General features: G+C 47.5%; 1 protein-coding gene across 1 annotated transcript; it reads right to left on the minus strand.

Annotated features, from left to right (window-relative positions):
* Positions 1 to 1,876: 1,876 nt before the first annotated feature.
* Positions 1,877 to 20,860, minus strand: LOC147716798 (uncharacterized). Its single transcript, XM_086920434.1, has 2 exons — positions 17,695 to 20,860; positions 1,877 to 2,815 (listed from the first exon to the last, which is right to left on the minus strand). The coding sequence occupies exon 1, from the start codon at positions 20,366 to 20,368 to the stop codon at positions 19,025 to 19,027; it is 1,344 nt and encodes a 447-aa protein (XP_086776560.1). The 5' UTR covers positions 20,369 to 20,860; the 3' UTR covers positions 1,877 to 2,815; positions 17,695 to 19,024.
* Positions 20,861 to 72,089: the final 51,229 nt, after the last annotated feature.

Here is a 72,089-nt window from a genome sequence, read left to right on the forward strand (position 1 = left end):
GGTATACTACACCTACAGCAAAGGGTGATTACACGACTTTGCCCCAGCTGTCATGCAGCCAGTTGTGTCAAATTTAGGAGGCCAGCCAGGGGTGGCATAATACATGCTTCAGCCCCTGGTAGGCCCTGGGTACACCTATGCCCTGAGTTACAGGGTCTGATAAGGTGGCCCAGTACCAATTGGTAAATGCACCTAGGGTACATGTTGTAATTTAGAGAGAGAACAGCCAGGCTGTGGGTCTGATTGGCAGGCCCACAGCCAGAGAAAGTCGTAAACCAGTGAAACAAAAGCAAAAAATCTGGGTGATCATAGGATTGCAGACCCTACTCTCCTACAGCAGCTAGCAACACCATCTGTGAAAACACCATATAAACTTGTGCACACACTGTTCCAAATTTATGGCACAGATGATAACCTGAAGGGCCTGCCCTGGTCACAGCCCCCAGGCATCTGGAAGGGGCAGAGGACATCTGTTGGTTATCATGGCTTGAGCACCTCTCCCGCTCCCCTCCTCCGGGCTCCAGCAGAGTCAATCATGGCAGTGCGATGCACACGAATTCAAACATCAAACCCCTGCCTGAGTCATTTCTTGCAGACGTGCGAGGGGGGACTGTGACCCAGACGTGCTCGGTTCGTCTCTCCACGCGCCCGGCATGTGTGCAGAGGGGAGCAGAGAGTTCTCCGGGGCCAGTGACCTTATTGAATGAAGTATTCCCCGTGCGAAGGTGGCGTGGTGGTGCTCATGTCCATGAGCCCTGGGCCCCTTGCGTCCGTCAACCTCCTTCCTGCATAGCATGGATGTATTTATTTTATTTGTATTTATTTAATGCGTTTTTATATAGCGCTGCTTTACCCGAAGGTGTCAGAGCGCTTCACAATAGGAACAGAACCATGGGCGTCCGCAGGGGGGGCAAGATGGGGCGCTTGCCCCCCCCCCCCCCCCCCCCGGAGCCAGGCCCGGTTCTAGAGGATGGGCCCACATACCTGGGCCGACTCTCTGTAGGAGTGGTCACTGTTATCAATGAGACCAGGAGCCACTGGTAAATGTAAGAAATAGTCTTTATTATAGGAGCGCCGGAGCAGCGCGCGCTTTCTCTATTGCCGAATCGGCGCCTTACAAAATGGCCGCCTTCCGGTTCCTGTCGACCACTTCCGGTTCCGCCCTCGCGGGAAAGAACTAGACCGTCACTACATATCTCCCCCCTTTTAAACAATTAACCAATGAACAAAACCGGTACCAAAACATTCTTACTAGATGTTCATATTAAAGTTCTCGAACTTCTTGGGTTTTCTCACAATTCGTCCTGCTCGCGTCCTCACGTCTTCCGTTTCCTTTCTGCTTCTCGGGGTCCTCGGGTAGCATGCAGCTCTCGCATGTCGCTCACTTCACCTCCGGTTCCGTCCTGTCTCTCTCTGTTCCTTTCCTCCTCATGTCCCTTTGCTATAGCCTCACTTCCAGTTGCACCTTCCTCATAGTTTCCAACCTCCTCGTTTCCCGTCTCCTCTACTTGCTCTTCCTTTCTTCCGACTTGCTCTAATATCCTTCCACTGACATCGCTTCTCTGTGCTCCCACTTCACATCCTGTCTCGCCTTCAGTTTCCCATCTTAGGATTTTGTTGCACTTCGCCATTCTGTCTTGCGACCACACTTTCCCATCGCTCAACAACGCCGATCTGGCATATGGTTCCAGGACCTGAAGGGGTGGCGTGAATTTGCTTTCTCCTTTTCTTTTTAACGTGGCTACTCTCACTCTCACCCAGTCTCCCTTTTCCAGAGACACCGCTTGTACATTGCGTCGCTTGTTCTAATGTTCTGATGTTCTGTATATGTCTCTTGCGCACTACCATCTGTCTCCACGCCATGTTGTCCTTTGAAAATGGTTCACGTCCTCTCAAAATTTTGAACGGACTGTACCCTGTGCTTCCAGGTGTAATGCGGTATGCCCATAGCATCTTGGGTAGCTCCTTTTCCCAATCCTGCCCATCACTTATGGCAGCTTGGATTTTCCCCATTATGACACTGTTAAACCGTTCGGCCAGTCCATTGCCTGCCGGATGGTACATAGGTGTGTGTTTTACTTCAATCCCATTTCTGGACATGAACGCTTCCCATTTGGCTGAGATAAACTGTGGCCCATTGTCACATGTAATTATCCTGGGGATTCCTTCCTTCACGAAGATCGCGTTTAGGAACGCCAATACCATTTCCGTGTCCACCGTTTCTCTCACTTCCACCTCAGGCCACTTAGAGTACCTATCCATCAATACTATAGCATATTTCTGTATCCCCTCAATGTTCAGAATGGGTCCTATTATGTCTATGGACACCATCTCCCAGGGACTGCTGGGCACCGGGAACTTGCCAAGTTGAGGTCTCACGAGGGTTTGTGTCTTGTCTGCCTTGGCGCATGAATCGCATTCCCTCACATACCTCTCCACCTGGGCATCAATGGCAGGCCACAAGTATGCTTGTCTTGCCAGGGCCTTTATCCTCGTTATCCCTTGATGTCCCTCATGTCCTACCAATCCTTGGGGAGGGATGATCTTGTCTCCTCGGAATAAGAACATGGGATTCTCTCCTAGGGACAGCTCTTCTCTCACCTCCCAGTATTTCTTCATTTTCTCATCTAGGTGTCTTTTCTCTGGCCACCCATGTGTCACGTATCCTTTTATGGCCTCCAGATCCTCATCTTGTTGATACGCCTCAGTCCATTCTTGTTCACTAATCACCTGCTCCACATCTTGCATGGTAGCTACCATGTACCCCTCCCATCCAGGGGTGTCCTGCTCTTCTGCTTTCTCTTTTGCCGCCGCTCTGAGGTACCGGTTTTTTAGGAACCCGGCGGTGCCAGGGGGAACACCCAGAGACCTCTTGAGTCCTTCCTGTTTTGGACCACAGAAACACAGAGTCTTCTAGGTGATGTCAAGGATCGAGTTTTATTGGCTGCAACCAAGTAACAAGCGTCCTAGAAGTACAACAGCACGGTGTGTATATTCTCAGGAGACTGTTCATTTTTACAGAACCAGCCTTCTCCTTTTATACAAAAATATCAGCTTCAGGCAAGAATTCCTAGTTTTACAGTTCAGTCATATAAATATTTCTATTACAAAGAGAAAGCAAAGTCATGATGACAATCCCACATTTCAGTTTGTCCAGTTCGTGATGGATCACCCAGCAAGGCCCAGAACTTCCATCAGATATCGATGAACCCCCAATAAAATCGGGCACCTTCTCCTTGTAAAACAGACCATAAAGAAGAAACAGGGACAGGTGTGTGTGCGATAAAACATGGCTTGTGTGCGATGAACGGTTTATGGCATGTTGTGCTTTGATGCTAATCTTGCTCGGCCGTGGGGATGAGGACTGCCCGAACAGGTTTGGCTTGAGGCAGTGGAGTCAGCTCGCCCAGGTCACAGAGAAGTCAGAAAAGGTGTACGTGTCCTTTCGGATCGAATTCGGCCTTGGTCAATTGACTATGTAAGGGCAACCACAAGATGGATGCCGCTCAGTAAATGGAACCCGAGGGTTCAAGACAGAAACTACGATTTTAAGGTGATTGCATCACTCGATTGTGATGCAAATGCATAGGTATAATGTCCTCATCAGTACCGGTCTGCCGATACCAAATTCGACATGGTATGATGATATTTTCTGACACAAGTGTAAAGCTTCAGTACCACACCATAGTCGGGTCCAGAATTTTCAGTACCACTGACCCTCCTTTTGCCCATATATAGGCAATAACTCATGCTAATCTGAGTCCAAATCTGTATTCATGAAGTCATGGAGATGCTGCTGTAGCATCATCCTGTTGCTTAGTTCGTCCCTTGACACAGGCTTCCTTACACATGATGTAGCACAGAGGCCACATATTGCAGGAGCGCACTGTACACACAGGCAGAACAGGAACAGAATGGCTAAGACCATCCTGATGAATATCAGAGTTTTCCATCCCCAGGCAGATATCAGTTCCCAGAACCACCCCAGCAAGGACCAGTCTCCTTTGTCCACATGAATGGACTGAGAGATCTTATGCAGTTTGGAGATGGCCTGGTATACTGTCGGAGCATTATCGGGGATGAAAATGCAGCAACTGGATTGGATCACTTTACATACCCCACCACGGTCTGCAAGTATGACATCTAGGGCAACCCTGTTTTGAAGAGTCATAAGGCGGTCCGACTGGAGCTCCGCAGTCAAGTTACTAAGGGCACCAGCCGTTTCAATCACGGCGGATTCTACTACCCTCGTCAATTGGCGAATGTTCCTGCTGTTCACCATAGGCCCCCAAAACGGCAGAAAACCTTTTGCGAAATCTCCAAACTCCTGTTCCGCGGTGTCGTCTTTACTCACGACACCCCTAACTGTCCTTGTCCGGTGGTAATCTGCCTCGGCCGTGTAGGTGGGTGGCAACAGGAACGAGATAAAACATGTGCCCGAAAAGTTAGGGGGCAGCCATGTATATGCTCTATCGTGACAGACAAAGTATGTACCCTTAGCTGCCAAGAACGAAGGGGAGGTCTGAGACGGGAAAACATAAGTTTCAGTAAAGACACTGTTCCCTAACTGAGCTCTGGGGTTGTTGCCATTTCCTTGCAGACACAGGTGACCTTGATGGGGTACTATCCAGATTGGGGAGGACTTCTTTGCTTGCTGGCTCTTACTCAGGGAAATTCCATATTTCGTGACATTCCATCTACTGTAAGGCTCCAATTCATCTCTGGGAATCGTCCTATATGTGTCAATCTCTCTGCTCATATTTCTGATCCCTGCCACTAGTGCCTTGTTACTCGAGTTGCTTCCTGTGGGACGTGGGGGATATGGTTCAATGGCGAATAGAAACATTGTTTGAAATGCCCACAGAGAACCATAGTAGCTAAACGGCAGGACAAAATACGGGATACCCTTATCTGTCGTGTGTGGCATAAGTCCGCATACCCAACAATTCGTTGTGTTCATTACAGACTGGTGCTGGTGTAGGAGCTGAACGAATGAGTTATTTATGAATTCTAATCTTCTGGCAGACTCGTGTTCAGGCAGAGGGTGGAAAGAGTGTGGGGAAACAGTAGGAGGAGGTGTGGGCTGTGTGGTGTGTACAAAGGAAACTGGAAAGGTGTATAAAGCATAGCCAATCAAAAACATCATTATGCTACACAACATGAAAATGCATATTATTAAAAATCGTGTTTTTGCCATCACAGTGCATATTTTCGTCTTAAAATTCGTAGAGTTGGCAGGTCTCTCCGTCTTGGGAAACTCCATCCTCTAAGTTGCTGCCCGCGGTGGGAGATTGATTCTGCTAAGGAGTGCTTCTGTTAGTTTAGGGCAACTCCCTTGGACCAACCAGAACTGTCAACCTAACCGTCTCCAGCTGCACTCCAAAGACTGTGGCAACCGCGACCCTAGCAGCAGAACCGGATGGCGGTTTGAAAATCAAAAATGAGCAAGTATCCTAGATGAGAGAGCTGCACGATCAAAAAGAAAAAACTTTTTATTAGTCCATAGTCATAGGTCTTGGCCTCAGGTTATAGCGGTTTCGACCAGGAGCTGTGTGGTTCAGAAACAGGAGTCCAGGCTCAGTAGTGTCCAACTGCATTGACGGTGGCACAGATCCTTGCAGAATGTTATCGCTTTCCTTTTCAGAGGTAGTTCCTTTCAAGCGTGCATCACTGAAGGGTAAGAAGCGAGGCACAGTCTCGGTCTCAGAGTCAGCAATTCCCTCCTGGACCCACCGGTCATATGGAAGGGGCAGTGGGACCCTTTTGCAGTGGTTCCCATGCACCCAATGTTTTTTCCCTTCAACTCGGACGGCAGATCTGGTCGAGAGAAGAACTAAATGAGGGCCGGTCCACCGGGGCTGATCATTCTTCGTTCGCTGGAAGTTCTTCACAAGGACATAAGTTCCAGGATCGATAGGGTGTCCTGGAGCTTCAGAGGCCTGAGGCAGACTGTCGTGGACCTGTTGGTGTAAAACACGCAATTTAGTCGTCAATTTGTGCAAATAGTCAAGCAGTACAGGATGCTCTATCTCACTGAACCTTGTGGGCCTTGGCACTCCCCATATGTTGGCCGGGCGGCCGAACACAATTTCATAAGGACTAAGTCCCACTCTAGAGTGAGCAGTCATTTTTGTCGACATGAGTGCTAAAGGCAGGGCGTCAGGCCATTTAAGACCTGTGCTTGCTTGGATCTTGGCCAGTTTCAATTTTAGAGTGCCATTATAGCACTCTACTAGTCCAGCTGATTGGGGGTGATTTGCAGCGTGGAACTTCTATTGTATGCCTAGCCCCTCACACACTCTCTTCATCACTTGTCCCACAAATTCACTCCCATTATCACTCCAGACCATTCTAGGCATTCCAAACCTAGGGAAGAACTCTTTGACAAGGGCTTTGGCTGTGGATAAGGCAGTATTGTCCTTAAGGGGATACGCCTCCACCCACCTGGAAAAGGCACAAACAACGAGTACGTATTTCAGATTGTTGCACCTCTCCATGTGGATGAAATCTAGCTGCAAAACCTCGAACGGATACGTTGGAGGCGCAAAATGACCAGCTGGAGTTGGGGTTCCTCTACCAGGATTGTACTTCAGACACACCATACAGTTCTTGACCACATTCTCTGCACATTAAGGGATTCCACTATTCTGCCATACTGGAGTCAACAACTTACAGATCCCTTTCACACTGATGTGAGACATTGAAATGAAATGAAATGAAATGAAATGAAAAGAGTCTTATAGTGCGCAAACTTTGCCCAATGGGCCTCAAGGCGCCTAATTCCGAAATCAGCTCATAACAAAGACTCAGCAGTTCAACCTGAGTAGGCTCTTGAAAAGCACCACGTTTTAAGCCTTTTTAAACAGGTCCAGAGAAGGTAGAGTTTTGATCTCCATAGGCACAGTGTTCCAAAGCTGGGGAGCAGCGACGGAAAAGGCCCTGGCTCCCCATCTGGTGAGCCTGAAACGAGGGACAGCAAGCTGGAGTAGACCCGCAGAGCGAAGGCACCTTGTAGGATGGTAGCGGGTAAGAAGAGAGCTGATAGCGCATTTAGGTCCATCCTCGAGAGCTCTGAACATCAGGCAAAGAATTTTAAAATAGATTCTGTGCTGGACAGGCAGCCAATGGAGGTCCCTCCTCGCAGTATTGGCAGATGATGTCTTGGGAAGGTCCAAGACAAAGCGTGCAGCAGCATTCTGCACGATTTGCAGCCGATGTATAAGGCCCTTGTTGGACTCCATATAAAGAGAATTACAATAGTCTAACCTGGAGCCAACAAGGGCGACTGCAATCTGCTTACGTGCTTGAAGAGACAGATAGCTGCGAATTCTATTGAGTATCCTGATCACGCCCCAACAGGTTGCAACAGTCCGATTCACCTGAAGGGACATCGAGAGTGAAGTATCTAACACCACACCGAGGTTTCTGGCAGATTGAGAGGGAGTGGGGCAGGTGCCGAGAGAGGAGGGCCACCACTCACTCGACCAGACATCTTGGTCCTTCCCAAAGACCAGCACCTCTGTCTTGTCGCCATTCAGCTTCAGGGAATTGATGACCATCCAGTCTGCAACATGTTGCATACATGACCTGAAGCTGGAGGCAGATGTAGTGACAGATGAATGAGTGAATGACACCATAATCTGGGTGTCATCGGCGTATGATACCACCTCCACCCCCTGCGATCTTACAAGCCTAGCAAGGGGGGCCACGTAGATGTTAAACAGGGTTGGACTTAAAGCCGACCCCTGTGGCACCCCACATTGCAAAGACTTAGCTGGGGAGAGGTGGTTTCCAAGCATCACTCTCTGTTCCCTATCAAGGAGAAAGGAGTTAAGGAGGCTCAGGGCCGACCCAGTAACACCTGCCTCCCTAAGCCGAGATGTTAAGATGGCGGGAGACAGGGTATCGAATGCGGCCGTGAGGTCAAGTAGCACTAGAACAGTAGTTTGACCAGCGTCAACTTTGCGTCGGATGTTATCGACTACAAAGGTGAGAGCAGATTCTGTGCTATGATGTTTTCGAAATCCATGTTGGGTGATGTCAAGATACTCAGAGGCCTCGAGAAAGGAAGATAGATGAAGATTCAAATGTGCCTCTAGTATTTTTGCAGGTGCAGGAAGAAGGGAAATGGGCCTAAAATTTTTAAGGAGGCCGGGGTCAAGTGAAGGTTTCTTAAGGAGCAGCTTCACTATGGCCTTCTTCCTACCGATGGAAAAGAGCCTTGGACAATCGCCTTGTTCATCACCTCCAACAAGGAGGGAAGAAGACTGCTCCTACACTCTTTCAGCTTCTTAAGAGGTAGTGGATCCAATGGAGAAGAGGATTTCGTCCTGTCGAGTAGAAGATTCAATCCTTCCAGAGACAGAGGTGGAAAATCCGTGAGAAGACTAGAAGGGGCTGTATCCAGAGACTCAAGAGAGCTTATGCCTGGAGGAATATTCTCGTCCAGAGAATGACGTTGAACTTCAAGTGAAGTATGAATATCAAGGATTTTGTTGTGAAAAAAGTCTGCAATGTCGTCGCATAGATCTTGAGAGCTGACTACGGGATCAGGGAGTTGAAGGGAGCATAGCGAGTTAGCGATTTTAAAAAGCTCCCTAGAGGAAGTGAGTGACCTAGTAAGATTGGAAAAGTATTCCTGCTTCTCCATAATCACTTTCTGCTTGTACTCCCGTAGAGCAGACTTGTGGGCCTCCCAGTCCATAGGATCCCAGGATTTCCTCCACCTCCTCTCACTGCTTCTGCAGCCCTGCCTTAATGATCTAAGATGGTCCGAAAACCATGGTGCTGATGGTTTACGACGGGCTACATATCGCAGGGATGCTGGGGCAAGTTTTTCCACTGCATTGGTGATGGAATCCTTCAGATCTTTGTGGTAAATTTAAATTACCTATGCTTAATTTATGTGGTAAAGTTCAATAAGAATAACTCAGTCAAAAATAAGAGGCAGAATCCGGGGTATCTGAGTTTTGGAAGGGTTTTATTCCTTAGAAAGGAATTGGTTCGAACCAGGTATCATGTTCCATCACCACAAGGGTTCAGGAAGGGAATGGACATGAACATGTACAATGCTTTAATAACAGAACATCATATATATAGTCAATGCATTACAGTAGAGATAGATGCAGAAGGCGTAACAGCTGAGAGAAACGAGATAAGAATACATGTACGTAACAGAAGGCGTGCACAAGGGCGTACACGGAGGTGTGTGCTAGACAACGTCACTTGAAACGTATCATAGGTGGGTGGATCCATAGAAGAATCCTGCAGTGTCAGCAGAAATATGTGGCAGAGATGCGCGTGCAGCAGCATGACGTGTAATTGACGTGGAACTGGAGGGTGAAGGGGACTTGACATTTAGCCCTACATGAGGAGACAGAAGTCTGGGGTGTCAGAACAACCTAATCCCAAATCATATCTAATATCTTGTGTTTGAGGAACTGTATTATCTAGAAGGAAAGGTCTCTCGGGCAGAGGCTATTCTATACTGACTGCTAGTGCGTGCATATGCGACTACGTGTCTACATGAGATGCGAGGGGCCATGGGCCTACCATGGTAACAGGAGCTATGAATTACTTGCATGGAGACAGTGAGGCCGGGCCCTTTGCTCTGCAGCTGGGAAGGATGTTTTCCTAAACTACTAGACAGGAATGTATTTTCGAGGAGCGGAGCAGATAACTTGAAGGCTGAATACAGTCTTGGCAGGCAAGCAGGCCGAGCCTGGCACCGCTCGCCACACAGGGAGTAAGGTAGAGGTCAGGAAGCAGCAGACTGTAGCTTTCAGAAACAGAAGTCAGAAAGGGCTCGATGGCAGGAATCAGGGCCTAACTCACCAGAGCTAGAAAACATGAAAAGTGCACCATGTAAAGACGTTGGCAAGGCACACTTAGGAACCGAATATCCGACCCATTCATGGTGGATCTGAAAGAGGACATGTTAACGTTGGACGCAAATGTATTTGCGTCTTCATAGCTGGAAGTGGAGGGAACATACATGTACTTGAAGCACGTACATGGAGCCGTTGGGGGTCTACGATAGGGGACACAATTGACCATGAAAATTCATATTACCTCATTTTGGGCAGCCTCATCCGCGTCTTTAGGGAAGAGAGCCTCAGGAGAAGGAACTAGAGAGGCGAGGGCCTCATCCGTGAGGTTTCTAAGATTTCTTCTAAGAACGAGAGAAGTTGTCACCTTCTTAGTGGAATAGGAAGTAGGGAAAGTAAAATGAAAAGGAACTGCAAGATGGTCGGTCCAGACTAGCGGCAGGGGTGAGCCGCTGGAAAGTCTCAAATCATTAGAGAATATCCCGTCGAGGATGTGACCTGCCTTGTGAGTGGGACTGGTAACAAGCTGAGTAAGATCACAGGCTCCGAGAGATTCGACTAGTGATAGAGTGTCCTTAGAGTCGGCCTCATCTAGATGGAAATTGAGGTCGCCCAGAATGGTGAGACAAGGCTTTCCAAAGTAAGGTTCTAGGATTCTCAGAATATCCGAGGCAAAGTTAGTTCTGTGGCCAGGCGGCCTATAGATCAGTATCCCTGTGAAAGAGACCGAAGGAGCACATGTTATACAAAAGTATAAAGCTTCAAAACGATCTTGAGGCGAGGATAGCGGTTTGACCTTGCAGGAAAAGGAGGATTTGAATAGAATGGCAATACCTCCTCCTCTACGTATAGGTCTGTCGAGCCTGTGTAGGGAATAGCCCTCTGGGATAGCTAAGAGAAGGTCATGACCGGAGGAGTCAGTAGCCCAGGTCTCCGTAATGAAGACCCAGTCCGGCTGTCTTTCATCCACGAAATCGTGGAAGGCTAAGTTGTGTTTAATTAGCGAGCGCACATTTACAAGAAAGCCAGTTCTAAGAGAGGTAGTGGGCTTTGGCGAAGAGGGGCAAGGACTAGAAGGGCAGACGACAGGAGGATGAAAGGAGGAAGAGCAAGTCGTACAGCGGCGGGACTGTAGTAACCCTAGCGGTGTAAAGCGATGTAGACAAGGGCGTGCAGGAGGTCTGAGCGCCAGGAGCACAGATGGAGAGTAGCGCCTAATTACCTTTACAGATAAAAGAGGTGTGAGATCCAGGTCCTGCCCGGCCTGCAGCCCGTCCTCAGCGCGGACGGGCGCAGACGGGCTGAACTCTGGCGTAACTCCGGCGTCAGTCTGGCGTCTCCGCTGCGCGTCACCGCTGCGCGTGAGCATGGCTGTAATTTATGCACTGCTCGCCTCCTAGAGAGAGGACTAGAGCGTGCACCCTATCCCCAACCAAAAATGGCCGCCAACGAGACGTGGGCGCAGGACCCGCAAAGCGCGGTGATGTTATCCAATTACAGTGCGGGAGAGGGGACAGAAATGCAAGTATGCGTAGCCGGCTTTTTAAAATCAGGGGAAAGAATTAAAATAAACAATTTAACAGAAGGACCAAAAACAGGAGTTTTAAAAACTCAAAGAGCAGCTGGCAAGGTCGCGCTGCGAGTAGAGCGCTGCAGGTAATGCGCTAAGCTGTTAGGAGCGGACTAACCTGATTTGCCTGAATTTATGCACTGCTCGCCTCCTAGAGAGAGGACTAGAGCGTGCACACTATCCCCAACCAAAAATGGCCGCCAACGAGACGTGGGTGCAGGACCCGCAAAGCGCGGTGATGGACATTCCATGAGCCATTGTCACCACTGCAAGCACATACGCATCGGGTAGCAGCCATCTCTGATGCTCTGACAGTTCGACCCAACAACCTTTTGCGTCCAATCTACCCTTACTTTCTCTCTATTCATTCACCTCTTTCTCTGTGGCTTCGGATTGGATAGACTTCACACTCTCAATCGTGTCTTCGCACATACCAACATCACCAATCCATCTCGCAGGGCCTGCAACATACATTCGACTCATCACATTCCTTGCAGTTTCTTTCGCAACCTCATCCGCGAACGAATTCCCACGACCAACATCATCCGTTACCTTTTTGTGTGCACTGCATTTCACAATCGCAACTTGTAGTGACAAGGTCAGTGACTCGAGAAGCTCATTTACTAACTGACCATGTTGGATCTTTGTACCATGCGACGTCAGGAACTCACGTTCACGCCACAATCGTCCAAAACTGTGAGCCACGCCAAAGGCGTATTGGCTGTCTGTGTACACATTCACTCGTTTTCCTTTTGCTAACACACATGCTCTTGTGAGTGCAATCAATTCTGCTGCTTGTGCAGAGTTGTGTGGAATACGTGCAGCTTCAACAATCGTGTGCAATGTTGTTACAGCATATGCTGCAGTCGTATCACCATTTGGCAACTTGAAACGTGAACCATCAACCCATAAAGCATCATTACATTCATGAAGAGGAGTGTCCTGTAGATCCACTCTCCCTTTTGTCTCTTCTTCTGTCCTAAAGCAGCAGTCGTGTTGTTCAACCTCATCTGTTTCTACCGGAATGGGCAATAACGTGGCTGGGTTTAGTGTGTCACACCTCTTTATGTGGACATGGCTCGCTAACAGTGTCAGCTCATAACTTGACAATCGAGCACTATAGTTAAGTGCTGTTTCTTTGTTCTGTTTAGAAAAATGTCTACTGCATGTGGGACCATAACAATCAGCATATTATTCAATACTATCCCAGCAGACTGTCGAATACAGACAGCTGCTGCCACAGTGGCTCTCAAGCAACTTGGCAATGCCTTAGCTACCGGATCTAGAGTTGCTGAAAAGTACGCGCATGGACGCTGTTTCCCCCCAAAACTTTGTGTCAGAACTGATAATGCACAACCTTCTTTCTCATGAACATATAATGTGAAAGGCTTACTGTAGTCGGGGGTACCCAACACAGGAGCCGAACACAATGCATCATGCAATTCGTGAAAGCTTTTCTGACACTCTTCAGACCATGGAATGGGTTTCAGTGTATCCTTGCAAGTTAAGGCCACCAAAGGTTTGGCCAACAAGGAGAAATTCGGTATCCATTGTCTGCAATATGATGTAATGCCCAAGAAAGGACGCACTTCTCTCTGTGTCCGCAGGACACTCAATTTTGTAATTGCCTGTATTCTCTCTGGGGTCAGCTTCCTTCCCTCCTTCGATAAGATGTGAACTTAGTAGGTCACTTCTTGTCGACAAAATTGCAGTTTTGAAAGAGAGACTTTGTGCTTCATATCACATAAATGACGCAACAATGACAAAGTGGCTTGCTTGCAAATCTCCTCAGTATCTGCAGCGACCAGTAAATCATCGACGTACTGAATAAGAGTCGCACCATCAGGTAGAACAATCATGTCGAGTTGTGATTTCAGAGCTTGACTGAATATAGATGGACTTTCACAGTAGCCCTGAGGAGCGCGTTTGAAGCGGAAACTTCGGCCTCCTAAATTGAAGCCAAAAATATCCCTGCTCTCCTCGACAATAGGGATGCTGGAGAAAGCATTTTTCAAGTCAATCACTGTGAACCAAGTGGCTGAAGCTGGAATCATAGTCAATAGGGCAGTTATATCAGGAACAACTGGAAACTGTGGCACAACAATCTTGTTCACCTCTCTGAGATCAATCACGAACCTATAGACAGGCAGTTGGGAAGGATCGGTACGCTTTAAAACCGGCAGGACAGGACTGTTACAGATGTTCCCTGTTGTCTCTTCAATGACATCTTTCTCAATCAGATCGTAAATGATTGCTAACAACGCCTTTTCTCCTTCGCTGAGGATCTTGTATTGGGGAATACGTGGCATTCTGACATTGGCTTTCAATGTTATAACATATGGCGCTATTTCCAAAAGACCCACATCATTAGAACCAGTCGCCCAAAGTATATCTGGAAGAGAAGACAATTCTGTCGGAAGTTTATCTCTTGACAAATACATTGGAGAAACCACTTTCTTACCCAGTGTAAGTTGTACTCCCGAAGGAGAACAGTACAAAGTTGCATATAGTCTCTTTAACAGATCCAATCCTAACAATTTTTCACCACAACCTGTTGTAAGAATGAGGGGTGCTTCTAATTCACATGGCCCAACAGAAAGGGACATAGGACTAGAGATCGGGTTCCTAATTGGGGCGCCAGAAAAACCTACTGAAATGTTCATTTCGCCAGACAAAGGTGCACCAGGAAGTTTTGAGTGCATAATAGAACTCTTTGTAGCACCAGTATCCAGCAGAAAAGGCTCTGACACACCTGATGTAATCACCTCAACATAAGGTCCATTCTGATCTACTGGAACTGAAACAACTCCCTCTCTTTGTCCATGGATGTCCTAGCAATCATTACCCTCATTCTCGTTTTCTGCATAGCAGTCATCAGCATAGTACTGTGCTGTCCTAGAAGACGCATTATTCTGTTGGTCAAAGCTATTCATGGATTTCTGAGGTGGAAAAGAAGGAGCATTCTGGGTGAAATTTCCACGGCCCCTACCTCTAGGAGCCTGTTGAACACCTCTACCTCTCGCACCAGAAACACCATTCAAACGCCGTAACAAAGCCGGACAACTATTCTTGAAATGACCCTCTTCCTTGCAATACGCACACTGATTTGGACTATATGGTAAACGCCGTTGAGAAGACTCGTTTCTTTGTGAATCCCTCGAGTACTGCTGTGGTTGCTGATAATCGTGCTGACTACTATTACGAGGTGGATAAGCTTGCTGCAGAAGGACTTTAGTCTTCAATTCTTTCGTCTTTTTATCTGCTTTCTCTAGCTCGTCTTTTCGCCTATTTTCGTAGTACCGGGCTGTGGCTAAAATCTGCGCTGACGTGGAAACAGCCCAAGCACTCTATGAGTCCTTCAACTTATTACACAGTTCAGGAAGCAAATTATGTTCAAATTTGTCAACAAACAATCTTTGGCCACCCTCAGTAGCCATATCCTGACCACTATGATCGACGAAAGTCTCTTCAAACCGCGTGAAAAAGTCAGACACATTTTCATCTTTTTTCTGTTTGCACGCAGACAACTTGTCCCAATTCACATGCAATTCGGGCATTAAAGTATTCATATATGTAATAATTCTACCAGGAAGTTCTGCTACCAAAGGCTCAGGCTTGAAGCCACCAACTTGTCTAGCATCAGCAGCAGCAATATTAACCCATGTATCACCTAACTCTTGATCATGGTCTGCATGACAAATCTTTCCCCATAAGGGCTGTGGAACAACATTTCCAAACAACATGTCTACATCTGCTAGATTCATAATACATGAACTGGCAGTTTGTGATAACTCCTTATAATACCCTGCAGGATTTTTGCGGGGGTCAGGCAATGTCTGTTTGAGCGCTAAAACTTCAGATCTTTTCCAAGGAACATGTACCCATACAAGTTGGAAATGCGGGGGAATGGCTGGATTCGCATTTGCGTTACCTTCCCTCCAAACTGGGGGAACCTCTCTCATGGGATACTGTCACGCCTTTTTCCTACCTGGCATGTCATGATCAGAAAGCAATCTGGAGTTGCTTCCCTTACTCCTATAAGACAACAACATCTCTATTGCTTGTTCAACATCGGCACTCACAATCATGCCTTCTGCGAACTTGAATCGCACAAGGAATAATTCTTGCATGTCGTACTCTAGATCATTTCCCCTCAAATCTTCACGGAGATATATGCACATTTGTTCAAATACATATCTCTGTGTAGATGCTTCCCACTGATGGAAGACTTCCAAGACGGACTGAACATCATACTTTGCAGTATCAGTAACCCATTTACGTGCTAACTCATTCAGTACTTCTCTCTCTTGATAGTCAGGCAGTCGACTCCGCAACTGTCTACGTTCTGTGTTAGGGGTCGTCTTAGGCGACCCAAAGAAAGGTGAGAAAAGACCAGTAAGAGTGTTTGCCACTCTCTGTCGAACAGAAGGAGAAGCTGATGGAACGGCAGAAACGCCAGAAAAGATAGGCTGATGTAAAGCAGAAGTCGAGGCAGTATCAGAAGGAGTATTAGGATAAGCAGTTGGAGCAGTAGGCGAAATCACAGAAAAGGTAGATGAAGTATATAGCAAAGGCGGCGGCCCTTGAGAGGGTTGTGCCGGAGAAGTAGAAACCAGCTGAAGAGGAGCTGGTGTTTGTGGAAGAACTGGTGTTCGTGCGGTGGGGTGTGGTATAACAAAGCGTTACAGGGTGCAGTAGCATTTTGTGCATATGGAGGTGGAGAACTCAGTAGATGGGACATTAAAGGATCCTTCTCAGGTGTCTCTTTTGATCCTTGTCCTCTACTTGGCAGAACTGGGTAGCATTTGTCTACTGCTAGCTTCCTACTTCTAAGTGTTTGTTCACTCTCTTGCTCTTCCTCATTATCTCTGAATGCAACAGCAGCTTGTACCATCGACATACCTTGTTTATTTTTCTTTGCTAATTTCATTTCTTTCTGTTTGGCTTCTTTGCGCCATAGGCGAAAGGAGTCAAACATCGCCGGCCGGGCTTTCTTCTTGAAAAGTTTCACCTCTAAATTATCTAAAATCTCTGTATCAAAGCTACCATATTGTGGCCATTTTAGAACACCATAATTTCTGGTGTATCGGATCCATACTTCATTATATGCAATAGGACCTACGCCGTGCTTCACATAGAGCTCATATATTGGAGTTCCAATCGGAGGAACCGGACACGAATCCTCCAATAGGGAGTCCCTACTACAACCAAGACAAAACAAGTTTCCAAGTCTGCTAAAACCAGGCATCTTCGCTCACTAGTCTAGCTTCAAACTTCAAAGGATTATCGAATACGATAGTCTCGTGAATACACGAGTCCCTCGGCTTTGGCGCTTGCAAGTTCCAAATGAAAGCGTATCTCAACATTACCAAAAACTAAGGATCAAACTAAGGACTGGGAGACGCTCCACTTATACTTAACTGAAGTATTGAAGATCGATGACGTCACTAGAAGACTCATCTATCGTTTCGCTCTACCAATCATCAATGGGTCCAAAACAGGGCGATAGTCAGGGCAGCAGTCCTTCGTAGCCGTTGGGACGTGGGGAACCTCGCAGCAAAGACCTTCGGAACCACGTCGACGTCGCTGAAGTGGCTGGCCGTCCTCTGGAATTTTCACACGAAGCTCCTCACGAACATCTGGCTTGGACCGATACCGCTTGATACCGCCCCGAGTTGGGCGCCAACTGAGGTACCGGGTTTTTAGGGACCTGGCGGTGCCAGGGGGAACACCCAGAGACCTCTTGAGTCCTTCCTGTTTTGGACCACAGAAACACAGAGTCTTTTAGGTGATGTCAAGGATCGAGTTTTATTGGCTGCAACCAAGTAACAAGCGTCCTAGAAGTACAACAGCACGGTGTGTATATTCTCAGGAGACTGTTCGTTTTTACAGAACCAGCCTTCTCTTTTTATACAAAAATATCAGCTTCAGGCAAGAATTCCTAGTTTTACAGTTCAGTCATATAAATATTTCTATTACAAAGAGAAAGCAAAGTCATGATGACAATCCCACATTTCAGTTTGTCCAGTTCGTGATGGATCACCCAGCAAGGCCCAGAACTTCCATCAGATATCGATGAACCCCCAATAAAATCGGGCACCTCCTCCTTGTAAAACAGACCATAAAGAAGAAACAGGGACAGGTGTGTGTGCGATAAAACATGGCTTGTGTGCGATGAACGGTTTATGGCATGTTGTGCTTTGATGCTAATCTTGCTCGGCCATGGGGATGAGGACTGCCCGAACAGGTTTGGCTTCGGTACCACACCATAGTCGGGTCCAGAATGTTCAGTACCACAGCTCTACTCAAAAAGTCTGCAACTTAATTCCTGGGACCTGGTAGATATTCCACTTCATATACGTAATCTAGGAGTCTCAATGTCATCTTTGCTATTCTTGGGGTGGCATGTGCATGACCGCTTGATGTAAGTACTTTTATCAACGGCCTATGGTCAGTGCGAACCAAGAACCTGGCTCCCCACAGGAACTGCCGGAAGCGTTCCATCGCCCACGCCACCACCAGCATTTCTTTCTCGATGACACTGATTTTTTCTTCATTCGATGCCAATGTTCTTGATGCGAAGCAGATAGTGGACGTTTCCCCACTGTCAGACCTTTGCAAAAACACCGCTCCTAGACCACGGTCGCTGGCATCAGTGGCTCCTTGGTCGAAGCCCTTGAGTGGTATGGCTTCGCTCATTTCTTTCTTCAGGGCCTCGAACTCCTCTTGTTCTTCTCTGCCCCACTGGAATCCATTTGTCTCTTTCAATAGCTGACGCATGTGATGTGTCTTAGTGGCGAAATTCGGGATGAACTTGCTATAGAACTCCGCCATGCCGAGGAACGACCTGACATCTTCCTTCTTCCCCGGGGCTGGTGCTTTATGTATCGCCTCCATGTTTTCTCTCTTGGGCTCAATTCCCTTCTCACTAATTTCATGCCCCAGGTATGTCACTGATGGCATTCCAAATGTGCATTTCGCCCACTCTGCAGTGAGACCTTTGTTCTGTAATACTTTCAGTACAGTGTGTAGTTTCTCATTGTGCTCTGGCTTCGATTTTCCCATTATCAGAATGTCATCTTGGAAGTATTGGACTCCTTCCACTTGTTTAAATAGTTGGTGCATTCGTTTTTTGGAATACCGTGGCTGCCGAGGCCAGTCCAAACGGCATTCTCACAAATTTGTAGCACCCAAAAGGTGTTATAAAGGACGTGAGGTGGTTGCATTTAGGATGGAGTGTCACCTGATGGTATGCCGAGGACAGGTCCACCGTTGCAAACCACTTTATGCCTTTCGTCCTTGCTAGCATCTCATTTATGCGTGGAAGTGGGAATTTGTCAACTAGAATGTTCTTGTTTAGTTCCCTGAGGTCCACGCATAGCCTCACTTTGCCATTGGGCTTCTGCGCTACCACTAGAGGTGACAACCATTCTGCACTTTCGATTGCTACGATCACACCTCCTTTCTCCAATCTGTCCAACTCCTCTTGCACAGCCTCTCTGCAGCGGAAAGGAATGGTTCGAACCTTGTGGCTCACAGGTGTGGCTCCTTCCTTCAATCTGATCATGTGCTTGAATTTGGCCAATAATCCAATCTTCCCGCTGAACACCTGGGGGTATTCCCTCTTCTACGCTTCTCCATCTTGTTCACATTCCATGTCCATCAGCAACACTTTCTCTATTCCTCCAGGATTTAGTTGGATCCCTAGCGCTCCTTGGTCTTTCCACCCTAGCACTGAGGGTCCTTTTTCTGCCACATATAGTTTACAGTTCGCTCTCCTTCCTCTAAATTCAAATGGCAACGGGCAATACCCCAACATTGGTATTCTCTGTCCCGTGTAGGTGACTGGTCTCAGATCCATTTGCCTTAGTTCTTCCTTTATTTCTCTCAAGAACTTCTCTTCCCACACCTTTCTCTGTACAATCGTGATGGGAGCTCCGGAGTCAGCTACGATGTAGACCTTCACACCTCCTATGCTCATGTTGAGTATTGGTTTGTTGGACCCCTTACAATCCACGTCCAGGACTTGGTCGTCTATGTATAAGACCTCTTCCAGGTATTCTTCTTCCGCCTGTGCCTCTTCCTCCTCTGGGCTGCCCTGGTCTATATACTTGACTGCTGCTCCTTTGGGCTTCCGCCTGCAAACTCTTTCATAATGTCCAAACGCGTTGCAGAACGTACATTTCGCTTTAAACGCTGGGCACACTCTGTCGTTGCCTAGATGTGATGTGCTACCGCATCTGTAACAACTTGTCCATCTCTCTCCACTCGCCTTCTGCACCGCACCAGTTTTCTGTTGGCCTCGCTTGGTGTATTGGTATCTAGGTGGTCCCTGTTGCTTGGTTTTGTCACTCTTGTTGTGCACCATCACTCTACACACGGTTTGAGTGCCCCCTGTCTCTTTTCTGGCCGCTTGCGCACATCTTTTAGACAGCTCTGCTTTCTTGACCAAGGCCCAAACTTCTTTGAGGGGGGCGTTGCCATTCACCCATAACTTCTCTTGTATCGTCGTGTTGGACGTGTGCATGATGATTTGGTCCCTTACCAACTCGTCGTGCAGGGCGCCAAATTTGCAGGTTAGGGCCAGTTTTTGCAACGCCGCGACGTACTCGTCTATGGTCTCTCCGCTTTCCTGCTTTCTTTGGAAGAAATTGCACCGATCTATGGCCACACACACCACTGGCCTGTAGTGCGTGTCCAAGTCCTCTATCACATGTCTGAACACGTCCGTGTCTGTCTCGTCTCTCGTGGCCTTCACCAAATTGTCAAACACCCTTAAGCCCTCTGGTCCTAGATTGTGTAGAAGAATTTTCCTTCTCCTCGGGCTGGAGTATTCTGCGTCGCTCTCTTCTTCCAAAGCCTCTAAGTAGTTCAAGAAACATCTCTTCCAGTCCTCCCACGGCATCGTGGGTTCTCCTCTCTTCGGGAGGAAGGGCATCATGTTTGCTAAGGAAGTGGACGGCGTGGCCATCTTCTTGATTCCCCTCGGGGCCTCCTGTGCGGGAACGTTGCGGTTGGGCGGGCTTCCTGGTGCTTGCCTCGCGTCCGTATCATCTCCTTGGTCTTGTCCGCTATCTACTCCTCCCGCTGCACCCCTTGCGTCCAGGGTTGCCTGCTGACTTGCCTTGTCCCTACTGCTGGGCTCCTCACCTTGTGCTGGCCGATCCGCAGGCGTTCTGCGGCAGTGGTTCCTTGGCAGTGGTTCCTATGCATCTGCCCCTTCTTTCTTCCCGCCCTTTTTCTAGTCTGGGGCTTCTCTTTCGTCCCCTCAGGTGCCTTCGCGTCTGCGGCGTGTTTGTGCCACTTGCTCCGCCTCCTTTCCCGAGTGGTCACTTGTGTGCACCTGGTGGCCCCTTACTGTGCCTGCATGACTGGTGTGCTGCTCAGTGTGCACTGCTGCACCCCAGCTCCCTTTGCCGCTTTCTGCCCACTGCCGCGCTCCGAATATTCCTTATTCTGCTCCTCGGTGGCTCGCTCTCCTTCTTAGTGAATTTGGCCCAATAATGCCTTGTGTAGGGCTCTGCTCGGCGTGTGCTCGTTCCTTCGACTTTTTTTTCTTTTTTTTTTCTTTTAATTCGGCGTGTCCCGCCTCTTCGCCATTGTAGGAGGGGTCGCTGTTATCAATGAGACCAGGAGCCACTGGTAAATGTAAGAAATAGCCTTTATTATCGGAGTGCCGGGGCAGCGCGCGCTTTCTCTATTGCCGGATCGGCGCCTTACAAAATGGCCGCCTTCCGGTTCCTGTGGACCACTTGCGGTTCCGCCCTCGCAGGAAAGAACTACACCGTCACTACACTTTCCTACCTAAAAGGTTGCTACAGCGCCGAGTGTGACTCTCAGCAGGCCACAGAGTGAGGCCGGTCCATTGTCATGGGCAGAATGACAATGGGCCGGCAGAGGAGGCACAGCATGGAGCATATCCGCCCATCCCAGGCCTCAGGAGATGAGCAGCCCAATTAGCAAGTCTTAGGCAGGGGACGGGAGCTTTAGTCTCTCACAGCAGGCCACAACAATCAGATACATAGCTACGGGGCGCGGGTGGGGCGTTTGGGGAGCGGGGTTAGTGCAAGCATTCTTAGTTTAAAAACTGAAGTGACAGACCAGATTGAAATTGAAACTTTCTTATGAAATTCCATCCGTTTGTGCAATGGGGAGAATGCTGTATACAGCTAACAGTGAAAAAACTCCAGGAAAAAACACTAAGGACTGAAATAACTACATTTAAAGAACAATATGACTAAAAATGGGAAAAAATGAAAATTCGATTTTGACAATGTTGTAGTGCAAAATGTAATTAACCCTCCATGTTGAGGCCAAGGGAGACGTACGAGCAGAGGAGAGATACAGAGAGAGATACAGAGAGAGACAGAGCCAAAAGGAAAAATAAGAGACGTAGGCGGGAGTAGAGACAAACGGAGAGGGGGAGAGGAAAGAGGGAGAAATGATTGACGAAAGAAGATAGGAAAAGAGGCGAGAGGGGGGGACATAATTATAGATAAACACAATGAGGGAGGGAGACAGAGGTCGACATACAGAGGGAAGGGGACGACAGAGGGAGGGAGGGAGACAGGGAGACAGGGAGACAGGGAGACAGATAAAGGGCGATACAGGGTGGGAGACAGACAGAGACAGACAGAGGGAGGGAGACAGAGAGAGAGGGAGAGGGAGACAGAGAGAGGGAGACCAAGAGAGAGGGAGACAGAGGGAGGGAGACAGGGAGGGAGACAGAGGGAGGAAGACAGAGGGAGGGAGACAGAGGGAGGGAGACCGAGGGAAGGAGATCGAGGGAGGGAGACAAAGACAAGCAGAGGGAGACAGAGAGAGAGGTAGACAGATAGGGCTGGAGACAGAGGGATAGAGGGAGGGAGACAGAGAAAGATAGAGACAGACAGAGACAAATGGACGCAGAGACAGACAGAGAGACGGAGAGGGAGACAGATGGAGGGAAACAGGGACAGATAGAGACAGACAGATAGAGGCAGAGACAGGGATAGGCAGATAGAGGCAGAGACTAAGACAGACAGAGAGACATAGAGGGAGACAGTGGGAGAGAGAGAGGGAGACAGAGGGTGACAGAGGGAGAGGGAGACAGAGAGAGGGAGATAGAGGGAGGGAGAGGGAGGGAGACAGACAGAGGGTGACAAAGGGCGATAGACAACGGGTGACAAAGGGAGGGAGACAGAGGGAGACAGACAGAGGGCGACAATCAGAGGGAGACAATCAGAGGGAGGGAGACAAAGGGAGAGAGACAAAGGGAGGGAGACAGAGAGGGAGACAGAGAGGGAGACAGAGAGGGAGACAGAGAGGGAGACAGAGAGGGAGACAGAGAGGGAGACAGAGAGAGAGAGAGGGAGAGAGAGAGGGAGGGAGACAGTGGGGAGACACAGACAGAGGGCGACAGACAAAGGGCAACAGACAGAGGGAGGCGGGCGACAGAGGGAGGTAGACAGAAAGAGGAAGAGAGACAGACAGAGGGAGGGAGGGAGACAGAGGGGGAGAGAGGGAGGGAGACAGGGAGAGAGAGAGACAGAGAGAGAGCGAGGGAGAGAGAGATAGACAGACAGAGTGAGTGAGACAGAGGGAGACAGGGAGAGGGAGAGGGAGGGAGACAGAGAGATAGAGAGAGGGAGGGGGACAGAAAGAGAGGGAGGGAGACAGATAGACTGAGAGAGAGAGAGAGAGAGAGAGAGAGAGAGAGAGAGAGAGAGAGAGAGAGAGAGAGAGAAAGAAAGATGTGTGTATGCCGGGTCTGGTGGCTAAGTGGACGAAGACGTCCGCTGCAGGGACCTGTGTTCAACCTCATGGTCATAGTTCTTTTGTTGCTCTAGCCTCTCCCCCTCCCCCACTGACCCCGCCCCCACCGGTGCGGCCCTCGGCCACAAACTACACTTTAAATTTGGCCCCTGAGAGAAAGTTTGTGAGTACCCATGCTCTAGAACCGCATCTACCTGATTTAGAATGTTTTTGTTTTTTTCCGGTCATTTTTAGTTTTTCCCTGTTTTATTGTAGTTGCCAGGTCGTCTGCTGTGGCGCCTCACAATATTTTTCCCTTCCCCCTATGTTTTTTTGGTTTATTTAAGCTCTTTGTCTTATTAGATTTTTTTTAATGGATTTAATACTTGTGCTCAATCATGTCGGAGGATGGTGATGAAGTTAAAATGTTGCCCCCCCTGGAAACAATTCTGCGGATGCCCATGGGTGTGATCACTGCTGATTGACAGCAGCAGGGATGACACAACAAGTGCGGAGTGCGAATGTCAGATTGGCAGTCTGTCTTGCGACAGCCAACCCGTAATGCGCACTACTTCCACACCAATCCAGTAGCTTTGTAACAGCGTGGGATTGCAGACACAGATCCCCAGACGTAAAAGGAGTGCTGTGTTACCCCACCCCATCCAATCCTGATGCTTCTCTTATCCTGAAAACAGACTAGTCGCCACTTCCCCCACCCAGCCTTGCAGCAGAGAGGCACTGACCAGTCCTGCTCAGAGCGGTTCGCCACTGGTTCTAGCCCAGCCTTGTCCCCTGCATCTTCACCTGGTTTTTATTTCTACTTGCTCTTCTTTGGAGTGTTTTTTATTTATTTTCCCTCTTAGCATTTCTTTTGTTTGGCTTCTAATTCCTGCTCAGTATTGTTCTTCCCCTTTTGTGCCCTGTGTACGCGTCCCTGTGGGCCGTACCACTTTCGGACCGGTTCTTGACGGTTCTCATCCATGCCGAGCACACTGCCCTCCCACTTCCCAGACTGCCCTTCCCGAATCCCAGGGCTACTTAATGGAGGCTGCTGCATGACTCCAGTGAGTAGCCCTGACCCAACAGGTCTGCACCTCCCTCATCCCAGAGCTACTTAATGGAAGTCGCTGCACGCCCACGCCCAAAGACAAGCCCATCTGTGCCCGTCCGCGCTCAGTGCCAGGACCCTACAACCCGATGCCTTTACTCCACCAAAGAATTCAGACATCTCAAACTCAGGCTACAAAACATCAACTGCTGCAATGCCTCTCCACGCTCCCCCAAAGGACATTTTTACCTGCAACCACTGCCACTTCTCATGTGACACAAGAGCCACCATGACCACCTACCAGCAGCAGGCACTCCTTCAGAGACCACAGCTCTACTGCGCCTTACTCAACGTCAGATCCCTCTGCAAGTACGCCCCGGAAATCTGGGACACCATAACCACCCATGCCCATCGTTCATCACGAAACCTGGCTCACGCCCTCATCAGCACCTGCCACAACACCCCGAGTACATGATGATCTACTGTGACCGCCCCAGCAGACCAAGCGGAGGCATCACCATCATCCAGGACGCCAAAACCACCATCAGAGGAACCCCCAGGTAAGCACGCAATGGCGACGGACGCTCTTGGGTAGAGCTCCGCTACCGGCTCCCCTTCCCTGAGCCAATTATCCGGCAATTTTGGACGTGGCCGCCCGAAACCTCGAGCGGACCCCCCCGGAACCCGCCACGGCACATCTGGCGAATTTTTTGATCCCGAGCTCCGACGGGGCCGACCCCGACCTCTCCCACAGCCCCCTTGCGGGACAGGGCGCTCCCGGGCCGGCGGCGCATCCAAGACAGACCGGGGCTTGGGCCCAGAAGACAGGCCCGACGGCCCGCCCTCACCGAGCTGCCCGGGCCTCACGGGCTGCACACTGCCTTGCCGGGTGGACCCGCCAGTGGTCCGGAGGACACCCTGAACAGCTACAGACCGCCAGGGACGAGCCCGGGCGACGGGGAGAGCAGGACCCCCCCGTTCGCGCCGTGGCCCCCACACACGACCTGCCCAGACCAAGGAGAGGCACGGCGGGGTGGAGGTCGACCCGAGAAGGACGCAGGCGACGGCGGTTGCCCCAACGGCGGACTGCCCCCCCGGAGGGATCACACAGCAGCCGGCGCCACCCGGGGCGCCCACCACGCTGAAGCGGACACCGAGGGGCCTGCAGGAGGCAGCGGCCCCCGAGCCAGGCGCTGAGGGCCTGGAACTCTGACCGGGGGCAGCGCACCACCGGGGATAGAACAGCCATCCCCCCCCCCCGCATTGTAGACGCACGGAGGGGTGCTCCTGCAGACCCCCCCCCCCCCACATGGAGGTGAAGGCGGCCGGAGAGAAAATGGGGCATGAGTGAAGAGAGGACCAGGCCCTGACCGACCTGCCCAGACCACACGGGCACACGTGTCGTGCACGCCCCCTCGGCCAAAGCAACATTCGAGCCGGTGAGGCGCAGCCGTGGGACGGTAGGGCGAAACACCCCCTGGAGGACCCCCTCCCCCCCTCCCTCGGGGGCAACAACGACGGCCTAACCTGAGGGACCAGCTGGCACCCGCGGAGCCCCAACTCAGGAGCGCAGTACTTCAGGGGACACCATCGCTGGAGTAGCACCGGGGGACGACCCTGCAGGACAGGCGCCACCCGCACATGTCCGGGGGAGTGCGGACCCGCACTGGGACTGGTGGGGCCCCGCCGAAGGGGAAGACGGGCAGACCGATACACAAAATGGCCGCCGAGCAACTGGCTGCGAGGCTCGACAGCGTGCTGGCAGCGATGGAACGGATGGAGCAGTCCCTCCAGCAAACTAGAACCTCCCTGGAGTCCAAAATTGATGGGGTCGCAGTGGACCTGACCCTCCTGCGTGATGACCACAGGAAACTGTCCGACCGAACCAAGACCCTGGAAGGCGCAGTGAAGGAGATCGAGCCCAAGGTCATTCAGACAGACAGGCAAGTGCAGGACCTCCTGAACAGAGTGGAGTTCCTGGAGGACAGGGCCGAGGACGCGGAAGGGAGGGTGAGGCGCAACAACATTAGACTTGTGGGGGTTCCTGAAAAATGGGAGGGGGCCCGCCCGGCCGAACATGTGGAAGACTGGCTGCGGACACTTTTGCCCGAAGGCTCGCTGTCACCGCACTTCATCGTGGAGCGCGCACATCGGGTGCCAACGAGGCCCTATACCACCGGCGCCAACCCGAGGCCGTTGCTCTTCAGGATACTGAACTATAGGGACAGAGACACGGTGCTGCGAGAGGCACGGCGATTGGGCGAGGTACGCATAGACAGCGCGTCGATCATGTTCTTCCCCGATTACACCATCCAGGTACAGCGCCAGAGGCACGACTTCATGGAAGTGAAGAGGAGGCTACGCACTGCGGGCCTCAAGTACTCCCTACTATTCCCTGCCAAGCTGAGAGTGGTGGCGGGAGACAACACTTACTTCTTTAACACACCCGTGGAGGCCAGCGAGTGGCTGGACGGGGGCACGGACACGGCACCGAAACACTCTCGCGGAGGCGAGGCGAGGGCCAGGCCACGAGGACCGCGACGACGCCGCAGACACAGGACCCAACAGTCCCAACACGCGGAGGAGGGGGCGGGACACTCCCCCACACTGGACCAGATGCTCCAAGAACAACGCGATGCATTACAGAAGGTTTCCCAAATGAGCAACTCACCCTCCCAAGAGACAGCCCAGGAGGACGGCCAACAGCCGGTACCTAGCGACGACGACGAGGCCATATACGGGATCCCGAACTCACAGATCTCGGTGGAACTGCCCATCGTCACGCCGCAAACCTCTGACCTGATCCACTGATCCTACAGGTGATGTCTGCATTGGCCTTGCCGCAGCGAGGGAGGGCTGGCAGTGGTCGACTGGACGATGATGCGCAATTGGCGCCCGCCACTGTTGGGGCCACCTCCCACCCCCCCTCCCCCCTCCCCCCCTGCCAGCTGACCGAACTGTGGACACCTGGAACAGTGAGTAATGCCCTTATGGCACTAGTGGTAAGCAGGGAGGGCACTGAAGGGGTGGTCTTTTAGCACGCATCCGCACCTGGCCACACACAGGATGGGTTACTTGGAGCATTGGACCGTAGTGGGTGGCCACTAACGTCCTGTATTGAATGGCTCAGGGAAGCGACTTGCTTCCCCTAACTGACTATATATCCGTCTTGCCGAACTTGTGCTTAGCACCCACTGCCCCTTAGACAAGTAAGAATGTTCCTCTCCCTTGAGAGCATGGACGGTGGCCCGTTCCGCCACTGCCCTTTTGGTATTTTAGTGGGGATAGCCCGCTGTTGGTTGTTGTTATACATTGTTTTTTTTCCCTGTCCTAATGTTTTCCCGAACTTTGCTGAGTGTACTGTGGGGGGTGGGAACGGAAGAGCTGGGAGAGCCACTGCTGGGGCCTTTGGTGGAGCCGCTACTATTGGGAATGTCAGGGAGGACTGTGTATTGCCAAAATGTCTGCCATAAAAATATGCACATGGAACATTAGAGGTATGCACACACCCGCGCGCAGGTATCAAATCTACTCCTACTTGAAGAGGCAGAACGTGCAGGTCGCGCTATTGCAGGAAACACACCTGAGTGGGGCGGAGGTGACAGCGCTGAGGCGGAGATGGAGGGGACAATTGTATGCCACTGAATACTCCTCATACGCCCGCGGAGCGCTGCTGTGGGTAAAGCCGGGAACCCCCTTCGTGATGTCAGAAGTTCACATAGATGCGGAGGGGAGGTATGTCCTGGTGAAGGGTCGCATAGACGGGCAACCAGTGGTCCTGGCGTCCATTTACGCTCCAAACATGGATCAGGGCACCTTCCTGGCGCGCATCTCAGAGAAATTGGCGCCCTGGCACGGCGTCCCATGGATACTGGGAGGCGACTATAACACGGTACTAGACCCAGTGCTGGACCGCTCGGTCCCGCCAAGGCCAGAGGCAACATCCCAGGGGGCCACGAGGGCACTCACACAGTGGGCGACACAGTGGGACCTGGAAGATGCATGGCGTGCGCACAACCCGGACACTAGGGTGTACTCTTATTTCTCGGGAGCACATGCGTTACACGTTCGCCTCAACAGATACATGGTATCAACGGAAATGTTGCCGCATATCACTGACTCTCAATACCTGGGTAGGACACATTCGGACCACAACCCCCACACACTACACATGGCTTGGGAACGCCCGCGCCCACCAATCCCCACATGGCGACTGCAACCTGCATTACTGCTAGATGGCCCCTTCAGAGACTCCCTGCAGGCCTGCGTAGCGCAATACTTCAATGACAATTCAGATACAGCATCCTCCCCGAGAGTAGAGTGGGACGCATTCAAGGTGGTGGTACGGGGACATTGCTTGAGCACTCGGGGGAGCATACGGTGGAAGCTGGAGGAGGACTTGCGCAGGGTGGAAGCGGACCTACTCGGCAGGGAACAGGAGGCGGTGGGAGGTGCAGGAGACCGGCTGCAGGCGGCCGGGCGGAGCACAAAACACTACTGGAACGGCTGCGACACGTCAACTTTGCGGCCAATTCGGCGCGAGTGCACCAACACAGTGACAAGCCCGGTAGGCTATTGGCCTGGTTAGTCAGGCAGGAGGAACGCACGGAGCCAGTATCCGTCATCCGCACGGCTGAGGGAGAGCTAGTGTACACCCAAATCAGGATACATCAAGCGTTTGTGGGGCACTATCAGGCCCTATACAAATCGCAACTGAGAGTCTCCGCGGCCTACATAGCAGAATACCTGGCGGACATCCCGCTGCCCTTCCTTATAGGCTCGCAGCAAGACGCCCTGGGGGCGCCATTCTCCTCGGAAGAAATACGCGAGGCCATTTTCGCACTGTCCAACGGCAAATCACCTGGCCCAGATGGACTACCCGCCGAATTCTTTAAGGCGTGTTCGGACACGCTGGTTCCGGAGCTGCTCAAATTGTACAATACTGCGATGGAGGAATCAGCACTCCCAGACTCGCTTAACGAGGCAAACCTGGTCTCGCTGCTGAAACCGGGCAGAGATGGCGCACTCATGGGGTCCTATAGGCCGTTGGCCATGCTGAATACTGATTATAAAATCTTCACCTCCCTCCTGGCCCGCCGCCTGGCCCTGGAGGTACCAACTCTGGTGCATGCGGATCAAAACGGCTTCATGCCGGCGCGGAGCACGTCTCGTAACCTACGCCGCCTCTTCCGGATTCAGGAAGCGGCTCTGACGCATTGGCCTAGATCGGGGTGTCTGGTCTTGGACCTGGAGAAGGCCTTCGATTCAGTAGAATGGCCATACCTGGGAGCAGTGCTGGACAGATTCGAGGTGGGAGATGCATTTGCTGACATGGTCGGACTGCTCTACCAGAGACCCAGTGTCCGAGTGAGGACGGGTGGGCTGCTGTCGGAGAAGATCGGGGTGCGTAGAGGCACCAGGCAAGGCTGCCCCCTGTCGCCCCTCCTCTTCTCTTTAGCCGTTGAACCACTGGCGGCTCTGCTACGGGACAGAGGAGCGGAATGGGGGATCCCATTGGCTGACGGAACGCACACAGTCTCACTCTATGCAGACGACCTGCTGCTTTATGTGCGGGACCTCACCGCGGTGCCAGCCGAGCTATCGGACATCTTCCAGACCTTCGCGGAGGTCTCGGGCCTCAGGGTCAACTGGGCCAAGTCCGGGGTATACTCGTTCAGCCGCGATCAGGAGGAATGCGATGTGCATCTTGGAGGAGCCCGGCTCGCTTGGTACCCGACCACGTTTAAATACCTAGGACTACACATCTATAGAGACCCACAGGACTTACTAGAGGGCAACCTGGTGCGCGCCATTTCCTCCCTGCGAGCCCAGATGTCCTTCTGGAAAACTCTGCCGCTGAACGTGCCCAGCCGAATAGCTCTTTCTAAAATGATAGCGCTCCCTAGGCTACTCTATCACTTCGCGAATATCCCCACATATGTCCCCACGCGGATATTCCGCGACCTGGAATTAATGCTTCGCGGCTTGATCTGGAGCGCGGGACGACCTCGAGTGGCGCTGGCTAAACTGTACTCCCCGACCGCGGAGGGAGGATTGGCTGTCCCCAACATGGAGCTGTATTACCTAGCTGCACAGCTCCAATGGGTGACGTACTGGCTCAGCGATACACATCTAGACGATACGGCCACTGCTGACTACCAATGGACTCACCCCCAGGTCTGCGCCCTGTTTCACCCATTGACCAAGGGACCCCGTCCTCTGCCCTTGCATATGGCCGTGGCCCGCAAATGTTTTCTCCGCAGCCTGAAGCTGACACAAAATACCAGACCATATGCTCCTGCCCTCCCCCTGCTGGGCACCCCCAGGAGGAGCGGGATGGTTACGCCGCGCAATCTGGACCACTGGATCACAGCTGGAGTAGAGACCATGGGTGACCTGTATGTTGACGGGGCCCTGCTCCCGTTTGCGGAACTATCGGAAACCACGGGACTCCCGGCCGGGCAATTCCTATTCCATGCGTCGGTACTGCGGGCATACACAGACTCCTGGGGTGACATCCAGGATGAGCCGCCGATGCACCACCTGATCCAATATCTACATGTAATGGGCAGAGGCTCGCACATCACGCATTGGTTAGCACAGGCGCTTCTCATCCACACGCAAAAACCCACACAGCAGATTAGGGCTAAATGGGCGGCGCACCGAGGGAGGGATTGGACGGATAAGGAGTGGAACCTAGTACTAGCTAGCCCCGTGAACGTCCCCCGCAATTCCCGCTTCCGTATCATTCAACTGTACATACTGCACCAGGCATACCTAACGCCAGATAGAATAAACAGATACTTCGCGATCGACACTGCCGTTTGTCCCAGATGTGACCTGCTGGGCGCAGATATCCTGCACATGCTTTGGCACTGCCCAACCCTGACCGCGTACTGGGGGGAGGTGATCTCACTCCTGAATCACAGCACGGGCCCGGGTCTGCCGGACACGTGGGAGACGTGCATTCTCGGACTCTATAAAAGAACCAAGCTGAACAAAACACAGGCACGATTCTGGGATCTGGGCCTCATCACGGCCAAACGGCTGCTCACACGACACTGGAAACGGCGGGAACCGCCCACCCCGAAACACTGGTTCACATCCTTTACTAACTGGGCCAGGGCGGAAGGCACGGCGCTCCACCGGGAAGAAATAGCGGGCCTGAGGCAGTTCCCGATAGCACAGCTCTGGGATGGCATCCTGGGGTCCCTGCAGGGGGAGGGCACTGTCAGAGGGCTCACGTAGAATAAGCGACACCGGAGGTGGGCCACAGAGGCTAATGCTCTATCGCAGGAACCACCGCATGCGGCGCCCCCCCCCACCCCCCCCCCGACACAGACAAGAATCAACCAGCGCGTAGACCTCAGACACGACCAGACGCCCACGCGGGCGCCCACCAGCAGCCATTGCCCAGCAGTGCGCCCCAAGCACAGAGTTGCTGACATCGCCCCCGCAAGCACACTCCACCCCCCCCCACCCACTTTCACATATATGTTTACATGTTTGTAGTATCGGACCCCTGCTCACCGACGGTGGCCTCTCCAATCCCCCATGCTACGGTGGGTAGAAGCCGTCGGTGGCGCTCCAGGCGGCGACTGCAGGCGTAGACGCCGCTTGATACATCGACAGCGAGGCTACTCCACCTGACTGCTACATGCTCCACTAACAAGGCCGGCGACCGGCGAAATACCATGGCCCAAAGGAGCTGTCCCACTCTAAGTCCGAGCACACTTGCGCATGCACACCTCTGACCTCCTGTTGTACTGTAACAACATCGACAACTACCACACCGATTAGAGGTGGCTCCTACTAACACCGTGCAAGTGGGACGGACTTCAAGTGGTGAAGTCGCGATAGGAACATTGGGACATACCGATACGAACTGTTTTGTTTAGTTTGCCGATTTCATGGCTCAGTTCTAGAAAAAATGAAAAATAAGACGTCATTTATGGACCTTTTCTTTTCTTGATTCAAGGTAATGTGATTATATTATGTAAGTCCTAGTGTACCGGGGACACAAGGGGCGCAATGACACGCCCTCTTATGCTGACCTGCAACCTCACGATTCACCTTTCATTTGCAGCCGGCCCGCAGGGTTGTAGGCTTTGCTATATGTACTGCACCTTTGAACATTAATAAACGTCTTCAAAAAAAAAAAAAAAATCAGAGGAACCCCCAGGACCTCGCCCCAACTTCTGCAACTCCATCCCGGAATTCAACCGGGATCCTAGCAATCAACTCCAACCTCTACATCTTCCTAGGGGACCTGAACTTCCACCTAGAAGACCCATCTGACCCCTACTCCACCACGCTAATGGAAAACATGAGCACGATCAGCCTATCTCAGTTGGTCACCTTCCTCATGTTAAGAGCGGGACACACACTGGACCACATCTTCTCCACAAACGGTAGATCCAAGTTCTCCCACAACATCGAGCTGACCTTGACGGACTACAGTATCGTCCACTTCACCATCGACGGCTCAAGCGACACACTGACAAAACACACTGGTGAAGGTGGCGGGACCGAGCACTTCGCTGAGCAGCCGGCCTCCTCGCCAGTCGTATTAGGAGTTGCCAGCTGGGCTGGCAGTTGCATGGCAGCAGAATCAAGCCAGATTCCTATGCTGTCCACACTGCTGACTGTTGGACACACCCAGAATGTGATCTCAGCCAGAGGGGGGTATGTTTGTGTTTTTTATATTTTTGCAGTTTGTTATAGTACTAACCCAACCCGAAGGTATTGGAGCACTTTCTATGTGCACCAGTGACATGACATAAGAACACAACCACCCTCAGGACAGAATTTGCCAAATTTAACTGCCTTTCCACTCACTCTCGCATAGTGGTGTCCCCGCCATAAAAAAGTTGGCAGAAAGGTAGTTGGCGATTAACCAGGCAGAAACAATGCCAAGACAGCCTCTATGGGCCGCCTCTGACCCTGAGACATGTCGGTGGTGGCAGCGGTCTTCAGGAGGCCCCAGCACCCTGCTTGTAATCTGTCAGTCAGGCCGTCACCACCAAACTCTTAATCAGGGCCTAAGTGAGGAACACAAACCTTTCTTTTAAATATTGCACTCCTTGTTGGTGAGTTTGTGCTGCCATGTTAACTTAACCACATGAGGTTGCTATTTTTCTTTGCTTCAGTTTTGTATTTGCTACTGGTGAATGTTTATGATTTATGAGCAGAAGAAAAGATGATGTCACCCTAAGACGAACAAGGTTAGGATCCCTGGAGACATTACCCTGATCAAAGGATGAGATCATTGAATATACTTACCTAGCCAGTCTCCCTGTTTTTATTACACAGCTGGCTGCGGCTGTGAAGTGCAGTACTCTGTTAAATTGAAGGTAAGATCTTCTCTGATCCTTTTCAGGTGGCGATCAGTCCTCCACAGGTGCTAATCTGCTGACATTAAAAATAGTTTCATCTTTTATTTCTAGTGCAGAGCATGCAATTTTATGAGGGCTGGACACGCGTCTTTAAATTTACAGCCATTCCAGCTTACTTGGAGAGAAATACCACATGTTTAGTGCTAATTTACGTTCAATAAAGTTGTGAGGCCTGGCCCTTATTCTCAATGCAGGAGGAGAAATTATTATTTGCATAGCCTACTGTGGATTTTACAGTGCTTAGTATTTACACTTTCATTGAATGCAAGGAATTTCAATATTTACAAAGTCAACGTTTCATAGGGTGCAGAAGAGAAGCTGAAAGATCGCTCACTAAGCCAGGGGCGCTTCTCCACTAGGGCTGAGGAGTGTCACCCCACTGCTTTATTGCAAGAAAGAAGAAGGGTTTAGTTGGGGGAGGGGCTGCTCTGCGAGCAGGGCTAGGCAGGGGAGGAGAGGTGTGCCCACTCCAGAGGGCACAATGACTGTTTCGTCGGCCCTCTGGGGCTACCCAAACCAGTCATGTGCACTCTGCCCTTTCTCCATGCAGGCTACAATCAGCCTGCATGGAGAAAATGGCCTCCCCATAAGCCCCTGGCTGGGCGGCATCACCACCAATCACAGCGCTGCCATTGCAGCATTGTGATTGGCTTAGGGTAGGGAGGCTGCCTGCATCCTGTTCCTGCCAGAGGCAAGAGAGCCGGAGCAGGAGCTGAGAAAACGTGGGACCCGGCCGGTGGACAGGTACTTTTTAGGGCTCGCGAAGCGAAAAGCCCTTTTACTGGCGTTTTAAAAATGGACCTGTAAATTCACAAATTCCACACGCTAGTTTCCTTTCCAGTCTGCTATTGGCCTTTACGTGTGTTTTTGTTTTAAAGCGAGCATACCATATGTCAGAGGCGCACGCATAACTCCGCCCCTGGCCTATTGGTGTCTGTTACTCGCATTTCCTGACATATTGCTTTCAATTATCGGGCCAGACTCGTTCGTGATAATTCAAAGCATATGTCAGGAAAAGCGCGTGCACCACTCCTGGCTTTGTTTTTTTTTTCACAATTGCTTTCAATTTCCCTCAGTGCGGCTCAGGCAGCCGACAAGCACATAGGGACACTACCTTCCTCTGTACATCTGGGCTAACCGGAGCAGAGAGGGGAGTGCTGGTAGGAGTGTTTTTACGGGCTGCAGACGACGCACCCTCCCCAATGAACCTAGTGCTCTGGCTGCTTGGGTAGAGGCATCCATGCTGCAAGAAGCTGAAAGTGCTTCCACGCTTCAGCCTCTCTCGGCGAACATTAATCTGTCCTGGGAAATAGGCGCCTCCTTTCGCTAACTAAGTAAAGGCACGCTTAATGATCTCAAGTGCAAGGAAGTCCTTCCTTGAAAGCAGCGTGGGTAGGAAGCGGTGCCTCCTCTCTACAGGGCAGCGGCTGCTTCCCCCGCCTGTCTGTGGAATAGGACGCGGGGGATGCTCCGGCTCTGCGTGAAGTGCACCCCATCCCGGGCGGTTTTTATGGAATCTAGGTCTGAGAGGACGGCACACAACTGTGCACCTCATCCCGCGGGCTGCAGCCCTGTGTGTGTGTCATTGTGCTACTGTAATGTAGCGCTGTATGTAGTGTAAAGCGCTCATCAATTGTACTCTGGAAGAGCAGTGCAGCTTTAAATGGGATGAAAAAACTAGGGAGGCTCGTAAAGGGGCGAGGCCACTGTAATTAAGGGTGTGAATTAAAACACTTAAGCTACAAATCTGTGTTTAGCATGCTGTGCCGCCCGACTTGTATTTTGATCTTTTTGTCATTTCATCCAGATACGATATAAGTGACATCATGCCTACAACAAGGCAGGACCATTGGCTTTGCCAATGTTTGTTAGTTGAACCTGGGGGTGCACCTCATCCCGTGGGCTGCAGCCCTGTGTGTGTGTAATTGTGCTACTGTACTGTAGCGCTGCATGTGGTGCACGCGGCACAAAGCGATCATCACTTATACTCGGGATGAGCAGTGGAGCTTTAAGTGGGATGAACAAACTAGGGGGGCTCGTAAAAGGGCGTGGCCACTGTAATTAAGGGTATGATTTAAAACACATAAGCTAAAAATGTGTGTTTAGCACGCTGTGCCGCCTGACTTGTATTTTGATGTTTCTGTCATTGCATCCAGAGATACGAGTGACATCATACCTACAACAAGGCAGGACCATTGGCTTTGTCAATGGTTGTTAGTTGAACCTGGGGGTGCACCTCATCCCTCGGCTGCAGCCTGGGTATGTGTCATTGTGCTACTGAACTGTAGCACTGTATGTAGTGCACGCGGCACAAAGCAATCATCACTTATACTTGGGAGGAGCAGTGGAGCTTTAAGTGGGATATAAAAACTATGGGGTCTCTTAAAGGGGCGAGGCCACTGTAATTAAGGGTGTGATTTAAAACACATGAGCTAAAAATCTGTGTTTAGCACGCTGTGCCGCCCGACTTGTATTTTGATCTTTCTGTCATTGCATCCAGAGATACAATACAAGTGACATCATGCCTACAACAAGGCAGGACCATTGGCTTTGTCAATGGTTGTTAGTTGAACTTGGGGGGTGCACCTCATCCTGCGGGCTGCAGCCCTGTGTGTGTCATTGTGCTACTGTACTCTAGCGCTGTATGTAGTGCACGTGGCACAAAGCGCTCATCACTTATACTTGGGAAGAGCAGTGGAGCTTTAAGTGGGATGAAAAAGCCTAGGGGGGCTCATAAAGGGGCGTGGCCACTGTAATTAAGGGCGTGATTTAAAACACATAAGCTAAAAATCTGTGTTTAGCACGCTGTGCCGCCTGACTTGTATTTAGATTTTTCTGTCATTGCATCCAGAGATACGAGTGACATCATACCTACAACAAGGCAGGACCATTGGCTTTGTCAATGGTTGTTGGTTGAACCTGGGGGTGCACCTCAACCCGCGGGCTGCAGCCCTGTGTGTGTGTCATTGTGCTACTGAACTGTAGCGCTGTATGTAGTTCACGCGGCACAAAGCGCTCATCACTTATACTCGGGAAGAGCAGTGGAGCTTTAAGTGGGATGAAAAAACCTGGGGGGCTCGTAAAGGGGCGTGGCCACTGTAGTTAAGGGCGTAATTTAAAACACGTAAGCTACAAATCTGTGTTTAGCACGCTGTGCCGCCTGACTTGTATTTAGATTTTTCTGTCATTGCATCCAGAGATACGAGTGACATCATACCTACAACAAGGCAGGACCATTGGCTTTGTCAATGGTTGTTGGTTGAACCTGGGGGTGCACCTCAACCCGCGGGCTGCAGCCCTGTGTGTGTGTCATTGTGCTACTGAACTGTAGCGCTGTATGTAGTTCACGCGGCACAAAGCGCTCATCACTTATACTCGGGAAGAGCAGTGGAGCTTTAAGTGGGATGAAAAAACCTGGGGGGCTCGTAAAGGGGCGTGGCCACTGTAGTTAAGGGCGTAATTTAAAACACTTAAGCTACAAATCTGTGTTTAGCACAAGTGCCGCCCCGACTTGTATTTTGATGTTTCTGTCATTGCATCCAGAGATATGATACAAGTGACATAATACCTACAACAAGGCAGGACCATTGGCTTTGTCAATGGTTGTTAGTTGAACCTGGGGGTGCACCTCATCCCTCGTGCTGAAGCCAGGGTGTGTGTCATTGTGCTACTGTACTCTAGCGCTGTATGTAGTGCACGCGGCACAAAGCGCTCATCACTTATACTCGGGAAGAGCAGTGGAGCTTTAAGTGGGATGAAAAAACTAGGGGGGGCTGGTAGAGGGGCGTGGCCACTGTAATTAAGGGTGTGATTTAAAACACTTAAGCTACAAATCTGTGTTTAGCACGCTGTGCCGCCCGACATGTATTTTGATCTTTCTGTCATTGCATCCAGAGATACGAGTGACATCATACCTACAACAAGGCAGGACCATTGGCTTTGGCAACGGTTGTTAGTTGAACCTGGGGGTGCACCTCATCCCTCGGGCTGCAGCCCTGTGTGTGTGTCATTGTGCTACTGTACTCTAGCACTGTATGTAGTGCACGCGGCACAAAGCGCTCATCACTTACACTCGGGAAGAGCAGTGGAGCAGGAGGGAGCCAAGCATGCACCCTGCGCTCTAAGCTCTATAGTCAGGGCTTTAAGTGGGATGAAAAAACTAGGGGACTCGTAAAGGGGCGTGGCCACTGTAATTAAGAGCTTCATTTAAAACACTTAAGCTAAAAATCTGTGTTTAGCACTGTGTGCCGCCCGACTTGTATTTTGATGTTTCTGTCATTGCATCCAGATATACAAGTGACATCATACCTACAACAAGGCAGGACCATTGGCTTTGTCAATGGTTGTTAGTTGAACCTGGGTGTGCACCTCATCCTGCAATGCAATAGGCCTTGCATTATTAAAGTTTGAGCTATTGGCATTGTAAATGACAATGCCTTTTATTCATTTGCATCGGTGCGTAAACAAGCACTTTGTACCTTTAGTCAATGCTTATGAGAAGCAAGGCTGGCAGTCACTTTTACTGCCAGCCTTGCTCATCATAAGCAAGGACTATACGTTCAAAGTGCGTGTTTATGCACCGATTGCTGGTTTTAAAAACAAATGAATAAAGTTTCCTGTATTTCCTTTAAGGTCAGTGTTAGTAATGTGGCCATTTACCTACAACTGTATGCTTATTCAAAGTTTGCAATATTTCCTATAGAGTCAAATTTGGTAATGTGTGCTCTTGCCTACAACTGTCATTAAACAAAGTTTGCATTTTCAATATCAATAAACATCTTTTACTTGCAAAATGTGTTTTCTTTTTCGCTAACTTTAAATTAAAGTCACAAACATATTTTACGTACATACCCATTGCATAACTAAGATTTTCAAAAAAGATGCAAAATACATACATCAATATTTATTAACTACTTCTTCAACACCATTATCTATCATTTAACTTTTTAATACACCTACGCATTACATGTGATTGTATTTCAGTATAATTGCAATCCCATAACTAGCACTAACAACATTGCCATTTTCAAATGCCAACTGCTCAAACTTTAATAATGCGAGACCTATTGCATTTCCAATGCTTGTTTTATTTATTATTACATCGACCCCCCCATCGCCTCCACCCACGATTTATGCCAGCCGCGACCGCATGAAGCAACACTTCCCATCTGCATGTCATATCGACACACAATACATCTTGATAAGGCTTTATGTTTTAATGTTTATTTTTGTTAATGTTATAATACTTTGTTTCTAAATTTCGATGTGTGACGCATTCAATTACATTGTTGCCTAAGTATAGAGAAAACAATGTACAGTACTGTGATGACTGAAATGATGGCTCAGTGAGCTGGTGGTCGGACGTCAGGAAGAACTTTTCAACAACTATAAAGACATAGCTGTTCTGGTCATGGGCGTAGGAACTGTGGGGGAAGCGGAGATTTATCTGCCCCAGATTTTGGAAGTGAGGGGACATAGGGGACAAGGGTGGGGGGGGGGGGCAAGGGTGACAAACAACCATGAAGTTTTAAAAGAGACAACGATGCTTTCCCTGTTTAAATTTAATTCGTTTTTAGGTGTATTAACAGCATGGGGACTGAAAAATGTATGAAGTTTAAATGGGCTGCTGACATAAATTCAGCATGGCTCTTTTCCGAAATCCAAGCGCCCAACGCCCATTGCACTTAAAGGTCCTCGGATCCCCTGCCTCACCCGCCTCAAGTGCTGTAGCCTATGCTGCTGCAGCTTTGATGACGTAGACGCAGAGCATTCTTATCTGATCTGTGTGCAGGATGCTGGTACTTCCCAGGTAATTCAAATACCTTTCAAAGGCAAAGGATCAGCCGCGGCGGCGGCTACGAATTTCGGAGCACACCCTGCATCACATTTTGCAATGCAGGGCGCGCTACGAAATCCGTTTTATTAATTAAATTGTTTACTTACCTTCAATTATAAATACTCCGGTTTTTAGCACCCACCACCCTGCCCCTCCCCTCCCCTGCCCCGCCTCCCCGCCGCACCGAAACTCCCTCCACGGGCCGTGGCTGTAGAGGATGAGGTAACACCAGCACAAAAAGAGTCCCATTATGCAGCAGAATTTGCTTTTTACTGCTGTATAATTTTGCTGAAGCTGTCACATATTTTGGTCCTCCTTGATCTGTGGGCAATCCATTGTTCTCAGAGTAAACCTCAGTTGGTTCATATGGAGGTGAGTGAGCCATCAAATTAACAGGGTGATGAGTCAGAGCCGAGCCAAGCCAAAGCTCTGGCTTGGCTCTTAAGTCCGTGCACGGGATGAGACCTGAAAATGTTTGCCATGAAAAACATTCACCAAACATCACTTCAAATATGTTCCAACAGAACCCCGATCTGAGTCAGGGCCAGGCTTCAGGCTCTAGAGTGCTTGAGTTTTCAGTGGCTCACCCACCTGTAGGTTAATATAATTACTTCAGATATCTGTATGTATAACCGGTTTGTGCACTGGAGGCTGGTGACTTGTGTGTTTATGAACATAGGAGGTCCCAGCCTGGGAGTGAAAGCACTGTGAATATGTAGGGCAATTAATAAAAGGTATTGCACGCAGCATACAGTATAAGATAGACTAACTGAAAATGTGCAGAAAGACCTGAAGGGAAATTTGAGATCTTTTTTCACCAGGTTTGCGTCACAAAAGAAGTGATGCAGACCGGGGGCAAAGTGTTGTGCAGGAATTTGCTTTCCAACACATGTCCTGATTTGCGTTGGAAAGTTACCCAACAAAACACAAAGGCGAGCTCAATGCTACTTTGCGGCAAGGGTTTGTTTCATGGGTTGTATTTCCATTAGAGGTGGGTAAGAGAACAAATTAACAGGGAGAGCTGAGCCAGAGCCAATCCAAGAGTCTGGCTTGCATCTTGGAGCCCATGCACAAGCCAAGCCCTGAAAATATTTGCTATGTAAATCATACAACAAACATCATGTAAAATGGGATAGTCTCTTCAAAATTAAAAAATGTGTATTTCTTTAAAATGCAGAAACTTTGATATTAACAGGGAGCATTATAGTACTTCACTGAGAAGTACTTGTAAAAAGTGATCGTTTTCTACCATTGTTAGGCTAAATTCACATACTTGAATGTGATACTGAAGGAAAAGTGTTTTGATTAATTAAAATATTTGCCTAAAGTCACACAATTTAAGCGGGGAAGCTGCGATGTATTCAGGTTTGCTGGTTTCACTTTGTACAAATCAGCTAGTAAATGGGTATCTATTTGTCTTTCCTTATATTAAGGGTTTATTTTTACCTCTTAGTGCATTTTTCTACAGGTTTTGAAATATAGCATAAACCTAACCCAAAGGTATCAGCGTGCTTTATATGAGCCCCAATTACATTACACAACACCACATGCATTGTTTACTGGCATGTGGAGATTAAGTGACTGCCCCAGACTCACAGGAAATTAAATTGATGCCGAGACTCAAACTAGGTTCCCCAATTGCACAGTCGGCAGGTCTGACCGCAACCCCACATCCTAAGTAGAGGGAGGGTGGCATGCAGAAGCCATCGTTCAGCTCATTATGGGCTCAAGGTTCTAACAGGGTATCAAAGCAGAAAGGAACCTGCCTAAAGGATAGTACGGAAGGCCTAGGATAGGTCCAAAATATACAAATCACTCTGAACCCTGGAGGATATCTCACAGACACATAGCAAATAGAGTTTTATCAAAAGACATTTTATTATACATTATGACAATTCATTTTTTTCTTTCATTTTCATTAAACAGTTTGTGATTATAAATATACAGTAAAAAATCAGAGTAGGATTGCATAAGTTCTAGACATGGCCCATATTCTCGTAATTAATATCACCAACACACACACAAACATTCATAATCATTCATACTTCACTTCACACAGTTGCCACAGATTTATAGGATGGACAAGAGACAGGATGGTATAAAGTCCCAAAAAAAGGTATTTTTGTAGGTTCCAAGAATGGAACAAGCGCCGACGCGCGTTTCGGTGTATAGCCGCAGTCGGGCTACACCTTCATCACGGCGGAGGGAAGTTGGGGCAAGAGGCGAGATATGGGCCACAGGCGATAGAAGGTTATCTGTTGAGGTAATATATTAAAATAACATTAGTTCAGTGAGCATCCAAAATAGGGTTCAGAGTGATCAAGTTTCAATCAATAAAAGCACATATTTACTACAAAGAAGGGTAACGTTTAACATCCAGGAGTTTCAATGATCAAAGGGCCAGCATACACATGATACCCCCACACAACTAACAGGACCTTATGCTGTGCCAGAGTCAGGCTTCAAGCTAAAGCCTGGCTTGGACCCTAAGTGCCTCGCCCACCTCTAATTCCCATACAACCATCCATGGTTATTGATGCAAAGCCTTATTAACTAAAAGAAAAAAAAAGTAGATAGGACTTTGTGCCAAAAATTTACATTTCCTCAAGGCAGGCATTAAGAATGAGAAAAGTTTTATTTTCTCTGAACTTTTGAAACTTTACGCATGTACAGCACTTTACAGCATACATTCAGTGGTAAAAATAATAAACTATGTTAAACCATCAGTTTTTGTACAGAACGGTACCCTTCCACTACAAAAACCTATGCTTGACATCAAACACACACACCCATGCACTAAACAGCACAGCTGTGTACATCGGGGCAAGGCAGCCAAATGTGCGCCAGCACAGGGAGACACAAAATGGGCATCATACCTGATCTACTCTCTGCTATTGATGGAGGAAAACACCTTTGGTAACTGTTCTACATTGTATCAAAAGCTACAACTGTAACCCTCAATGTTTAAATTACAGCGCTTTCAAAAATATTTTTCTTTAGTACAACACATTTGGACTGTACCTAGTGCAAACCTATCCTGGACTGTTATTAACCTTAGAATGCTTTTCAAAAAAGATTAACTGACACAATGAAGCTTCAAATGATTCTATGAATTAAAGCCTGTATTGGCTCCAAAGAAGACCTTAGATTTGCTTATCCCACACTCATCTCATTCAGCATATTTCAATATACTGAATTTCTGTGAGCATCTTACAAGACATTTCTCATTATTTCAAGCATCACATGACATAGGGTACTCTGTGTCTTACACAGCAAGTTTTATGCTTTTGTATGACCTATCTCTCACACACACAATCTCATTTTTATGAACACATTACACACACTCACATTATCCTATGCCATGAGATGCTTGAAACAATGAGGTATGCCATGTGACTTAAAAGCCAACCTCACCATTAAAGAGGGTTTAAAATTACAATTCTTTAGACACCAAACTCAATGTTCCTCCTGTTCCCAATTGAAAGTGATCACTTATCAAATGTAATAAGGTTATCCAACATTATCCTCTGGCTGAAGCAGACCTTGCAGTAGTGAAAAATGAATGTAGGAGTTTTTAATACCAGGACATGTAAAACTTAAAAGCACATGCTCAATATTTTAAATACACTACACTCCGTCCTATGGGCTGTTTGAGGCCTAACACTGGAGTGACATATCAATTAAAGAGGAAGGTTCAGGCCTGGCAAAAGGTTTATTCAGCCAGGATAAAATGACTCTTTAAAACTGCTGTACAGACTGCAGTGGCAGGCATGAGGAATGTTTTAAAAGACTACTTAAGTGGGTGCATAGGTGCTGCTGGCCCACTAGTAGCAATAATTTAAAGGCCCTTGGGGCACGTAGTGCCACTTACTAGGGACTAACATGTAAATTAAAATGTGCTAATTGGATGCGAGACAATTTTATCATGTTTAAAGGAGAGAGCACAAGCACTCTATCACTGGTAAGCAGTGGTAAAGTACACAGAGTCCGAAAATCCAACCAAAACGGGTTCGGAAAACAGGAGGGGCGAAGTCAAATAGCTTGGAAATTACTCCCCATAGAGAGCCAAATCCAACAGATACTGTTTTTATTATGGGTGTCCTATTGCCTATGATGCTTTTAAATTCCAATTCAATAAGCCTTTATAAAACTAACTCTCCAGGGGTAGCAACAGTGGGCAGTTAAGGTTTAGTTGAGGTAATAAAGGAATGGTACCTTCCTTACAGCAAGATACATTATTCATACACATTAAAATTCAATGAGCGATAACAGCTTTAGTTTTCACAGAGACTGAGTATTTATTGTAGAGAATGGTGGTATGGGCTGAAACTTCAAAAATGAGCACAGAGACACACAGACACCATTGCTCAATAGTAAGATTTTGACCATTTGCTACCCTCACCTCAGTTAACTGTATTATCATGCATGTTTAAGTACTTTTCAGGGCCAGGAATTGCAGACATAATTTGAAAAAATGCTTCCAACAAGCTGAGCTTTTTTTAAATGTTTTTTTTTACATATGTTGAGAACAGGCTCTCTTAGTTATTCCAGTATCTTCTTTGAGGCTGAGAGAAACTTCATTGATCTCCGTCAACTCAAAACTTGGTTAAGGTCAATTATGTCCCAGAAATGACAGAATCATGCCACATGCAACATATATAAAGAGATGGCGGAATCATTTTCTTGCAGCAAAAAAATGGTCCTGATTAGTTCAGTTGCATTTTGAGGGCTATGAATGTCGATAAGATTTATTTATTCTTCCTTTTTTCTCTCCAACCCTTTTTTGCCTTTTGCATGAAGATGTAAGCTCATATGTTTTCACATATTTTCATATTACTTTCTAGAATGTAATTAAAAATAAAGCATAATTACAGACTTTGAAGATGTGCCCTCCTTTCGAGCTATTTCACTTCAGAGTTATGAGACTGTACACATGTATCTAAGCCTGCGGCTCTAATACAATGATAATTTTCTATAGAGACAATGAAAAGTCCTTGTCCTAACCAAAAATGTAGTGTCTCCTACACCCCTGGTCCTTGTGTGCATCTGTAATTCTCACAGTTACATGGGCTTTGTATTCTGCCTTAGGATAGTACTATGGATGCTCTCGGAATACAGAGGTGTTTTTATTAAAAGACCGCCAGAGGCTCTTTAATATGCAAAGTATTATCAGCCCGTGTCACGCGCTACCGGCTTAAATTCTTATGTGCCCTAAGAATGTCCTAGCCACAATTGCTTTATTAACCTTCTTGCTTTCTTATATTTGATTGAAAATTCTCCATTTGCCGACTCTTTTGTCAAAATGTTACCGGGGGAACTCCCCTGAATCCCCTTTATGACTGTTGAGCTTGCTCGCTTGCCACAGGGCACTCATCTTGAACTTCTACGTCTCACCACTTTCAAATGGGTACGCAAATGGAAAAAAAATCATATTGCCAATGGTTGTTTAAATGCTTGATTTGAATAAAAGTGACATCCGAGTTTATTTTTTAATTTACGTGTGAAACAAGCATTTTTTAATGGAGTAGATGACTTTGTAAAATTTTAAAACGTAGGTGAGAAGTGGGCAATTCTGGGATTTTAGTCAACAGCAAGCACACTTTATATGCTGGTGTTTGGAGCTTATCCTGAAACTGTTAACAGCAAAAGGACATGCCCCGCAATGCACCAAGCTGGTGTTTTGAAGGGGAAAAAAACGATGATGAATCCTCGGTCCTAAGAAAGAGGCGAGCTGGGGAATGCAAACTAGGCTCTCACTGTTAATGGGCTCTTATAACACTCTTTAGGAAGCCGGCAATGTGCGTCATAAACAATGCCACCAGCAGCAGTTCGAAGTGTTTACAATCACTCAGACGGGAAATATAATGTCCTGTCAACACTACCCGAAAATGTTCTTGGCCTAGAATGTGGCGGGATTAGGGTGGCTCGGCGTGTTTACAGAACGACAGTGACGCACTCTGCGCTGAAGATGCGCAGCACGAGACCCGGGGGACGCCAGGGCACAGGGCCACCAGCGGTGCGCAACATTAGTCCACTGGGTCACAGGAGTTGCCTGCAGTGCGGACTGAACAAATGTCTCTTTGAAAGTGGAGAGCCTTGTGCTCTTTCGAACACCTCTTTTCACTAGTTAAGGACGCACGCAGCCCACGTCAAAGGAGACAGGTGAGCCGATATACCAGGAACCCGCGACAAGGTCCAGGAAAACAGCGAAGGATCTAAAGCAAACATCACCTCTATAATTCACAGGAGGTTAAAGCACGGGTCGTTACCTGGAAACACTGGGAGTAGGCAGTCCAGGGAGCGGCACGCGCTCCCAAGAGGCGGCCTGTCACGATTAAACATGAAAATGAGACATGCAAACTCCGGCAGTGATCTGGGAGCTGGCACACTGCACGGCGCAGAACTACGGCAGGAAAAATATCACGCAGAGAGGTGTGGATATGGAAAATACGTCTCGGGGAGCACAGCTGCACCCAAATATGCAAAGCGACGTCGGCGCGCCTTCCCAGAAACCACCGAGACTGGCCTAGCGTACCGATGGATATGCTCCAGGTGGCAATGCCCTGGTGACGTGAACAATGCTTTTCGAACCCTCGGCATTATATAAAATAATTGTTATCCGGTTCTTACTCTAAAATTTAAATGCAAACAAACCATAAGACTCACAATGTTCTAGTTTGTTTTTTTACCGGCTCGGGTCCAAGAATTTTTAATTAGGTGGGCCTAGGATTGGGCCACTGCAGGCCCGATATGTCACTTCTATGTCTAGCCAGGCCTACTTCAAGCCCCCTGTTATCTCTCCTTAGTCTTACAAGGGCCCAGTAAAACTAGGATGACCAGGTGTCCACGTTTTGCCAGGACGGTCCCAGTTTTTCACCAGCTGTCCCAGCAAATTTAAACAAGCATTTGCAATGCAATAGGTTTTGCATTAGGAAAGTGTGAGCTATTGGTATTGTAAATGACAATTTTTTTTTAATATGTGTTGGCTTTGAAAATATATAAATTAATAGCATTGTTATTCACAAAGCCAATAGCTTACACTTTCCTAATGCGAGTCCTATTGGCTATGGCAATGCTTGTTGATAATTAAACAAGAAGAATCCTACTTCCAGTGTGCACCACAAGGATGGGGGACACTCAGTGTTGTGTAAAATACCCCCCACACACCAACAGGCCCCTTGGTGTCATGCTTCATCATCGGGGTCTTCGCACCCCGCTAGAGGGATGCGGCACGCTGCGACCTGCGACTACGCGGGAGCGTTGACAAGGTTGACTATGTGTGGTGTGTGTTAAGTGCAAGTGAGGGGATATATGTGAGAGAAGGGTGTAGTGAAAAATTAAAAAGTACCTGGCTAGTGGGTGGTGTGAAAAAAACTTTATTCAGGACCCCTAGCTGGTGCTATTAAAAAGATGTGCAAAAAGGCGAGGTCAGTTGTCTTAATTAGGGACAAAACCTCTGGTGTGCGTCGACATGTTTCAGAACTGGTGTTCCTTCTTCAGGACGGGGCACAACTTCCCAACCCTACTCACGTATTTCTATGTAAAAAGGTGTTATCTTTAAAACTTTTTACTGAAAAGTGATAACGATCTCACGGAGGCTAACAATGTGCCTACAGCGGTTTTTATTGGTTCATGCAATTGCATGCCCTGAAAAAAAGAAAAAAACCCAAGTAAGTTTGGTTACCATACAGGACTGGCTCAAACAGGTGCAATCACCTGGAGCCCCAAACAGTTAAATTAACCTGTAGAAAAAGGGGGACACACATGACACACAACATAGAAGACACATTTATAGTTTTTTGTATTTGTTCTGTAAGACATACTCATAGTCACTGTTGTATGTTGCATCATGAGCATATCCAGAACATCAAGGTAGGTAGGTGGATCCACAATCTGTGAGGGTAAAGGGTTGATTTCAGTGTTTTTACTCTTTTTACTCACTGTTTGACTCCACGCAAAATCGGGATATCTGGGAGTTGCTTTTGTGTAATATACTCACGAAATCCGCCTAAATTGGCCTCCTTCTACCACCCTGTGCTGCTCCGCTGTCAATGCGTTAGCGAGCAACACCGTGGTATATATTGGGTATTTAGGTGTTGTTTGATTCGTTAATTGGTGGAAATGGGGAGCGGACCATATAAGGGACATCCGTATCCCCGCCTATCATGAACATGTTCACGGTCTCAATGTGACATGTATTGTTTATAACTCATCTCATTCGTTAATTACCGGGTTTTTCAGACAGACCAAATTAGGAGTATCCGTTTCGCTGCCTATCGTGAGCCCGGACACGGGTTCCTGCTGACATGTGTCCTCCTGGGCATGCCCGGTCGATAAGCGTTCCGAGAGGCAGGCGCATGCGCATATCGCATTCGTTCCGCCCTGGTTTGCTGGTTCTCGGCGCATGCGCAGTCGCATGGATCGTCTCTACCGCGTGCCTCCGTATTTTGAATACTGCTTATTTAATTTCAGGGGCATCCCATAAGGCGATCCATAGTTTTGTTTATCGCCTGGGCAATGGCATAAAATGGGAAACGTTATTAACATACTACCAAGACAGTGGAGTGCGCACTTCTTAGGGGCGTTCCGTAACTTCTTAATTTTATTCTCTATAGGTAAAACACATCAGGTTGGTTCAGTTTTTTTAGTCCCTTCTTTTTCTGAAACAACATAAAAAGGGAAAAGAAGAGTTTAATGACGTTATTGTGTTTCTGTTATTGTCCAGTGATTTGGCTCCATGGAATATCGTCATTAAGACCTATGATGTGGGTTCCCAAGCGAAACACCCATCGTTGTTCTTTCTGAAATAAGCCTGTTTCAGATGTTAAACGTTCGATTACAGTCCAACGTAAGTCGTTGATGCAATGTTGATGTTCCAAAAAATGTGATGCCATCTTGGTGGTCGTTTTTTTACAGCGTATATTGCTTTTATGTTCCCCTATCCTCACTTTGACAGGGCGGGTGGTCATGCCTATATATTCTAGACCACATGGGCACGTTATCATGTAGACCACGTTCTTCGTATTGCAATTAGAGAATTGACGTTGTTCCCATGACGTGCCATTCCTAAAGGTTAGGGTTCTGCTTTTCTGGGTTTGATGACAGCAGCTGCAATCGCCACAGGGGAAGTGTCCTTGGACCCCAGTTACATTTTGTCTTCCAGTGGGGTTTTGTCGTGGTCTAGTATGTACCAGCATGTCTTTAATGTTTTTGCCCCTCCGGTGTGCATACATTGGTTTCTCAAAATCTAGGTCTCCACAGTTCAGTATTCCCCAATGTTTGTTTATGACTTTTGATACCTGGTTCGATATGGATGTATATGTCGTAACACAAATTGGTCTTTTGCTTGCTCCTTTGTCTTTTGGATTATCCTCTAGGAGTGCCTCCCTGTGGTTGTTCCTTGCGCGTTTCATTGCCTTGTCAATGGTTTTGACAGGGTATTGTCTCTGTATTAGTTTGGTTTTTAAATCTTTGGCCTGTGCATTAAATTGGTACAATTCTGTGCAGTTTCTTCTGAGACGTAAGAATTGTCCGTACGGTAGGTTCTCCCTCAAGTGTCTGGGATGGAAACTATCGTATCGTAATAAAGTTTGGACCATTATGGAATCAAGAATACAGCGATGGTTACTACGGCCAGCAACAACCATATGGAGGGCCACAACAACCTTTTTTAGGGGCACGCCAGAACACACGAGGCAAGAACCGGAAAGGCAACACTGTTGCGTGGGAAGACCAGGAGCAGCCCAACGCCCGGACAACCCGGAGCATGACGGGATCGCTACCCAACCAACCGTCAACCAGCAAGAGAGGGACCTAGTTGTGAATCTCACACCTATGACATTAACAGCGACACAGAAGAATGTTTTAAACAAAGGCCTGGGGTTTGTACCAACTCAGAAACCAGATATCTTCAAACTCAACATGGAGTTACAGGATTTCTTCCGGAAACTAAAACTACAGGCTTTTTTCAAGGACAAGCCATTACCAGAGGATAAAACAGATACTGGCCTAAAGTTGAAGTCAACCTTCACCCCACCAGACTCTACAATCCCTGTAGAAATCCTAACCTTTGAAAAGGCAGTGACCACTGAGGTCAACCAACTGAATACAAAAGGGAAGAACGTTTTCTACAACAATAGTGGTGAAGAACAACAAGCCCTAAGAGAGCCAACAAACAACGGTGAGCTCGTTATAAAACCAGCAGACAAAGGGGGAGCGATAGTATTGCAAACCTTGGAGGCATATGATAAAGAGTGCCAGCGCTTACTATCGGATGAACGGAACTACAAAATTCTGGAAAGAGACCCAACGGAAGGACTTCGGATCCGGATTGGCGGCATGGTAGAGGAAGGTCTAGCCCATGACTGGCTCAGTAAAAAGGAAGCTGACTTCCTACAACAACCCACTCCGAGAATACCATACTTCTACTGCATCCCAAAGATACATAAAAACATCGACAATCCACCGGGAAGACCCATCGTCTCCGGGATTGGGTCGATTCTGGAACCACTGTCCAAATTCTCGGATGCTTTCCTCCGACCGATGGTACAATCAACAAACACATATTTGAAAGACACAAAAGCGGTCTTACAATTACTGGAAGACAAAGAATTTGATCCATCCAAACAGCTCCTACTAACCCTCGACGTGGAGAGCTTATATACTAGCCTGCCTCATGAGGAGACACTACAAATCATAGAGGAAGTGCTCTTCAGTAATACATGGAAGTACCAAACACCAAGGAACCTGGTCCTGGAATGCATTACCATGGCCTTAAAAGACAATTTTTTCAAATATAAAGAGACTCTATACCTACAGACCCATGGAACGAGCATGGGTAGTACTTTTGCTCCAAGTCTAGCGGGACTATACGTTCACCACCTGGAACAGCACAAGATCCTACATGAAGACAATCCATACCGTTCCCAGATTAACACCTGGAAACGGTATATAGATGATATCTTCATCATATGGAATGGGGATGTAAACAGTGCCACGAATTTTGTAGCTTGGCTCAACAACCAGAATGAATACCTAAAATTTACAAGTACGATCTCCAACACATCAATGGTTTTTCTGGATTTGAATATATACACTAAGGATGGAAGGCTGAAAAGTACCACCCATTTTAAACCCACCTCCAGGAACTGTTTATTACGATACGATAGTTTCCATCCCAGACACTTGAGGGAGAACCTACCGTACGGACAATTCTTACGTCTCAGAAGAAACTGCACAGAATTGTACCAATTTAATGCACAGGCCAAAGATTTAAAAACCAAACTAATACAGAGACAATACCCTGTCAAAACCATTGACAAGGCAATGAAACGCACAAGGAACAACCACAGGGAGGCACTCCTAGAGGATAATCCAAAAGACAAAGGATCAAGCAAAAGACCAATTTGTGTTACGACATATACATCCATAACGAACCAGGTATCAAAAGTCATAAACAAACATTGGGGAATACTGTACTGTGGAGACCTAGATTTTGAGAAACCAATGTATGCACACCGGAGGGGCAAAAACATTAAAGACATGCTGGTACATACTAGACCACGACAAAACCCCACTGGAAGACAAAATGTAACTGGGGTCCAAGGACACTTCCCCTGTGGCGATTGCAGCTGCTGTCATCAAACCCAGAAAAGCAGAACCCTAACCTTTAGGAATGGCACGTCATGGGAACAACGTCAATTCTCTAATTGCAATACGAAGAACGTGGTCTACATGATAACGTGCCCATGTGGTCTAGAATATATAGGCATTACCACCCGCCCTGTCAAAGTGAGGATAGGGGAACATAAAAGCAATATACGCTGTAAAAAAACGACCACCAAGATGGCATCACATTTTTTGGAACATCAACATTGCATCAACGACTTACGTTGGACTGTAATCGAACGTTTAACATCTGAAACAGGCTTATTTCAGAAAGAACAACGATGGGTGTTTCGCTTGGGAACCCACATCATAGGTCTTAATGACGATATTCCATGGAGCCAAATCACTGGACAATAACAGAAACACAATAACGTCATTAAACTCTTTTTTTCCCTTTTTATGTTGTTTCAGAAAAAGAAGGGATTAAAAAAACTGAACCAACCTGATGTGTTTTACCTATAGAGAATAAAATAAAGAAGTTACGGAACGCCCCTAAGAAGTGCGCACTCCACTGTCTTGGTAGTATGTTAATAACGTTTCCCATTTTATGCCATTGCCCAGGCGATAAACAAAACTATGGATCGCCTTATGGGATGCCCCTGAAATTAAATAAGCAGTATTCAAAATACGGAGGCACGCGGTAGAGACGATCCATGCGACTGCGCATGCGCCGAGAACCAGCAAACCAGGGCGGAACGAATGCGATATGCGCATGCGCGTGCCTCTCGGAACGCTTATCGACCGGGCATGCCCAGGAGGACATATGTCAGCAGGAACCCGTGTCCGGGCTCACGATAGGCAGCGAAACGGATACTCCTAATTTGGTCTGTCTGAAAAACCCGGTAATTAACGAATGAGATGAGTTATAAACAATACATGTCACATTGAGACCGTGAACATGTTCATGATAGGCGGGGATACGGATGTCCCTTATATGGTCCGCTTCCCATTTCCACCAATTAACGAATCAAACAACACCTAAATACCCAATATATACCACGGTGTTGCTCGCTAACGCATTGACAGCGGAGCAGCACAGGGTGGTAGAAGGAGGCCAATTTAGGCGGATTTCGTGAGTATATTACACAAAAGCAACTCCCAGATATCCCGATTTTGCGTGGAGTCAAACAGTGAGTAAAAAGAGTAAAAACACTGAAATCAACCCTTTACCCTCACAGATTGTGGATCCACCTACCTACCTTGATGTTCTGGATATGCTCATGATGCAACATACAACAGTGACTATGAGTATGTCTTACAGAACAAATACAAAAAACTATAAATGTGTCTTCTATGTTGTGTGTCATGTGTGTCCCCCTTTTTTTACAGGTTAATTTAACTGTTTGGGGCTCCAGGTGATTGCACCTGTTTGAGCCAGTCCTGTATGGTAACCAAACTTACTTGGGTTTTTTCTTTTTTTCAGGGCATGCAATTGCATGAACCAATAAAAACCGCTGTAGGCACATTGTTAGCCTCCGTGAGGTCGTTATCACTTTTCAGTAAAAAGTTTTAAAGATAACACCTTTTTACATAGAAATACGTGAGTAGGGTTGGGAAGTTGTGCCCCGTCCTGAAGAAGGAATGCCAGTTCCGAAACATGTCGACGCACACCAGAGGTTTTGTCCCTAATTAAGACAACTGACCTCGCCTTTTTGCACATCTTTTTAATAGCACCAGCTAGGGGTCCTGAATAAAGTTTTTTTCACACCACCCACTAGCCAGGTACTTTTTAATTTTTCACTACACCCTTCTCTCACATATATCCCCTCACTTGCACTTAACACACACCACACATAGTCAACCTTGTCAACGCTCCCGCGTAGTCGCAGGTCGCAGCGTGCCGCATCCCTCTAGCGGGGTGCGAAGACCCCGATGATGAAGCATGACACCAAGGGGCCTGTTGGTGTGTGAGGGGTATTTTACACAACACTGAGTGTCCCCCATCCTTGTGGTGCACACTGGAAGTAGGATTCTTCTTGTTTAATTATCAGTGCCTGTGGAGTAGGAATCCTATCTTTTTACTCTACCTCCCCCCGTTGTTATTTCAATGCTTGTTGATAGCAATCAAGGACAGTGCTGTTGTGGTGCTGAGTGATGATGTGGTTGGGCTGAGTGATGTGGTGGTGTATTAGAGTGATGTGGTGGTGTATTGGAGTGATGTGGTGGTGTATTAGAGTGATGTGGTGGTGTATTAGAGTGATGTGGTGGTGTCCCAGAGTGATGTGGTGGTGTCCCAGAGTGATGTGGTGGTGTCCCCGAGTGATGTGGTGGTGTCACTGAGTGATGTGGTGGTGTCCCCGAGTGATGTGGTGGTGTCCCCGAGTGATGTGGTGGTGTTCCTGAGTGGTGTGGTGGTGTCCCTGAGTGATGTGGTGGTGTCCCTGAGTGATGTGGTGGTACCCCCGAGTGATGTGGTGGTGTCCCCGAGTGATGTGGTGGTGTCCCCGAGTGATGTGGTGGTGTCCCTGAGTGATGTGGTGGTGCCCCTGAGTGATGTGGTGGTGCCCCTGAGTGATGTGGTGGTGTTCCTCAGTGATGTGGTGGTGTCCCTGAGTGATGTAGTGGTGTCCCTGAGTGATGTGGTGGTGTCCCTGAGTGATGTGGCAGTGTCCCTGAGTGATGTGGTGCTGTCCCTGAGTGATGTGGTGTGTGAGGGTGAGGGTGTGTGGGGGTGTGAGGGGGTGAGTAAGGGTGAGAGGGTTGTAAGGGTGAGAGGGTTGTGAGGGTGAGGGGTGTGAGGTTGTGAGGGTGAGTGAGGGTGTGTGAGGGTGCGGGGGTGTGAGGGTGACGGGGGTGAGGGTGTGTGAGGGTGAGGAGGTGTGAGGGTGAGGGTCCGCAGTAAATGGTGGCAGGGCAGAAATCATAAGACAGAGAGAAAAGACTGCGTGCTGACTGCGTTGGTCAGTTTCAGAATCCGGAGGGGCAGTCAGCACAGTCTGCGAGGGATCAACGTGTCTAGAGGCAAAGCATAGCGGATGTAGCATTGCAGCTAGCAAGTCAAGTGTTTTCAAGCTGAGTGTCCCTAGAGAGATGGCAACACAGCAACAGCATTTGAGGAACAAGGCTACTCTAAACAAGCACAGTAGGCTTTCACTTTCGTCCAGAAACAAGCTCTCGGCATTGCTGTGGCGGGGGGGGGGGAGGATTGCATTCCTTTGAAGTCTGATGCGGGGGGCAGGGGAGCGGCAGCCTTTGAAGTCTGATGACGAGGCACAGACAAATGGTGGTGTGCGATGTGCACGCGGGGGAGCAGCAGCCTTTGAATTCTGATGCCGAGGCACAGACAAATGGTGGTGTGTTATGTGGCTGGCATTATGTGTGCACGTGCATAGATCACATGAACTGTATGCGATCCGCAGCCGTTTTGGTAGACTGTTCTTTTCCGCTTACTATAATCTCGCCAGAGCAATGCGCAAGAGCATTGGCTCAGGCAAGACCTAAAAAGGTTGCACGCTGCCCGTGACCTTTAAGTTTAAAGTAACTTGAGGGGTAGTTCTGCTGTCTGTCTGTGCCTTACAGGGAAAATAAATCTGCTCTGTCCGTTCCCAGTACAACCCCGTAGCACTGCATACATTGTGGCATAGGGGGTCTGTTGGAGGCCCCGAGCCCCCACGATATGTGTAAATTGAGGGGTAGCTCTGCTTTATGAATCTTTCAGCTGTATGCTAAATATATCCGCGGGGATGAATCTGTCCTGTGAATCCTTAGCCTTGATGATGTGGATAACCGGAGGGATATCTCTGCAGTCACAAACTTGAGTTTTTACGGTTTGTTTTCAGAGGGAATATTCAGCTGCCAGAGAAAGAAAACTGTGTAAGGAGGTAGAAAAGATCTGAGCCCTACCATGTACTTACTGTCTCTCTAACGCGAGGCTAAGATGTGCTGCCTGAGGGCTCGGTTCATGAACTTTGGAAAATCCAAAGCACGTTTAAGATGTGTGCCTCTAGATGGGAACTTTGAAATATGTTTTAGCAGGAATTTTTGTCTAAAATGGTGTCATTAGTCTACAGAGCAACCCCTGCAACCTCCTCCCTGCCGCACGTGTTTTCTTATTGCTAAAGACATCAGTCATTTCAAGGGCTGTGAGGCAGGCGGGGAACATTAATCTAGAGAACGAACCGTGCAAACAGGCATGACATCCGTTGAGTCAGTGATTCATGTGAGTGAATACATTGCGACTTTGGTAAAAGGGCATCTCTGCAGCGTCAGCTCGCATGACGTCATAGCTTCCATCGAGGCAGCAGATGCAGTGGCACTGGGACCCCTTGAATCCTGGGGTTTGCTGTATTGCCCAGTCCAAACAGCGGCCGGAGGGCCCGTTTCCTAGATCTCATGACACACTGGTTACGTCACTGGTTCCTAGTACCCTTGTCTTACTGGCTGCAGCTCTTTGACTCACTGAATCACACTCGGGAGCAACTCATTGACAAGATGCGGCCCTACCAGGTTGCTGTTTTTTTTCTGCTGGACTGGCAGGGTGGGGGTCCGTTTTACTGCTGGTGGTGGCCTGTTTTTTAGGCTGGGACAGGAGCAACCATGTTTGCTGTCTGCATTGCTTCATGCAAAAAGAACAATTGAGGGACAGAATTAAAGCTATTCGGCACACAAGCTCATGAAAAATTCATTAACACAGTCATTATTGTAAGCTGTATAATTATTAATAAAGCTGCTTCGTGATGTCCATCAATGGGTGCATGGACGATGGCTGGATGATGGCTGAATGATGGAAGGTGGGGATGAATGATGGGTGGATGCATGGGTGAGAGGGTGGATGGATGAAGGGTGTATGATTGGACGGGTGAAAGGCTGGATGAATGGCGGATTGGTGGGAGGATGGATGAATGAAATGGTGCGTGGATGAATGGATGGAGCATTTGTAAGTGTCGTTTTATAATGCACTTGTAATTTTTTTGTTTGTTTATGTGGCTCAGGCGAGTCTCGAGCCTTGGTTCCCAGCATCAAAGTCGTCAGCGCTATCCGTGTATTTTACACGCCTTTCACTTATCCCCCTGCATTTCTATTTATTAATAATTTCCCCCAGGCCATGCACACATATTATGAATATCACGGGGTCGTTTTTTAATGCACTTGTAATTTTTTTGTTTGTTTATGTGGCTCAGGCGAGTCTCGAGCCTTGGTTCCCAGCACCAAAGTCGTCAGCGCTATCCGTGTATTTTACACGCCTTTCACTTATCCCCCTGCATTTCAATTTATTAATAATTTCCCCCAGGCCATGCACACATATTAGGAATATCACGGGCCTGTCACTAGGGAGGTGGAATGCCCCTGCAACCAAGATCCATGCTTTTTAAGTGCAAGTGTAATGCTATGTCGCGTTTTAATTTTTTTATTGATTAAATGAATTTATGTTAAAGTAATAGCCTGCGAATGCCCCTAACCTGCGAATGCCACTGCAACCGAGAGCCGTGTTTATTGTTTATTTATTACATAAGTTCATGTTCAAGTTCAAAATTTATTTTATTAAAGGACTTTCTGTTCACGTTACATAACTTCAAGTTCAAGCGGAATGCTGCTGCCTTCAATTTCAAGCGGAATGCTATGTAATAGCCTGCGACGTGATGGTCCATGCGATGTTATAGCATGCATCGTAATTGCATGCGTTCTGAAGCCTCCTGCGATGTTCTAGTCGCGTTGCGATGGAAGCGCGATGTAATGATTTTGTTGTAACGGGTGTTTCCCGCGGCGTTCCTCTTTGTCGCTTGGTGAGGTCTCCAGAGTGTTGCAGTCTGACATCGGAACCACTGCGCTGCGGAGTCTCATGCCCGGCTGAACTACAGAGTGACACCCTCCGGTTCACGGGCAGCACCTCTGCCATTCTCCCACTGATGTCCTACAATATTTCCGAGTCTCACTCACGGATTCAAAAGTAGCACTCCCACATGCCTCAGTGACACACTGCAATAACTCCCGGCCGCATGGCATGGCTCAGGGCGTACCTCTCTTTGTGTCACGACCACAGCTCTTGGGCCTCACTCACTCGTGCACTCCAATGCTTTTGAGCCCGTCTCTGACTGGCTTCAGTATCCCACTGTCACTCACGGAGCCGTTTTGGATCCTTGCTCACTGACGTACTACAACACGCAGGGGTCTCACTGCATAACTCGTGAGCAGGCGGCACTCGCTGCAGCACACTGAGCACCCCCTCACTGCTGCGCTTCTGGGTGTCACTGCAACTCCACTCAGTCGCTCACTGCCATGAGTGTGCCAAGTTGAGCTGAAGCGGCTGTCTGCCTGGGCGCCTCAGAGGGCGTGGCTTCTTCGGTGCCTATATTTGCTCCCGCAGACCCGACGAGGCACAGAGTCACAGTATTATTATAGAACTTTTTTGATCAACGATATCGTTCTCATTCATGCACACATTTCTATGGCAAAACCCACTCTCCTGTACGGAGTTTGAGCTTAACCCGGTACTTATTTCAGTAACGAGCAACCATTGGTTCATGGTCCGGTTCGGTTCGGTGTGACGCTGACCAATGGACATGAGAGATACTGAGAGGTGGCGATACTTCCGGACCATAAAAGACTTGCTGTGACGCCAGAGGTAAAGTTGGAGGGAGAAATTGTCAGAGTTTAGATGGAGTGGAAAGTGAGCAGGTTGTTGGGGAAAAAGGATGGCCGTAAAACCCGGTTTATCAGGAATTGCGCTTTCTAGCTCTGGTCTCAGTGAACCTCCCCTACCCCTTATATTATACATTATGTGTCGCTGTTCGTGTATTAAGGGAAGACAGGAGGGATGGGGGTGTGTTCAGACGGCAATGGTCAGTGTATTCCGGTTGAGACAGAAGGGGTGCGTTCAGACGACAGTGACAGGAACCTTTAAACAAGTCAGGTCCCGGGCAGGCCAGCCAATCACAGCGCGGCCCGGGAATGACGTCACGGGGGTGTCCCGGGCCGGCAGCCAATCACAGCGCGGCCCAGGACAAAGGGGCGGGGCTTAAAAAAGTCAGAGAAACGCCCCGAATCGCGTTTTCAGGGGAAAGCGTGATTGACAGCCTCTGTCTCCCAATGGCTAGCCTCCATTTATGGAGCTAGCCAATGAGAGACAGAGGCGGGTCATCGATCCGACATAGAACTCAAAAGGTTTTTTAGCGCATGCGCACTACGTGCGCACTTGCAGGCAAAACCTAAAAAATGTAGCTCATGTCCCAGTTTTTAAAGAGAGTTGACTGAAAATGGTGGGAGGTGTTATTTATGTTCTACAAAGCAATTGTTTCAGAGAAAACAATTTAATTAACAGGCAAGCTAGTGGATTAAAAAATTACATTTTATATATGTTCTTACTGCCTGTTCTGTAATTCTCTGCTGAGGAGTGCTCTCATCTCTTGAAGTAAAATTGTAGTCCTTCTTCTATTTTCGTGAAATGTCCCGGTTTTTGGCTTAAAAATTCTGGTCACCCTAAATAAAACACATTCTTTTCTTTCCAAATCTCTTTCTAAAAGTTATCACTCTCAAAAAGTGTTTTTTGATGGGAAGAGGAGGTTTCTGAGGTGGAAGTATCAGGCAAGTGACACTTCTCGGGTTCTCCCTCTTGACCGCCTCCTTGGATTTCCTCACTGCCACTCTTCACCTGCGCTCCTCATCTCTCTGTAGCCCCCCATTGACGTCACCCTCGGATTCCCTCACTGGCACCCTCCACCAGCGCCCATCGTCTCTCCATAGCTCCCACATTGACCTCCTCCTCGGATTCCCTCACTGCCACCTAAGACCAGTGCCCCTCATTTCTCCGTAGCCACCCCTATTGACCTTCTCAAACTCCCTCACTACCACCCTCCTCCAGTGCCTCTCATCTCTCCATAGCCGTCCCCCTCAGGACCTCCTTCTCAGACTCCCTCACTACCACCTTGCTCCAGTGCCCCTCATCTCTCCTAGCCCCTCCCCCTATTGACCTCCTTCTCGGATACCCTCACTCCCACCCTCCACCAGCTCCCCTCATCTCTCCGTAGTCACTCTCTCATATGCATTTCATTTGTTGTATTGCACTATTCATATCTGTGTAGGGTGTCACAGTACTTTACATCACACACACATTATACAGAGACAATCAATCATGCACATATGTAAATCAGTCAAGAGGGTTTGGTCTGGAGAAGCACAAACGTAGGATTTAAAGCATACCCCGGTGGATGGGATTGGCTTTACTGATAAAAATGTATATCTTCCCAAACAAACTATTTTTAGCAACATTAGAATAATGAAAGACTAGGCAAGTTCTAACTATATACAAATACAAAAAAAAGATATGTTCAAACCATATCATTCAGGTTTGCATGCAGCTCTTTGATGTCAGTTCATAGGTCATTGTCCTCTGATAGGATTGTGGCTTCTGAACAGCAACTAACACAAGAGACAAAGGCAGTAACCCACTGAGCTATCCACATAAAATACAGTTTGTCTGCATTTCAAAACTACCAACAGACAAAGGATTGGCAGGATCATTCATCACCAGTTATTTGGACATTTATATTGTCTTACAACCTTGATAATGACAAAAACAGTTTAAATAAAGCATACATGAAGAATGTGTCTTGCTGGGCCTTCCCTGATGATTTTAAAAATAACAACAAATAGCCAGACATTCTCTCACCTGCTCGGTTCCTAGTCACAGCTCGATCTGATCCTGCAGGGACCAGGAAAGGTGAATCAGGAGAAACAAACTTTTTTTCCTCCAGCGTTGGAATAGAAAAAGAAATATCCATGCGTAAAGTGTGCACCAAAAAGAAAAAGTAGGTGTTACATATTCCAAATTAACAATGCATAAGTGAAACTTTCAGAGATTGTGTTTCACATGTGTACTATTGTTATACACCTAGAACAAAAATCTGAATATATGCTTTAAAATATATTTACATGTTGGTACGTTTGAAACGTAGTAGTGTACCATACTGACACACATTATTTGTAACCATCCTAAATTACTTCAAGTGCATCAGAGCTAAACTAAAATGAATGACATCATTTTATTTCCAATGAATCTAAGCCTAATAATTATTTATCTGTTTCGTTATATTAGCTCAAATTATTGTGGGCCTAACTGCATACATGAAGTTTCTTGACTTGCTGACTCTACTGCTTATGAGAGAATTTCTCAATGCAACCAATAACGTGAAACAGTCTTTTCTTTCCTGAATTCTCATGTCATGTACCAAAGACTTTATTACATTTTCGGCTCCAGTCTGAAACATCGGCCTGGGAAACCGTCCTTTTGAACTCACTCATGTGCTCTTGCTAACGGAGCATTGTTCTGACGTTTCACAAATTGAATTACTTAAGGACGGCATGATTGTCCCACCTATTTCTTTACATTTTGTATCTTTTTTATGTCGCCTGACATTCAACCTATCGAAACTCAAGTTTTCATTGCACATTCATGTGAGGTGGGGTATGATGTGGTATACAACTTTATATGTAATCAATATCTGTATATAGGTGGGTGTGTTTGGTATGAACTTCTATACTATTTGGGAGCCTTATGGGATTTGTGATGACCTCAACTCTATGTACCTGTGGGTTGCTTAGGGGTAAACTACTCCTAGTTTGATTTGTATGTGGTATGTCATGTGCCTAAAACCTGCATTTTAGGGTGTGACCCCAATGAGACACATAGAGATCCAAATGTGTTTTATGTCTTTTTATTTGTAAGCAAATAATGTCATTTTACATGTTTTAAATGTGGTGATTATTTATTGTTTTTTATGTAATTGTTTCAGCCCTGATGAAGTTCCTAGGCATCCAGAAACGAAACGCATTGGATAATTTAAAAAATATTTTGGAACACTAAAGGAACATGATGGACTCAATCTTGCGAAATTGAAACTTTTTTCCTGGTGCACCTTCCTTTAGAAGAATATCCCATATGAACTGACCAACGAACTGAGTGGTCTGATCTGATGAGGAGATTCCAGGAGGTCCCACTCCCGGAACTTTAAGAATATTATATTGTCTGATAAATCTGATAAGGACTGCTGCTGGATGCTATTGGAATGATGACGGGTGGGCTGCGCCTATGTCTTAACTTTTGGAAGTCTGCTGATGCCATCATATCGCTTGGAGGGGATTTTGCAGAACTTCCTTGTCAATCTTGAATTGCAGATGCAGACTTAATTGGCTTCCTTTCTGAATTGATGCATATGCTATATGCACCTAGGTGTTTCTTCCTTTTAGGGAAAATACTTGAACTGGCATGTTTCACGTCGCTTCCTGAACTGTTGAGCTTTGGTATACTTTTAGAATTTAACCAATCATCTTATAAGCCGATGCCAATTGCTGATGCACTTGTCTTTTTTAAAATTTGATAAACTAAAATGAATTACTGTATCGATTCAGCTATCATGATTTATTTCTATCCAATTGAATGTGCATTCTTAATTTGTGTAACCAATGATCAGGAGAGATCATATTAGAGAGATCTTGGACTATCAAATACTAATGATATTGTTCTGCATAGCTTTAACTGAACTCTTGGTGTCTTTGATTTTGGCCTGCCTACGTTTCTTTTGGAGATTTGGGCTTGCAGTGATAATCCTATACCTTTATAGTATTGTTTTGAGAGTAATTTACATGAATCTGATCTTCAGTTTATAATCTAGTTATCCAATTCCTGGTCCTCATTTGATGACTGTTGGACCCTTTGTATCTGACCTCTCTCGGCACAAAACAAGATCCAGCAGAGGACCAAGAGAGCAGTATAAATAAAAGGAAATATGTAAGAAATAGAAATGTATGGGTCATGTATTGCTACAGCACTTACAACAGCACAGAACCAGCTCTAGATGCTTTTTACTGGTGTAAGCGGTGTAATATTTAAGCCAATCCTCTCAGCTGTACAATATTGCCAGACACCACATCTGATCCATGTCTCTGTGTGCTCTGAACTGGATGTGACAGAACGCTCATGCATTGTGTAGTATCTGCTCGCATTGTGTGCTCTGTTCTTAGGTATCTTCTGTTGTTCTTCACACTGATGTTTCTGGCACGATGCCCCCCTTTCACAGAACTGTCCTACAGGGAAGAGACCGGAGCCCCACAGCTTTAGAGTGTTGTCACTTCTGGTGCGCACAGGCCGATTGTTGGATTAGGTAGACTTATGGCTGGTCACAGAAAAAGCCAGACATTCTAGCTGTTTGCACCAGTTCCTGCATCTGACCAAGCGATAAATGCTGTTTAGTGTGACCATACTTGTTTGTTGAAGTAAAGCAGTTGTAGATAAACCGAGGTGTGCGTGATTCCTGTGACTGCAGAGCTCTCAATCTTCCCAGGGCCCATAAGGGTCCATTTGTGAGTACTTCAGTCAGCCAAGGATTTTTCGCTAAATTCTGTTATTTGTCATTCACTTATCCTATTGCAAAATCAAGTTGACAGGTCCCAGGATAAAAGGGAAAAACCTGGACTAGATGAACAACTTGGGCATGGACTTGGGAAAATATTCAGCTCTGGGGTTTGTTTAGTTTTGGGTGGTGAGTCCGGCAGTGCCCAACTCCTGCTGGCCATTCGCTGTAACGTCTCTCTCTGATGATAGTCGAGTGAATGTGCAACCAAAGGGGAACTGGAGTTTCCCCCAGAAACATGCGCTTTCGCCAAATCCAACTCTATATTGTTCACAGGGCCTATCTGACTCCTGACCTAATAAACAAATACTTCCACAGATCTGGCGCGTCCTGCCCAAGATGCGATGAGATGGATGCAGACCTTCTCCATCTACTATGGAACTGTCCAGGGCTGGGCACTTACTGGAGGGACATTAGCGAGCTACTTGGACACTGTACTGGGCGCACCATCCCCTGTAACTGGCCTGAATACCTTTTACATCATTTCAGGAGACCGCTCAAGGATAAGGTGTCGTCCTGCTTCCTGGATCTGGGGATGGTAGTGACAACGAGCCTCCTCATGAAGAGGTGGAAGGCGCGTGACCCACCCAGCGTGCAGGCGGGGACCCTGTCCCTCCAAGCATGGGCCCGGGCGGAATGGACTGCCATTCGAAGGGAGGAAACGGTGGGGCTCCCCAGGGAACCTATTGCAGAGCGCTGGGAGCACATGCTTAAAGCCCTACAACCAGTAGAAAGATCTGCGAGCGAAGGGGTAGCAGGGAATTAGATAGGCACACTGGGTGATGGGGGTGCACCGCGGGCAGTACGCCTGACTTGATATTGCATCTTTTGTTCGGTGCAACGCACAGCTCTATAACGCAGGAACAGCTGAGATTGGAGGCGCGTGCGTGCGGGGAGCGGGGGGAGTCGTGGGGGGGCCGGGCTTTGGGAGGGGGTCAGCACGCAATGTATATCTGTGCTCATGCCGCTGTTTGTTTGTTTTGATTTGATTTGATTTGATCTTCTACAGTTGTTATATAAATATCATCTCTGTACACAGGACTGGGGTATATGGACTCCCCTGGGTTGCGGACACATCCAGGCTCATATTCTAAACCTTGTGACACTTATATGAACCGTTGCAGCACCTAAATGACATGTTATTCTGCCTACGAACAAATGCTTGACATAACTAATCAGATGTGATGTATAAAATGCTGCACTTATTGTACTGCTCAAAAATACCAATGCCAATAAACAGATTTGACAAAAAAAACAGAGGGAACTGGAGTAGGTGGGTAAGGGGATTACCCTTTTCACATAAAGCACAAGGAGGGAAAAGATCACAGCCTCTTTGACTTTGTCTCAAGCTTTTCACTTGCCAAGACAACCTCTTGGCCTTCAATTGTGGACTACATGTGAAGAGTGGTTAAGGAACTAGAAGTCATTGCTATTCCAAAAGCTGAGCTCTTGCAAGCTACAGTGAAATATCCAACATTACAGAATGGGTTTTATCTCATCCACACACAGAGCTGGAGGGATAATTGCAACAATACTGCACTAAAGGATTTGGGCTTGCTGGTCTTGGAAACTCGATTTGTCATTTCCAAATCCATTAGAAAATAAGTCACACGCAGCTCAGTCCCCAAATGACAGTAGTCACAGAACAGTGGTTCCCTTTTTTCGGCTGAGTTTGTTAAGAAGATGGCAGGGAACTGCTATTTAAGCCAAAGTCATATCAATCACATTTCTCCTGAGCTGCTCCATATGCCAGCGCTACCAGGATCCATTTGGAATAAGCACCTATTGATTTCTTCGACATTTCTACGAGGATAATGCCTTCTTGTCATTATGGGCCATTACTGAAGATCTCCTGCATTCAATGCCATTTAGAGCAAATCTACTCAAATGTGGTTCCAACTCTTAATTAAATCTTAGCCCCATAAGTTGCTCCACAAATGTTATATTGTTACCTGGCATGCGGTTTCCACTGAAATCAGTGGGGAACCCTTAAGCCAGACGCACCTATGTGTTTGTAGCCAACACTGGCCCCTATTTTTTTCTTGTGTGAACTGGTTCAGAAGTCAGAGACCTCCAGGCTCTAATGGGTACCCAAAGTGTAAATTGTCGTCCTTTAGTATCTACTAATGGATTAGAAACTGAGCACCAAGTACAAGTGGAACTATCCAAGATTGACTCACCCATCTGTGGGTGGTTCAATAAGGTATGTACCAAATCCCTACAAAAATTAAAAGTTGCTCTTAATCGTAAACCCAGGGACAGGGAAGCAGTCAAGGCCCTTAAGGAGGAACTATATAACTCACCTGAAGGCTAGAAAACAGGAACTAAAGGAAGAGGCCTGGGACAACCTGACTAAGGCCGTGGAACTTAGGGATACTAAGTTATTCTGGTCCACGGTCAATAGTCCTTTTCTTCAGAAGGATGATTTCCCGGTACTGTCTGCTCAGGTGAGCGAGCAACAGTGGGTGGCTCATTTTTCTAGTATTTTTAACCCCGAGGGATTAGATGTAGGGAATGATAAGGATGCTGTGGGTGACACCCCCCTACCCCTTAATATTACAGTCACCGAGGTGGATGTAGCCATTCGGTGTAGTAAGGGGGGGAAGGCACCGGGCCCCGATGGGGTACCTGTGGATCTTTATAAAGCAGATGTATCCCTTTGGAGCCCATTGCTGACTAAAGTGTTTAATGCAGCAGCAACGACCTCGGCCCACCAGGTGTGGGGAGAGTCTATCATTATCCCTATTTATAAAAAAGGAGCGAGAGGAGAGGCAAAAAACTATCGCCCGATCTCACTACTTACTGCTTCCCTCAAAATCATGAGTAGGGTGTTATTGAGCCGCTTGGAGGACTGGGTCGAAGAAAATGGTGTCCTTGCGGACTCCCAGTTTGGATTCCGTAAGGGGTTAGGCACAATAGAACAGTGCATAAACCTGGACCTTATTATAGGCAAATATACACGTGCTAAGCAAGGCTCACTGTTCCTTTGCTTCGCGGACCTCTCCAGCGCCTTCGACTTGGTTGACCACCGGCTTCTGTGGACAACTTTACTGGATATGGGTGCCCCACGGGAAATCATTTACTTTCTGGCACAACTGTATAGGAAGTTATCGGCAAAGATACGGTATGGGCAACAGGGGGAGTGTTCGGCTAATATCCCTGTAGGCTCTGGTATCAGGCAGGGATGTGTCCTTGCCCCCCTCCTTTTCTCCCTTTTTATCAATGCCATTGAGTCCGAATTACGTGCTGTTAATGCTGATGCACCGACTGCTGACGGCATACCTATTCCGGTATTGCTTTATGCCGACGACACGGTCCTACTTTCTAGAACCCCTGTCGGGCTTCAGAAACTCATGGATACATTTGTGGATTTTATCAACGGGAGAAAATTAAAAATTAACAATTCAAAAACTTTTATTATGGCCTGTGGTAAGAAAGTAAAAAAATTAAGACCTTTTACAGTTATGGATCAATCAATACAAGTGGTTGATAAATTTTATTACTTAGGCATCACTTTTAATAATGGGGGCATATGGGCTCCCGAAGTGACTAATGTAAGAGCTAAAATGGGCAAGTGTGTCTTTGGCATTTTTAAGTTTGCATCTAAGCTAGGCTATAGGCGGATATCCGACATGTTGTATTTATATCGCCATAAATGTGTTGCTTTGGCCCTCTATGGTTCAGGGGTATGGGGCCACTGTAATCATAATATGCTTCAGGTGGAGGAAAATAAATTTGTTTAAAAGCTTCTTTGTTTACCACCCTCTGCTTCAACCAAGTTGATCCACCTTGAGGTTGGTCTGGAACATCTTTCTGATCTAATAAGTCTTAGACCACTTTTGGTATGGAGATCTATTTGGGCCAAGGAGCAGACAGGGTTTACAAAGAAGATCATCCTAGATTGTCTCCACATGGACAAATGTCCCGTATCCCCTGGCTTAATTATATTATCTGTGTATTTAAGGATGTCTTCAAATTGCATGTTCGTGATAACCCACTTGGTGTTATAGACATCCCTAAGAAAGAACTTAAATACGTTTTTATGAGGGCCAGTACTTTAAAGCGTAATGCTGTGACTTCTCTGTACCCTACACATGTCTTTTATGATAAGTACAATATGTTGGGACCGGGCTTTGCAGGATACCTTAAAATGGTTACCATTCGTTCTCACCAATATGTTTTGACAAGACTGCGAATGGGGACCGTTCATTTGCTTGTTGCGTGTCCGCATGTTAAGACTCACACTATTGCCCCTTGCCCATGTGATGGGACTTCAAAGCAATGTCCGGTGCATTTTTTATTGATTTGCCCATTTTACCTTCATCTCCGTAAAATCTATTTGAAACCACTTTAAAAAAAATATAATGTATCCACTGTTGAATCTGCTATGAGGCTTTTATTTGGACTTGATTCGCAGGACATTTGTTTTTTTACTGCTGTTTTTATTCTAAAATCGGTATATCTGAGGAAAAATATGTCCTTTCTCACATGAGTATTTATAAATTAGCCGTATTTTATATGTATTTTTTGTATCATGCATGTATGTACTTTTATGATTATTGTAAACAAATAATCGAATAAAGTTTTTGAATTGAATTGACTCAGGGATGTGGTGTAGAGCACAAGACTCAGAATCCAATACAGCACATGGTGCATAATTAATCAATGGGTTAGTTTTCGAGGCAGCAACTGAACACTTGAGGGACCCTTCCAAACCTTCTAGCTACTGATGGAGCAAGATTTCATAAAAGAGACTTGCTTGGATGCAATCCTCTCAAATAACGTGTAATATTGTAATCAACATGTTCCTAAATACTAATATTGCATTATACACTTTATACAAAATATATGGGAAGCTTGCCTATGTGTTTTACTAATAAGTAACCAGAGTGTCTTAAAATGGCTGCCGAAAATGCAGGAAATTTCTGCGCATGCGTCTACTGCATCTACGTAGTAGGACATCCTTTGCTTTGGAGGGAAAACCTTGCAGCTGCACAATAGCTATTAAGATGGCCGCTTGAAACTTTTTATTAAACCATTAATGCAAAAGTTAAATACATTAAGGGGATTAGAGTAGGAACAAGTGGTATACAGTGCATTAATTTATTTCCGTATTCTAACATGTCTTTCTCCAACTTTATTATTAGTTCATATTTGGGCCTGGAGGGTGACTGAAATCCCTACCCCACCTGGCTTGTACACAAACGCACCCAAACCCGTCCAGATCCATGATGAGTCCGTTGAAACTCAGCCAAGGTCGCTCTAGCAATGAAGTGCTTGGGAACCTCACCTCTCGACCCGAAGAAGGGAAGGAGAAGAAGTCAAAATTTGTATACATTGTATTTGATCCCAATGTGAAATGCGGGTGGGAATAAAGCTTGGAAAAGTAAAATTAAGGGGTGGGAATATTGAACAATGAACTAAAGAAAAAGCATTACATTAGTATGGTGTGATGACCGCTCCCCATCTCCTTGTCCAGTCAGAAGTAGGGTTTTCAAGAATATTGAAACATTGGGGGTGGTATATACACATAGAATAGTATAACTAAGGTTGACTTAGTCAGTTAGGTGTCACAGATCCGACGCAGACTGTCAGACCCATCACCGACGTAGATGACGGCAGAGGCCACAGAGGTCAGAGACGCTGTTCGAGCACTCTTACAGAAGACCCGAGAGAGAGAGAGAAAGAGACAGAGCCATTGCTGAAGAAGAATTCGATCATCCAGAAGGGGAACGTGGAAGAAATTCTGAAGAAGGGGAAGAATCGAAGAGAGTAGTGCCAGAGAGGGTGCCACATTGGCGTTGCATCTAGAAGAGGTCACCTATCCTGTCCTGAACCTGTCCTAAACTGTTGGCTCCTGACTACTCTGGAGTCCCCTTTCCAGCTCCTTGGCCAGGGGTTGGTTCTCACACCATTCTAGGTAAATATAATTCTGTGTAGTATGTCCTTGTACAGCTCTCTGTTTCCACCCTTTCCAGGTACTCTCATCATGAGATTTTAACCAAGTCATTTTATCTTACTCTTGATTAGTTCCTTAAAGAAATTGGTGTATGACATGTACTGGTATCTGACTCATAATATTATTGACCAGATAAAACTTTTAAAACTCTCTTGAGTCTGTGGTCATTTGAAGAATAAAGGTTAAATGTCATTTATACCTATTCTGCTAACAACCTGATCTATTGACCAGAGGAAATTAAGATCCAAGGTGATAGGGCTGGTAATAATTTGTGTAATGGTAAATTCATCACATAGGAATATAAAAATTGATCGCAGTAATAATTACCAGCATATGTGAGAATGATTCTGGGCCCAGGTGAGTATGGTAGTTTATGAGTAACCCAAGCTGGTAATCTCGCTGGATCACTACCTTCTACCTTTCTTCAAGTCTCCTTCCAACAGCTTCTCTTAATAGGATTTTAGAAGGACTTCCAGATATGTTCATGACATTGCAAGGAGACTAGCGATCAGAAGCCCCAGCAGGAAAATGAGTTCAGGTGTGCATGTTAAAAGAAAGATACAGCCCCAGCCTTACAGCAATAGCAGAATAAAAAGCAACACAAATGGGGTATAAGATTTAGGGGGTAGGATGCTCTGGTAGAATAGGGAAATATATTTAGACACAACTGTAGCAGTGAAGGCCACAGGCCCTCCTAGAGAAAACACGTGTTTGAGATAATATGCTGATCAAGCTGAATAGAAGCACAGGACAGGCAGGATGTTTGTCTTCACAGAGCTATAGTCATGTAGGAGTGGCACTGTTACGCTTTAAAACCAGACAAGCTAAGGACACCAAGCCTGTGTAGAAAGTAGCAAACCGCAAGTATAAATAGGTTGCATTCTTTAGTCATGTGATCAGTTATTTTGGTACAATAGTATTGCCTTCTTTGAAAGTGATGATGTGCATGAACATTCTATCAGTAATTATGCATGTGACAAATTTACCTTTCACAAGTATTTAGGGGGGGCCTGTCCAAGACAGTGCCCGAGAGGTAGTGGAAATACGGAGCTCCGTCTCCTCCCCTACGATTGGTGAAACTGGCGGTGAAGGCCTGGTGAACGCGTCGAGCACACCGAGCACACCGAGGCCATAAAGACAGACAGACAGTCCCGCTCCCCGTTGAAGAGCTATTCACTGGAGAGGGTGGGGAGCCAACACGTGCAAGTTGGCAACGCTGGGCCTGTTTCGGGTGCTAGGCACCGGTAGAAAGGACTTTACGTGGATCCGAGCTGCTTCCCATATTTGTTGTAATGCGCCCACCCGAGCAGTGGCACCCCGTGGTGCGGGCCTGGCTACCACTGCCCAGAGACTACAGGTGAGCTGTCCCCCTATGATTTACACCCTTTAGCATAACTTTGGCCTCCCAGACTGGAATATTCTGGTATTTCTGGGCACAGATTTCAGCATATATACTGTACACTAACACACTAGGGACGGCACAGAACTATTGGGGCTCGTTTGGACCGTAAGTATCCTGTCCTAGCTCTTAACCTGATCGAGAAGCCTGGTGTGGCCTAGCAGCATGAGGCCTCCTCCCTTGCGGCTGAATAGACCACGAGCGCTAGCTGTTCCCCTAGCGCACAACTTAGAATGACTCGATTAGAAGGGGCCCAGTTTAATCTTTGCTATCTGCAATTGGTCATCACATCCGCCTCCTCAGACAAATTGCTCACTTACTACAATATTGAATTGACACCCTCTCAACTTCAGTGATGTCATGGCGCGCCAGCAAAATCCAAAGAAAGATACCACCATTAAGGACCTCTTGGACAAGCCGATGGGCAAAGAATCAGATCATACTGTGGAGACTACCCCGCCTCAATACCTGAAGCAAGCAATACCAGTTCCAATGCAGCAGACGAAGATGCACTGGTTACCCGAGAGTTTCTAGAAATTCTCTCTGGCGTCCTCCGGGCAGATATTGCAACTGTATCAATATATATCAATGAGTGAATTGGGCAACAGAATTGACAAGGGGAAAAAAACAAATGACTCCCATGGTAAAGATCTTGAAGCTTATCTGCGAGAACTACTAGAACTACGAGAATGAACGAGGAGCTAAGATACCAAGTGGAAGAGCTTGAAAACTGGTTCTGGAGAGGGAATAGATGTATAAAAGGTTTCCCACTCCAGGTGGCAGCAGAGGGCTTAGAGGATTATGTCCGCAGGCTCTTTCACCATGTTGCGCGAGATCTTGACCAGCAAGATATTATACTGGATAGAACATATCGAGCTAGTGGTCCCGCTAAATCCCCTAGTACGCCCACAGATACATTAACATGCCTGCATTATTACAAACAGGAGATGATCATGTCTGCAGTACGAGATCGTTCGTAATGCTATTGACTTTGAGGGCAACAAGATTTGGCTATATCCAGACCTGTCAACTATCACTCTACAACATTGCCGTTTATGGATGCCTATCACAAAGTTTCTCAGAGGAAAGGGAAACCGCTACAGGTGGTGGCACCCATTCAGTCTCGGCTTCGTCTGGAATGGTGAAACGCACAACATGCCTACAGTAGAGGAAGATAAAACCCTGCTGAACATAGATACCTTACAAGAGACAGAGTCATCTCACTTCCCTCTGCATAGCCCCTCACACTCTTCAACAAATTGACAAAGTCTAAAAAATCGATCAAGTCTTCTGAAGTTGAAAGTCGCCAGGAGAGGGAGACCCTTATCTGTCAATTTAAGCACGAAGAGAAAACATCTGACTTAGAAGCTGATTGCTCGTCCTCCTCCCACAACAAACATATGAATGATGTATCCCCTCCTTTGCAGATAACTATGAATTTGAATGCTTCTCAGGATTGGTTTGCAGTTTGCCTGGGTTCCAGCTCCGGCTAGTTTTTTTTGAGCTGGCGGCAGAGCTCCACGCTATGGAGATGGAGGTACGGCTGTTCCTGGCTGCTGCCACATGGACTCCAAAAGCTTTGTTAGTTGCGGTCTGTGTGAGACCGCCTTTCTTTTTTATTGTTCAGTTGCGTTCTTTTCTTTTATTCTCTCTATTCCTCTTCCAACTATCTATTTCAGGGTTATTATAGCCCACAACCTCCATGCTTTAATATTACAGGGACCTCACTTCCAACTCAGGATTATTTTGCCATGCCATGGCCCTTTAGCTGCCTATGCTTGTCACCTAACTGATGTTTTGGGTCATTACCTATAATGTTCGAGGCCTCAACGCATTGTCTAAATGCTTGGTGCTCCTTTTTTATGTTGAGGGAATCTAAGTGTGACATATCCCTCCTCCAAGAGACACACCTGCTTAAAACAGATTGTAGGCACTTGCGTTCTAGGTGGTTTGATCAACAGTATTTGTCTTCAGGTTCAGGGAAATGAGTGGGGGTAGCAAATATCCTGGCCTCCCACTTCTCTGTGGGGTTCTTCATATGCAAGCTGAAATCCCTGGTCGACTTTTAGCCCTTTGCATTACTACACAGACATATACGTTAACATTTTCCACTCTATACACCCCAAATGATCACAAGGACGCATTTATTCTCAATGCGCTGGGCCAGATAATGACCACTGCAGATTCCGATGTCCTTATTGTGGGAAGTTGGTTTTGATTTCACTCTTGATGCTAATCTAGAATAGTCACGATTTCCTAGACACCAATGATACCTTAAACACTCCAATAGCACTCCTCTGGGATACACTG

Source organism: Lissotriton vulgaris, chromosome 5, assembly GCF_964263255.1.
Source record: "Lissotriton vulgaris chromosome 5, aLisVul1.2, whole genome shotgun sequence".
Lineage (NCBI taxonomy): Eukaryota > Metazoa > Chordata > Amphibia > Caudata > Salamandridae > Lissotriton > Lissotriton vulgaris.

Coding starts and splice junctions, on each gene's coding strand:
- LOC147716798 (XM_086920434.1), bottom strand. CDS start 20,368: ATGGCCACGCCGTCCACTTCCTTAGCAAACATGATGCCCTTCCTCCCG.